Genomic DNA, 71,323 nt, shown 5'->3' with positions numbered 1-71,323 from the left:
TGCCACATTCCAGTCTTCTGCTGCATCACTGCTACAGTTCTGGAGGATATGTTGAAAACTAAAGGGAAAGATGAGCTGCCCAAGACCCTGACTGAGATGTACATCCACCTTTTGATATCTCAAGCCAAAGTGAAGAAGGTCAAGCATCAGGGAGGAACTGATGCTGATCCACAGTGGAATCAAGCAAGCAAGGAGATGATTCTGTCTTTGGGAAAACTGGCTTTTGAGCAGCTACAGAAAGGCAACCTGATCTTTTATGAATCAGACTTGAAAGACTGTGGCATCAATGTCACAAGTGCCTCAGTATATGCAGGACTTTTTACAGAGATATTTAAAGAGGAGAGAGTGTTGCGCCAGGACAAAGTGTTTTCTTTTATCCACCTGAGTGTTCAGGAGTTTCTGGCTGCTCTGTATGTCCATATGACCTTTTTCAGCTCTGGACTCAATCTGCTGGACGAACTCCAACAATCATCCTGGATTTCTAGACTTTCAAGAAGTAAATCTAATCTCCACCAGAGGGCCGTGGACAAGGCCTTACAGAGCCCAAATGGACACCTGGACTTGTTCCTCCGTTTCCTTCTGGGTCTTTCACTGGAGACCAATCAGATTCTCTTACAAGGCCTACTGAGAAAGACAGGAAGTAGCTCACAGGAAACAGTCCAGTACATCAAGGAAAGGCTTGATGATGGTCTCCCTTCTGAGAAAAGCATCAATTTGTTTCACTGTTTGAATGAAGTGAATGATCATTCTCTACTGGAGGACATCCAAAAGTCATTGAGTTCAGGAAATCTTTACACGAATGATCTATTTCCATCTCAGTGGTCAGCTCTAGTCTTCATCTTATTATCATCAGAAAATCTGGATGTCTTTGACCTGAAGAAATATTCAGCTTCAGAGGAGGTTCTTCTGAAGCTACTGCCTGTGGTTAAAGCCTCCAACAAAGCTTTGTAAGTGCTGTGATATCTATTAAAAGTCATTGGTTAGCTACTATTGATACTCATATGATGATTTTAAAATATGTTTTCAATGGTTTTCTCTGTTGTTGTTTAATTTTTCAGGTTGAGTTCTTGTAACCTGTCAGAGAAAAGTGTAAAAATTCTGTCTCCAGTGCTCAGCTCCCAGTCCTCTTGTCTGAGAGAGCTGGACCTGAGCAACAACAACCTGGAGGATTCAGGAGTGAAGATGCTTTCTACCATACTGGAGGGTCCACATTGTCAACTGGAAACTCTCAGGTCAGGAATGTTAGTGTTGGCTGATGCTCATCTATGTTTCGCGGCATATTTTATTCTTAGTCTTGGTAAATTTAATTACTATTCAAATTTCTTCTTGTTTGCAACATACAGTGTTGCATACATGTCTTAATTTCTCTTTGGTTTTGTGGGCTATTGTTTTAGTTTTAGTTTTGTCCATTTGACATACTTACATATTTGAGATCATCAAACACATTTTTATATCAGACAAAGCTAAACACAATCTGCAGGTTTTTAAATGCTAATTGAATTTATTAAGGTAAAAAAAAAAAACTATCCAAACTTACCTGGCCTTATGTGAAAAAAGTGTCAATCTGTAGTTGATGTTGATTTGCATCAATTCTGTCTGTCTTTTTGTGCTAATTTAAAAATCATTGTTATTTTAACATGTCTAATGGTTTGTTTATAAACAGGCTGAGTGGCTGTAACTTGTCATGGAGAAGCTGCGAAACTCTTTCTACAGTTATCAGCACACAGTCCTTAAATCTAAAAGAACTGGATGTGAGCAACAATGACCTGCAGGATTCAGGAGTACAACTTTTATCTGCTGGACTGGAGAGTCATCACTGTGTACTTCAAACTCTTAGGTCAGGACTCCACAGTTTCCTCATTTATAAATGATAAAGTGACATTACATATCACTTTATGATTTTTATCATCAAATTGGACAACTTTCATGTAGTTTTATTTCATTTCTTTGATTGATTTGATTTATTAATAATGTAACTGGACTTACTTGTGGAGTACAGTGGTATACAAAGGTACTATCTGCTATCTTTTTCATTTTCTTATTTGTGTAATTTTCAAATATCTGTTACCAAAATTTGTAAGGAAGTTTCTAGCTTCAGAAAAAAATAACTGACTCAATTTCAGGCTATCAGGCTGTCAAGTCACAGAACAAGGCTGTGCTGCTCTGGCCTCAGCTCTGAGTTCAAACCCTTCCCATCTGAGAGAATTGGACCTGAGCTACAATCATCCAGGAGACCAAGGCGTGACCATCCTTTCTTTTGGCCTGAAGGATAGACAATGCCAATTGGAAACACTCAGGTACAAACAGAAAATTAGCAGCCTACTAATTACTAATTAAAATACTTTTGAATATTAATCATATAATTGAACCTCTGAGGTTTCACTCAATATTGGTGATGACCTCTTGCTCCAAATGCTGCCCCTATATTTTGGAGATAAGTAAATAGGATTTATTTTGAAAAAATATAAATAGTTTTTTAAACATGTCAGTGCATCATGGGTAATATGCTTTGGCAAAAAGGAAAGTTTTAAGCCTAATCTTAAAAGTAGAGATAGTGTCTACCTCCTGAATCCAAACTGGAAGCTGGTTCCACAGAATAGGGGCCTGAAACCTGAATGCTCTGCCTCCCATTCTACTTTTAAATACTCTAGGAACAACAAGTAAGATCTTGTATGTGAAGAGAAGGATTTTAAATACAATTCTGGATTTAACAGAGAGCCAATGAAGAGAGGGAGTATGAGAGAAATATGCTCTCTCTTTCTAGAGGCCATAAGAAGATCATTTGTAGCCTTCACTAATACAAACAAAAATGAGATAACACGGAGTATGGAATACAATGAATTTTAATATTGAACTTTAATACTACTACTACTACTACTACTACTAACAACAACAACAACAACAATAATAATAATAATAATAATAATAATAATAATAATAATAATAATAATAAGCAACAAATATATAAAATATAGAAGCAACATTGAAATTAAAGCTGCAAGCAGCGTTATGAGGGCCCTCACACCCCGGCGCATCGAGCCACGCCCACCACCTACACCAAGCATTTCCGATCTGATGTCACATTGAAGGAATTCATGCGTAGAACCACCAGCTAAAATTTCATTTCGTTCAATGATAATTATAGTCGTCCCACTAGGTGGCGCTCTAACCATTACTGATAAATTGCTTGTCAAAGATTTCCGAGCTTGACTCTCGACTCATGCCCTGCGAAGTTTGGGAGAGATTGGACATTGTGTTTTTGAGTGACAGCAGATTACTGCTTTTTGGCGAGTGATTGAAACTCCACGTGCCGCCATGACCACCCCGTTTTCCTAAACGTAAAAAGATCCGCAATTTAACATTACAAATGTCTTTAGATTCCCTGCACTGGAGATCGTGTCGATCTGATTAAAATCCCTTGGAGGAGTTCGTCAAAGTACGAGGCCTGAAAAGAGGGGAAAATGTCGCCAAAATTACACATTAATTTTAAAATGGCTGACTTCCTGTTGGATTTGGGATATTGCTCCAAGAGACTTTTTTGTACATCTTGATATCTTACATAAGCTTACCAGGTTTTACACTCATAGTTGAAACACGGAGCAGGGGCTGATGTTTTGAAATATTGTAGGGGGCACTGTGGAGCCATTTTGCAATATTCCATGAAAATGATCACATAACAAGAAAGCCTTCATCACACTGGAGGTGTGGGCCAAATTTCAAGAGTTCTTGAGCTTTCTAAGCCCCTCAAAAGCCACTTCATCTTTCATGGTGAACCACCTTGGCACCAGGGTGCGCCGTTAAGTTTAAACTCACAATTGTCTCACTGAAGCATCATGAGGGACTGATGTTAATATTCAGCGCTTTTGAGGTGGACCTGATGAACCTGTGAAAACCAGTATATCAAAGCATAAGACATGACATTTCCTGTTCCCACTAGGTGGTGCTCTGTGTATTCCTAACAATGGGCATATCAATCTGTTCAGGGCAGGTCTGTCATCATGCCTGTAAAGTCTGGTACTGATCAGACTGGATTTCTTTGAGTTATACTAATTTGTTTCTTCATGGCGAGACATCAATGTTCGCCATGCTGCTGGGGTCACACCTTTTCCTGAAAACGCACACATTTCAATGTATTGCCAACTCCTTAAGGCTTTCCTGGAGAAATATGAGGCTGCACAGGTCACCCACCACAAAATCAGTATATCAAAGTATAAAACAGGACATTTCCTGTTCCCACTAGGTGGCGCTCTCCCTGATGTCAAATATGGCAGTTGAAATATGTTCAGGGGTGGAGCCTTATCATATGTGTGTACTTCGGTCAAGATTGGACAATGTATGACAGTTTTATTGAATTTTATTGAATTGAATTGAATTGAATTGAATTGAATGAGAGGCAATAAGATTTTCATGGCGAATCATCGAAATTCACCGTGGCGCCACGGCCATACCGTTTCCCAAAAACTCAAAAGCTCCGCAATTTAACATGGCCCAGGTGTGTAGTTGATACTGACCAAATATGAAGCTTATACGATCAAATCCCAAGGAGGAGTTCGCAAAAGTACAAGCCCTGGAAATGGCAAAATGGGAGCCAAAATGTCACCTTCAATCCAAAATGGCGGACTTCCTGTTGGGTTTGCATCAATGGTCCCACCGACTTTTTTGTTCGTCTCAGCATGATACACATGTGGGGCAAATTTCATTCATGTAGCTTAAACTATGTGTTCGTAGGACTGCATTTAACAACGCATAGGTGGCACTCCAGAGCCATTTTCCAATGCTCATATGTAAAACCATTAAAATACAAAATTTTTCACCAGACCTGACACATGTGCAAAATTTTAAGAGTTTTTGAGCATGTTAAAGCCCTCAAAAGGCATTTGTTTAGCCTGAATAATAATAAGAAACGGAGCAGATACAATAGGGCCCTAAATAATAAATTATTATTAAAAACTCGATAGTAGAAATAAATAAATGAGAAAATAAATTGTTTTTCCACTTTTCCTCCCTCAGGTTGGACCATTGTGGAGAACAGCGACTGAAACCTGGTCTGAGGAAGTGTAAGAAACATTCATATATTAAAATTTAAATTTTCATATGATGTAAAGAGGAACTAATCTGCAAAAACCAGCTTTGCAGTATTAGGGTCATGGCCTCGTTCACTGTTTAGTCATGGTCAATAGTCTGTTAGGATTCATTTCAGCTAATTGGAGTCCGTAAACTGGATATTTTGGCTATGTTTGTGCCTTTTGCAGCATTTTTAATGCAATTATCTGACAAATAATATGGCGGCTGTGTGGTTAGTTTTACTAACTCACTGTTCAAGTAGTATGAGCTCCAGTTTTGATGAATGAATTTCTAGAATTGTAATGTCACATATCACCAAATAGCAGATGTCTGTGTCCGTGTAAATGGTAAATGGACTGGTTCTTAAACAGTGCTTTTCTACCCTATCTTTCCCACGTATTCTATGCTCTTTCTATGTAAGTCCTATCTAACATTCACACATATTCTTACTCTGATCGGTCAACTTGGGGTTAGTATCTTGTCCAATGGTATTTGGCACACAGACTGGAGCAGATGGGTATCGAACCACCTTCAAATGTGGTCACTTCTACCTCCAAAAAACAAAAAATATTTGTTTTGTGAGTCTGTGGTTGGATGATAGAATAATACTTTGTGCTGTCGTTTCTTTCAGATTTCTGTGGGCTTGAACTGGATCCAAATACAGCGCACAGAAACCTCAAACTGTCTGACGACAACAAGAAGGTGACTGTGGTGAAAGAGGAACAGCCCTATCCAAATCATCCAGAGAGGTTTGACTACTGCTGCTGGCAGGTGCTGTGTAAAAATGGTCTGACTGGTCGTTGTTACTGGGAGGTGGAGAGGGAAGGGCAAGTTGTCATAGCAGTGACGTACAAAAGAATCAGCAGGAAAGGGAACAGTGCGGACTGCAGGCTCGGGTGGAATGACCAGTGCTGGAGTCTAATCTGCACTCAAGAGAAATATTCTTTTTGGCACAACAAGAGAGAACATGTTGTCTATCTTCCCTATGGTGCTACTCTACCTAAAAGAATAGCAGTGTATGTGGACTGTCCTGCTGGTACTGTGTCCTTCTACCGAGTCTGCTCGGACAAACTGACCCTCCTGCACACCTTCCACACCACATTCACCGAACCAGTCTACCCCGCCTTTGGGTTCGGGTTTGGGTTCTGGTCATATGAGTCCACTGCATCTCTGTGTGAGTTGTAGGAGAGAGTCTGCTCCTGACTGCAAACTACTGCTGATGGTGCTTTTCACTCTGCACACCACAGACTATAAACCAAAGGACCATGTAGCAGTTACCCTCCTACTGATTCTGCATAACAGAGAGGTGGTCACAGACGTTTGGTGGTGAATGAATGAATGTCCTACCAAATACCTGAAAATAATGTAATCCTTTTTTTTTTTTTTTTTACCCCATGGTCATAAATGCATGACATGTATGACAGTATTGGAAGGGGCTGTGAATACAAACTTGCCAGCAGTTGACAGACATGTATGGTGTTATTTTTGTGCCACTATTCTGAGCGCACGTGAAACAAATTTGAGCGCACGTAAAAAAAATTTGCAGGTGCAAGTGTTGCATTTGGAGGAGAAATTTATTTTGAGTGAAGAAAAGCTAAATTTGAGTGAACAAAATTCATTGCTGCGTGCAAAAAATGTATTTCAGTGTTTGCTATTATCCATACACACACACAATAGCAGCCCCTCTCGCTCAGTTTTTGCATTTGCGCTTGTTCGCAATGTGTTGCTTGCGCTCTCAACATTTCTGCCTGTGCGTGTTCAACTCTTTCTGTACACCGTTATATTTGTGCCACAAAACCAGCCAATCACAGACGTGGATGCAAAAAAATCGGATTGGCTGTTTTGGTCTCCCATCAGCTCAAAATGACAAAAAGCAATATCCTAGAATCCTTTTCGTCCAAAACTCAAACGAGGCAGTGGCGGAGGAACACAGAGTGGCGGAGTTTGAAATATTACTCTTTCTGGGTCACAAAATAAACTTTTAAGATATTTTCATGCGAGAATGGTGTTGTGTAAACTTCAAATATCTGCTCGATTTATCAAGACATCACATATTTGCATAAGTGCTCTAATGTTTTCGGAGATGCCTGTTATGTAACAGGCATCTCGTGGGTATACCCACTAGCTGACCGGGTGGTCACTCGGGCTAAACATAATATGTTGGGCGGAACTGACAAAAAATCGGCCGACTACACCACCAGGTATTATAGGAAAAACCATAAAGCCTTTGAACTGAAACAGACACTGTTGTGACAGTGATGTACACTGTCTTGTTGGTATATATGTATGATTTGTATCACCTTCATGTTTCCCTCTCACCACATATCCAAACCGATATCATGACCAGCAGCTTTAACAGCTGTGGCTCCAGCAAACATCAGCTGATACTAGAAAGTAATATTAAATAAATTCTAACAACAGCTTATCAAGCTTGAACGTGCTGCTGTTGTTTAGCGCACATCCGCTGGTTTCTTCTTTCTGGTGCAAAGTGGGCGATAAACAAATAAGAGAGACGGGACTTGTGGGAGAAAAGCCGATCAGCTGATCATTGATCAGTTTCATGATTGAAGTAGCAACAGGAGAGGGAGGGGAGAGAATGAGAGAAGAACTGGCAGTTGTGCAGCAAAAACACAGAATAACTCCAGCTTTGTGTCTTTTTTTCATTCTAGCTGAAGTACGGGACGAATCGTCTTCCTTTTCCCCTCAATACGGATGTATTGTAATTGGTCCAGCCCAGAGTTGATCATGACCAATTGAAACATGAACAAACAAATGAAAAATCACCATTGGCCCACCGGGCAAATGCCCGGTATGCCCAATGGCCAGTCCAGCTATGCGGTCAGCTGGTGGGTAACAGGGATCTCCGAAAACATTAGAGCACTTATGCAAATATGTGATGTCTTGATAAATCGAGCAGATATTTGAAGTTTACACAGCACCATTCTTGCATGAAAATATCTTAAAAGTTTATTTTGTGACCCAGAAAGAGTAATATTTCAAACTCCGCCACTCTGTGTTCCTCCGCCACTGCCTCGTTTGAGTTTTGGACGAAATGGATTCTGGGATATTGCATTTCGTCATTTTGAGCTGATTGGAGACCAAAACAGCCAATCCGATTTTTTTGCATCCAAGTCTGTTATTGGCTGGTTTTGTGGCACAAATATAACGGTGTACAGAAAGAGTTGAACGCGCACAGGCAGAAATGTTGAGAGCGCAAGCAACACATTGCGAACAAGCGCAAATGCAAAAACTGAGCGAGAGGGGCTGCTGTTGTGTGTGTGTATGGATAATAGCAAACACTGAAATACATTTTTGCACGAAGCAATGAATTTTGTTCACTCAAATTTAGCTTTTCTTCGCTCAAAATAAATTTCTCCTCCAAATGCAACACTTGCACCTGCAAATTTTTTTTACGTGCGCTCAAATTTTTTTTACATGCGCTCAGAATAGTGTCACAAAAATAACGCCATACACATGTTTATCATAGGAAATGTACTGTACATTATAACATACAAATGTAATGACTCCCTGCTTTTACACATATTTTTTTATGATGGCTTTGATGGCTATGATGCTAACCCTATCTGGTCTACTTTCATTCTGACGTCTCAGGTTATTCTGTTAAAATCTATTAAAACTGATGTGAAACTTTCTTTTGCCACATTTTACTGTTTTTATATTCTATTTCATTTTTATTTGTGTGTGTTATACTGTGTGAGAAGATGCTGTGGGTCTACATAGAGTGTCTCCACAGCATGGTCTCTGCCTGAATGACATGGACAGATCGATGACCTATAATAATAGATCAAGACACATATGAAAAACAGATGGTGCATTCACCAGTGTGGATATAGTTTATGGTTATACTGGTCAGTTGCTGTGCATTTCTATAGCTAACAGCTGGATTCATAGACAGTAAAGATTTCTAAAAGCCTCTTAATTATTCATGTTAGACTCTCCAGCCTTTTTTATTTCACAGTGTGGCAGAAATCTCAGTTCTTCAATAGTTTGTGTTGGAGAAAGTTTTTATGAATGAACCTTAAAAATCATAGTAATGAAGGTGTAGTTTTTACAGTGATATTGTGGTGTAGTACCTTTAATTAGACCGGGGCGTTTATGATGTATTTATGATTGTATTGTGTTTTTGTTACCTCTCTTGTGAAGCACTTTGTGACATCTGTCTGTGAAAAGTGCTATAAAAATAAAGTTTTACTTACTTACTCAGTGGGTTATTCAAATCTATTAATTCAAAGAACCCTAACGGTACCTGTAATTTTTGGGTTGGGAAGAGTTAATATTTTTCTCCTTTTTACAGTTAACCAAGTTTTTAGAATGACTTAAGCCAAAAACATCATTTGTGTTCATGTTATTGTGCTTGTATAAACCAGTGACTTTTCTACATTCTACAGATTCTCACTGAAGGTACTGATGGCGTGTGCTTACATCATTAACTGCTTTGTTTGTTAGTCTGTAGTAAAGGCTTTGATCAGCTTGTTTCCTTTTAATCAGCCTTGAATAAATGTATTTTTTCTCACTGTGCATGTATTTCTTCAGCATCTTTTACCTGCAGTTAATGTAACAGGCTATCTTCATATCATGTATGCTTTGCAATACGTCAATAAACTGAGATGCAGTGATGTGAATCTGAGTTCATGTGTTTATGTAGGTGCTTTGCGTGTTTGTGGATTTGTTTTCATAGTCAGTTTCTCCTTTAGTCAGAGAGATCGCTGACTAAAGGAGAAACTCTGGGGATTATGCTTTGGAGCGTATGTCTGCACATGTCTGTACATGAGGATGCTGATTGTTGTGCTTGCTGCAGTGAATGCTGTCTTCTGTTTGGTTGCAGTTAAAATAAAACAAAATAGGATGATTGAAAACTGATAGTGACAGTTATGTTCATGACACAAATTTCTATTAGGAAAGTCTACAAGTTGCACAGCACGGAGTCCTTGAATTTCCTAATTCCATGCTGTTGTGGAGTTTCACAGAAAAAGATTGGATATTAGAGGAATACAACCACTTGTACAAAGAAACTGAAAAGCTTTAAACTTTCTGAATGAAAACAACCTGAAGCAACACGTCATCCCGACTATCCCCAAACGTGTCCATCCCTCACAAATAACAGGTGATTATGTGTAAAACATGTTGAATTAAATAATATCAGCAAATACGGTTAAACCACTTACTTATTAAGAAGTATGTCACTACCGTATACACTCCCTTCTCCTATCTTTTCCACAGGAGCTTAACTGACCCCATCCTCCTCACCTCTACTCCATCATCTGCTCTCCCCCTGCCTCCTAATATACTCTTGCAATATGTTCAGATCAGCATGATTTAAAGAGTGGATGTGTCTTTCTGCTGAAGGCCTAGCTGGTGAGTCGAGGGTTGGAGATTGTGTCAGCTTATTACAGCTGATTATCTGTAAGGGGATTAGAAGTACAGGATGGTGAGTTAACAGGCACTTCAAAATTGCTCTTCTCAGCTTCAATATTTGCTTTGTGCCAGAGCTCACCTTGCTCCGGGATAGCGGGAGATCAGCACGACAATGGACTAGCAGCAGGTGTTAGATTTCACTACCCAAGGTAAAGATTTTGTCATGTGTTGTATTGTGGGCATAGTATTGGCTGATTGGATAAGTGTATGTGTGCTGCCTGACAGCTAGCATCCTTAGCTCGTCTCATCTTTGCACTTTCTTCTGATCTATAACAATGAAAAGAAAAAAAATGGCTTCAGTTCGTGCATATCGCAGAAATGTATAGTCTTATGCTTTGGAAAGCATTCATGGACCTCGGCAGACAAAAGAAAGAACATTTGGATTAGTAGATGTTTACGTCCGTCTTTGTTTGTGCAGTGTAAAAGCATCAGTTAGACCTAAGTTGGAGTTATTTCATCTGAGTCAACGCTAATGGGTGTGTCTATATGATTCCTAATCCTCTGGGAATCACACAGCTGGGATTCTGATGATGGTGGTTCTTAGTATTTGTACCAGTTTTGATAAACTGACCTTCTTTCTTCCCCGCAGTGCTCTAATGCTGGTCATGTCAAGTTGTGGTCTGCAGTCAGGAGTGCCTAAAATATCTCTGTAAGCTGCTTATGACACTCAGCGGGCAGCAGCCTCCTTCCTGCTCCATCCTGCAGCTTTCATTTAAAGAAAAGTCCACACTGAAGCCTGACCTCTGACCTCTGAACCTCTCGCACCTGTGTGGACTTCACAATTGAGCCACCATACCCCATCTGCCTGATGGTTCATGACAGCAAGATTCAAACACCTTAGTTTAGACTAGTTCTCAGAACTGTTTGTCCAAAGGGAAGTTTTTCTTATTTCAAAGAGATGAAATGAAGGCCTGATTGGAAACCAGTCAGAGTGCACACAGCCAGCTTCTAAAAAGCCTGATTGCTCTGTGCCTTCGTCTTTACATATTCACGCTCACATTTGATTTACGAAACACACATCTAAAGCACTGACATGATTGATATTTATGAAAAGTGCAACCTTAAATATTTCAGTCGGTGGGGCTTTAGAAGCTTCAGCTGTGAGCAAATGAAGTGAGAATGATGAATTTGGTGGCTTAAAATTATATTAATTTGTAAACAAGTTTCAGTATTGCAACAAAAAGGCATATGCACAAACAATATGCTGTCATGTTGTTATGTAGAACATAAACTCTTTAGCTCAGACAGCCTGACAGTAGATTGTTATGCAGCACCTTGTGGTCAAAAGTGTTCATGCACACTGAGGGTGGCCACCTTTTGGCCATGTTAGCAGCTTCTTAGCCGTGAGTCACTCAGAAACCTGAGAACGGTCATGGCAGTTGGGAAGGTGACATTTACCAAGGTGGAGAGAGAGAAGCTAGCTGAGGTTCTCTGGCTGCTTAATTGGATTTCTGTAGTGACAGGAACTATCCTCTTTGGCCTTGGCTTGTTCCTCAGAGTAGAGATTCACAAATGGCAAGAAGTGATGTCGGAGCAGGGAATCCTCTATGTGCCACATATGCTGATCACCACAGGACTAGCAGCCTGCTGCATCAACTTTTTTGGTGGCAAGATCTGCCTGGACTGTGCCGACACCAACAAGTTCCTGCGCTGGAAGCTGGTGATGATGCCGTACATCATATGCACCTTCTTCTTCACCTCTTGCGTCCTGGCAGGGGCGCTCATGTGCTACGGCATTCGCAGCCAAATGGAGGAATCCCTGTTTATGGGCCTGAGGAATGCCATGCGATACTATAAAGACACAGACACTCCGGGCCGCTGCAACCTGAAGAGAACTGTGGACCTACTGCAGATCCAGTTCCAGTGCTGTGGGAACACAGGATACCGAGACTGGTTCCAGATCCAGTGGATCAGCAGCCGCTACCTGGACATGAGCAGCAGTGCTGTGGTAGAGTAAGTTGAGCAGGACATGCTTAGTTTTTTTGTGTTTGTTGATTACTGTGAATGATGCACATGGCAGCAGGTACAGGGTTCTTCAGTAGAGTGTATCAGACCAAAGTGCACCAGCTTAAAAACTACACCCCGCCTAAAGGAGTCTGTCAGAAAAACCCCCAGTATTAGTGCAAAACATAATGTAAATAGAGTACATTGTTAACTGTGCTCAGATAACCTTCATCGACTGGTTGTTTGTGGTCACATGAACCCTCCAGTTGTCAAACAAGAATAATAATTTAGATGTTGAACTTTGAAGGACCTCATAGAGTGTTGCAGGTGGATGAATCTAGAATTCACAGTGACAGTGTTTACATTTTGCTGTGTAGGAGTGATTTGTGTTTGCTCAAGTGCTGGACTCAGGTTCCAACATGATTTATCCAGCAGAGCAGGGTTTAATGTACACAGACACATGACTTTTAATGTTAGGAGAGCATAACACTTTCCACAAACCCTTTCACTGTAGAAAATCTTAGAAATTACATCAGGTAGTACATTAAGAGTTCAAAATATGTGAAATATTAGTCTAGATGTCAGTAGATAGCAGACTGAACTGAGGTCTGTTTTCTTACCCCTCACAATTTATTTAGTGCATAATCCTAGCTGTGGTGGCTGCTGTAGGACAAACACCTCTGGCTGCCCATTAGTTGTAGTGAGTGTAGTCTGCTGTTTACCTCAGCTGTTGGTGTCCAGGTCCATTTACTCTGGAAGAGAGTCTGATAAGAGTCGATGAGTCAGAGGAGCTCTCTTGTGATACTGAGGTGAGTTGCTGAAGATCTGCTGAACATTTCTGTCGGTAAATGCTGCTGTTAGCCTCTGTTAGCTGGTGTTTGGGAAACTTTCTTCAAGGCTGATCTAATCTTTTCAGGCTTGGAGACTTAGCAAATAAACTCTCATACCATATGAGAATATAATCAAACTGTTTGATTTTGGGGACATTTGTTTTAATGTTAGTTTATAACCGGCTGTTGTTGTTGTTGTTCAGTCGGATGACAATTTTAGGAATAAATAAGTGTGTTCGTGCACATTTTTATGTGTCAGAGCCCTGGCTTTAATTAACAAGATAAGGTTTGTGGTGAGGAGGAAGAGGGATGAGGTGGAGATGAGGGACGAGGAAAAAGACATTTATTTGTTTGTGATCTTTAAATTAAATGTAACTGTGGTACTATGTGGCTGGTCTGTTCCACTGGCATCATGCAGGTGGGACAGCCATGTCATTCTTAGCCACTGCATTCAAGATGGCAGGGTAACACGGCGGTGTCTAGGTCCATTTACTCTGGAAGAGAGTCTGATAAGAGTTGATGAGTCAGAGGAGTCAGAGGGTTGAAGAGTTCATGAGAATGCATCAGCTTGTTGGAAGACGGAATTACGCACTAATCAGTGTATATTTATGAAGACTTTTTTTCTATTAAAAACTTCTAAAAATGACCGACTGCAACTTTAAAATAGAGTTTCATTAGATGCTGCATCAACTGATTGTGTGTCTGTTTAGTTAGTCTTTTATTTACCAGCAGTGTGAGTTGTTCACACTCAGTTCACACTGCTTCCCCTGACTTTATTATTTCTAACTGAAGGCCTGTTTATAGAACACCTATATGGAAATGTGGGTGTTTCTCTTCCAACAGACAATAAGCAGACTGACCCCTGAAGGATTTAGGCCACTGGTCTAATGCAGTTAAGCCTGGATGCTACAGAGGTCAGGCATCATAGATTAATTAGTATTAACCAATAGGGTCCAGTCAAATAACTTCAGATAACTTATGTTTAATTAGCAATGACAGAAACTTTATTGATCATTCTGATAAAAACGTGTGATAACTGTTTCTGCAGCTTTAGTTTCTTTAAACTTGATCCTGAGGTCCCTTGGAAGATCATGACTCCACAAACAGCATACAAACATCACTTAGAAACAGCTGCAACATGTATTGAATTTAATTCAATAATCCCACCCTCCCTCCCCTTTTTTCCAATTCTTTCACCTCTTCACTTCTCATTAGTAAATGGTGATCTGCCAGGCCCGGGAGCCACCGACAGTCTCAATCGAGGCCTTCCCCAAACCTTAGCTCAATTCTTGATTAAGCCATTTGCCTTTATCTACTAAAAAGCGCTGCCAAACCTAAAATGAGCATGTGGGCCCAGCTAGTGAAACGATTGACTGACTAACTGCTCTGCATGCAGTAGCAACAGTTCCTGTTCCTCCCTTTCAGTCGTATGAGGAGTAATGTGGAGGGGAAGTACCTGATGGATGGTGTTCCCTTCAGCTGCTGCAGCACCTTCTCCCCTTGGCCCTGCATCCAGCACCATCTCAGCACCAGCTCGACCCAAGACGAGCAAAGCCAGCAGCTGAACCTGTGGAGGCGGGGCTGCCGACAGGCCCTGCTGGACCACTACACCGGCATCATGCAGTCGATCGGCCTCACCGTGCTGCTCATCTGGCTTTTTGAGGTACTGGTGATTTTGCTGAAACTAGAACCATCGGTTCATACAGAACAGAAGTGAAAACACAGAGGTTTACAAATCAGCTCCATAAAAAGAGATTTTTTAAAACCCCAATAATATCTGCAAAGCCATCATCGTGGACCTCTGTGGTTTTAAAGGAGACTCACTTTCTGTGATATATGCCATGATCTAATCTCAGATGTTCACTAAATGTGGCTAAATTTTCAAATATTGAGGTAAACATGCAAATCAAATAGAATCTAATCTAATCCAAAGAATGTGAGGGCCTATTAAAGTAACAGAATGTAAATCAGCTTGTTTCGGAAGATGACAGAAGGCCTTGTATCAGATGAAGATGGATTATTTTGTACTCTGGCTCATGCATAGTTGCTTTGGTAGAGTCCAACAATGAAAGTGAGGAAGTGGAGCAGCACCAAAAATTAACACTTCCATCGTTGCAGTAGCCTCATAATAGAAAATCAGAGGAACGAGGACAGAAAGAGTGCGTTCATGTTTCTTTTATTGTTCTCGATAGGCACTATTGTATAACATATTTCTATCAAAATGCAGCTAATAAATGAACCGTGTCCTTGTGTTAGAATAATGCCTGAATGCTACAGTATCTCAGGTTGGTTATATTAATGTGTGCTACATCAGTGAGCTATCCGAAAACTTCAGTAATTAATATGAAATCGTATCAATATTCAACAGCACAAAATGCTGTTGAGTTTAAAGAAAGAATGAATAAATGTTGCACTCAGTAGAGTCCTAAGATTTTTTCTGCTTTCCTGCAGCGTGTCACCTCCCTTTCCCCCAAACATCTGTGAACCTCTGTACGGGGAAGGAGGTGTCTTATTCCATTCACTGAGCTCAACAGCCGACTCAGAGTTGAAGGGGTTAATAAATATAAATGAAAATGATTCAGCTCTGTAATGTGTTGTACAGCATCATGGACCACAGGGCTAGGGTTGAGTGTGTCTTTTCCTCTCTATTGGCCTATCACAGCAGCTCGAGCATCAAACGATTCCTGTAGCGTTTTTTCAGAGACCCTCATGGCACTTTTCTAACTGTGGATGTGAGACAAGAGCCTGGGTACAGAACTCCAATTCAGTTTCCATCACTGCAGAAAAAACGATGCGAGCAACAAGAGTACCTTGATGAACTCAGGGATGCCTTAGGATCTGACAGTAAATAATGTTCACCTCACAGGTCAACTGTTCTACACAACTTTCATTTAGTGATCGTGCAGCTCTTTTGGATAAATCCTGAGCTTCACCTGAGACTTAGATCTCAGGACCTTGCACAGTCCCAGCAGTTTCTATCAGCAGAGTTCTCCCTGATATCATGAGTATATTGATCCTCCTTCAGCCTCATCTCGCTGTTTTTGGAGAAAAACAGAAGTAAATCCCGAGCTTGCACTGAGTGTGTTTCTCATACCCTTATTTTTGAGCCACAGATTAACTTCTCATGGTTAATAAAATGAACTGACTGCTCCTGTGTGTTTATATGTTTATAAATGATAAATTTGTCACATTTACATTCGGCTCAGTCTGTGGGTGAGAGCATGTGGTCTGACCCTAGCTTCGTACAGTAATACCAGTCTGATGTGCACACCGTTTTACCACCCTTAATCACCGGTGGTCTCCACTGTGACTGAAGTCTAAACTTGATTAAACATACTGTATTTCCTTTTTCCACCAGCTGCTGGTTCTGACAGGTGTCCGTTATCTGCAGACAGCCATGGAGAACGTTCTCCGGCTGGGTGATCCAGAGTCGGAATCAGATGGTTGGATTTTGGAAAACAGCCTGGCAGAAACAGCCCGGTCCAACTTTAACATTATTAAGAACCTGGGAAAGTGTTACCAGGTCGACGACGACCCAAACATCAACGTCCCGACTGCTGCTGCAGAGGAGGAACTGCCATCACAGCAGGTCCAGGTCCTCGTGACCAGCTAGCCTCCAGCCTGTGGAGTCATGGACAGCAGATGGGATGAGCTGTTCCAAAGATGCTTTTGACTCGGGATAGAAATCACTTCATTCTCCAGGATGCAGAGTGAATCAAGTGGATCTGACACGTTTAGCTTCGTCCCAGAGACAAGAACAAAAACGTGATTGTTTGATCGAAACAAGTTTGGAACAGTGGCTAAACTTTACCTGCTGAGTCCTTAGAGCTCTCAGATTTATGGACCAACAAGGTCTTCTGCCTTCAGATACGTGAGTTTGAATAGGTTTTACCTTGATGGGTTTACAGGTTTATAAATGAACTCTTTGTGATGTTTTTTTATATGATAAGAGGAGTTATTTTTTATACTTGAAGTAAATTACAAAACCATGAACTGGTACCTTTTGGTCTTTGATTGCATTTTTAATTTTTACCATTCTCCAAAGAAGTCTGATCACTGTGAAAAAAAATCAACAGCCCATCAGTTAAAGCCTGAAAACAGTACAAATACAGGGTGGGCCATTTATATGGATACACCGTAATAAAATGGGAATGGTTGGTGATGTTAAAGTACATTAGTATATGTGAGGGGGGCAAACTCCTCAAGATGGGTGGTGACCATGGTGGCCATTTAGAAGTCGGCCATCTTGGATACAACTTTTGTTTTTTCAATAGGAAGAGGGTTGTGTGACACATCAAACTTATTGGTAATGTCACAAGAAAAACAATGGTGTGCTTGGTTTCAACTTAACTTTATTCTTTCATGAGTTATTTACAAGTTTCTGACCACTTATAAAATGTGTTCAATGTGCTGCCCATTGTGTTGGATTGTCAATGCAACCCTCTTCTCCCACTCTTCACACACTGATAGCAACACCGCAGGAGAAAGTCAGATCAGGAGACCTTGGGGGCCATTCAACTGGCCCACGACGACCAATCCACTTTCCAGGAAACTGTTCATCTAGGAATGCTCGGACCTGGCACCCATAATGTGGTGGTGCACCATCTTGCTGGAAAAACTCAGGGAACGTGCCAGCTTCAGTGCATAAAGAGGGAAACACATCATCATGTAGCAATTTCAAATATCCAGTGGCCTTGAGGTTTCCATTGATGAAGAATGGACCCACTATTGTGGCACCCCATATACCACACCAAACCATCACTTTTGTTGTTCCAACAGTCTTGGAGGGATCCATCCAATGTGGGCTAGTGTCAGACCAATAGCGGTGGTTTTGTTTGTTAACTTCACCATTCACATAAAAGTTTGCCTCATCACTGAACAAAATCTTCTGCGTGAACTGAGGGTCCTGTTCCAATTTTATGTTTTGCCCATTCTGCAAATTCTGTGCGCTGGGTCATGGGTCTGTGCAGATGGGTCTGGGTCATCCTCGTTGAGATGCTGCAGTAGCTGGAGTTTGTAAGGGTGCCATTTGTGAGTAGCTAATATCTGCCGAAGGGATGTTCGACTAATGCCACTCTCCAGTGACATGCGGCGAGTGCTACGCTGTGGGCTCTTGCTGAATGAAGCTAGGACAGCCACTGATGTTTCTTCATTAGTGACAGTTTTCTTGCGTCCACATTTTGGCAAATCCAACAATGAACCAGTTTCACGAAACTTAGCAAGCAGTTTGCTAACTGTAGCATGGGAGATGGGTGGTCTCGTAGGGTGTCTTGCATTGAAATCTGCTGCAATGACCCGGTTACTGCGTTCACCAGATATCAACACAATTTCGATCCGCTCCTCACGTGTTAACCTCTTCGACAGGTCAATGGCTGTGAACAAAGAGAAACTTGTAAATAACTCATGAAAGAATAAAGTTACATTGAAACCAAGCACACCATTGTTTTTCTTGTGACATTACCAATAAGTTTGATGTGTCACATGGCCCTCTTCCTATTGAAAAAACAAAAGTTGTATCCAAGATGGCTGACTTCTAAATGGTCACCATGGTCACCACCCATCTTGAGGAGTTTGCCCCCTCACATATACTAATGTGCCGCAAACAGGACTTTAATATCACCAACCATTCCCATTTTATTACGGTGTATCCATATAAATGGCCCACCCTATAGAATAAAATAGAATAGAATAGCCACTTTATTTTCATTCAGAATGCTCACCAGTGTACATCAGAAGGAAATTTTGGTGCGTTTACTCGCCATCTCGTCATATTTACCTGTAAGAGTCTATACTAATTATTATTAGTAAAGAATGTTAGGAGGTAGATATGCTGCACAGCAATAATAGCAGCAGAAGAAAACCAGTGCACCATTCAAGGCGTGAAACTGCACTGCTCCAACATTTATAAAAAGAACAGGCAGCACCATGGCGTCATGGTTAGCACTGTTGCCTCACACCAACAAGGCCCAGAATTCAAATCCACCACCTAACTTGGGCCTTTCTGTGTGGGGTTTACATTTTCCCTCTACGCCCCTGCTTATAAGCAGAGGATGGATGGATGCAGGGAAGCTTTTTCATATTTCAGCAGATGATGACCGCACTGAGCTCACATTCCAGCTGCATGGCTCCATAACTCACCTGAGTACAGTCCCATCCATCACCCACTTTAACATCTGGAGCTTCATGACACCAAATGAACTTCAAAAGATTTTGTGCTTTAAAGCTGAAGCAGCCAGTCTCCTTGGTTCCCAAATAACTGACGAGTATGATTATTCAAAATGATGTTTTCACAAAGCGATCTCAGTTTTGACACCCGATCAGTTCTTTGGCCGTTTTAATAAAAAATGTGGGCTTTAAACAATGCGGTAAACACTGCACTCTGGAGTTACAGCTTTTTCTGAAATGTGTTGTACAAATGTGTGACAAAGGATGCTGCCACTGCCCTTAATCATACATGGTGGTTTCATGTATAGGTTCATGCACGTCAAACATGACATGAGTAAACTAATACCAAATTGTCACAGAGAGGCAGACCCTCAAAGAGTTTCCTGCTACCAGGAGTCAAATCGTGGCCATTGTGTGCCGCGCCTTAACCTTCAGGGCCTTTTTTTATGTTTTATTCACAGCCAGGTCATAAAAGATGAGGCTGAATCAGAGGAAGTCAGCAGCACTAACTCTGAAAGGTAAAATTTGAATTTCCTGTGAAAGTAAACTGCTCATGTTGCTGTCGGTCATTTTTCCAGAATTTTACATTCAAGTCTCAAGTACCTGTGAGACGTACTGAAACACATGACACTCGCAGCCTTCTTAGGTCATCAGAAGGACATCACTCTGATAAAAACTGGAACAGATGATGTTTGTTTTCCCACACAACGTTGTGAGTTTTTCAGTTTTAGATGTATTCAAAAGTCTGAGGTGTCACTGAACACTTTTAAGCTGATAGATTAAAGACACAGTTGCCCAAACAGCTAATTCATTGTTTTATGTCTGAAAACACATTTGACCAGAAGGTTTGCTGTAAGCAACAATGCTTACAGCAACAATATATTTCCAAGTCAAAATTTATGACCTTTGTTGTTGAATAACAAAGTTTTAATGTTATTTTTATATCCGGTAGAGAATCAGAAGTAACTTTGACCTTTTCTGAGACTTTTTCACAGATGATGTGTCAATTTGGTCTTCATATGATTCATGCAATTGGGTTTATGACAGTAAAGTCACAGCCATTAGTTACAGTGCATTTCATCCATGTGGGGATATCTGCTGTTGTTATTGTTGCCCTAAAGAAATAAAAATGAACCAAAGAAGACATTTTTCTGTCTCTGCTTTCTGTTCATCGAATGATGTTTGAGGCGCTCTGCAGTCCTGAGCCTTCATTGAGTTTATTTCCTTCTGTTTGTTTGTTTTAAAAGTTTGATTCTTTTAATTAAAAAAAAAAGAAAAAAACAATCAGGATCATTTATGAGGAGAATGTAAAAGGCCTGAAAGAGGTCACGGAAAGGACTGGTGTGATAGAGGAGGATGTTAGGAACTGGGTGATGGAGGCAGATGTTCTGCTGTGGAGACCTCTAAAGGCCAAAGAAGAGGACCTGCCTTTTGTATACGCCACATAAGAAACAGAAGACATTGGCACACAATATGCAGATGCTGTCACTCTCTTTGCATCTTACGCAGGTTTTGGACACTAATTTGGGAACCTGTGTATTGGTCATGTTCAGAAATTTGAAGGCTTGATGAATAAAAGACAAGTTCGACTGGTTTCAAAATTAAATCAGTTCGAACATACCTGGTTCCGATAAACAGTTTTACAGTGGTTGCTATGCAACATGGGATGTAATTACCTTATATTATATGTGATCATATCAAAACCTGTCTGAATGCTCCCTGAGGTCAGCATGCTCCTATCCACACCTTCAGCTTCACCTGCCTCAGTTAACTGGTCAAACCACGCCCCCTACTGGCATCTGTAGTATCCCGCACCTTCCTGAGCACAGCTTGTTACCCTGTAAGTCATCAGTAATGACCCCACCCCTACTCCAGCTCCCTAACCCTGTGTTAAAAGCTAAATTAGTTTTCTGGAAAAACAAATAGTTCCTGATGTGTTTCAGTTAGGATGATCATTTCATTATCCTCTGCCTGTTATATGTCAGGAATTGACAAATTCTAATTGCAGAGGCTGATCAACATCAACCTTGCAGGGTTAAAAAATAGAGAGCGCTCTCCTCTGAGTCAGCTTCATCATAGCTTAATGAAGAACCTTACTTTATAAGATCAGAGAACATGAGATCTTTGAGGAGCTCCGTGGACAATAAAGAAGGAATTCACCTCCTGTACTGCCATGAACTTTCATCCATCTTGGATGAAGGATCTACTGGTGGCTCTTCTTTGCTGAAACTTTTACATTATTTGTCTGTTTTGTCTGCCAATAAAAAATATAATTTTTATTTTTATAGAATTTTTCATGCATAAGTTCAACAAATAATAAACATTTAGGGTGTTTAGTTCACATATAATTAGATGTAGATATATTTAGACTCCTAGTTCATTGTCTAATCTGTCATTTTGGGTATACTTGTAAAAATTATGCTGCAGAGCAGTGGTCGTCATCATCAAATAACGTTGGGTTACTTAACGTAATCCCTGGTTCTTTGATAACAAAGTGACGTGTTTCACTATGGGAATCGCCTCAGCGTGACCAACTACAGAAGCTCCAATGACACCACGTCTGTCTATGACAGACCTGTCGAGCCATGCTCAGAGCTCCGCCCCCTCATTCTAACACGGCTGTGTTCTGCAAAGGCCCCGTGAGTGTTAGGGCGAACGCCGTCAGACACAAGATGGACCCAAAGGTCAGATTCAACCAGAACACAGGTTCTGATGATGCGTGAGACGAGTTTATTTACACACGTGAGCTCTAGATACAGTGTTGGGGGAGGTGATACAAGCTACTGTATATACATGTGACAGTGAAAACAGGTGGATAACTATAACACAGGTGCACGGGCAGGGAATATATACAGGAGACTAGACACTGTGACATTTTTAACTGTGGGAATGATTTAACTATGACGAGGGCTAAGGATGCTGTGACTCTGAAAACTTGAGGCAGAAAATACATGGAGTAAGCACATTCACTATGACGTTCACTATGACGACTTCACTTTTCCACAGCAATAAAAAAGACCGTGGCCTTTTGACACTGGGTCAGATTGTGGCTCATCTGGCATCTCATCTTACGTGGTTCACAACGAGCACTGCTTCTGTGTTTGTTATTAATTATTGCTCTCAAACTTCTTTTTAAGCCAAACACTTTTTAGAGAACAGTGACTAAGAGTATAGCGAATCTTTGTAATCAAAGTTAAAACTCAGTATTACGCAAACACAGAAACCCTAGCTTGAATGCTAAGCGATCTAACCTACCAATTTAAATGTCTAGTTATGTACTAGCAAGAGAATTTGCCACGGTAGGCCAGACTCAGTTAGTTTAGTCTGTTTAGAGCCTGTAAAGAGAGCCAATAAAATCAATCAATCAATAAAGCTCACTCTTCTCATCTAAGTCAGCGCCTGCATCTTTTGGTCCTTATCTCACTCCACACGGCTTGCCTCGATAGCCGTGACAGTACGTTACCTGTCAATGAACAGTAGCCTGTATTCAGTTTGAATATTGCTGAAAATTAATATGGCTCAGTTCATTTTTATAGGGTTGTAAATCATGTTTTACTTACTTAACTTTAGGTGAGAACACAAAGACTGAGAGAGGAGGGCAGAAAGAGGAGGAGCAGGCTGAAGACAGAAACAGGTGAAATGATAAAGCCAAGGAAACTTCAGTTTGATCACATTCACCAATGATGATTCTGGCATCAACATGCATTCCTAACCTGCTCTGATAATAATCATAGTCACGTTCTGTTTTTGCCAATTTCTGGTTGAAGTCCGCGTGTTTTTGACTGTCAGAGCAATGGCACAAGGAGAAGGGAGCGATTTTAAAGAGTAAGAAGAGGTAAAATCACAGTTTCATGGATGCTCTGTGGGTGCTCCAATAAAAAACATGTTCATTGATATGAATGGTAATATTTTAATCAAGCTTGAGCAGGACTGCTGCATCCACACTAGTGATGTTCGATTCGTGAACGAATCGTTCAATACTCGAGAATCACTTTACTGACTCGTGAATCATGATTCACAAGCGCAACTGACTCACTGACTCATCCCTGTTGCTGTTAGCAAACTAATTCCATTAGTAGAAATATATCTAGCTTATAATTAAAATTGTGGCGAAAAAAACAACAGCCAGTTTATTAACAAAAACATTCCTGCTCTGAACTGGAAGAAAAAACCCTGAGTAGAAGCTCACATCAAGACAATAGCTCCTCGGTTCACAGTAGCATCGCTCAGCTAGCATGCTAACAGCACATTTGAGGTACTCACCCCCTCCCTTGCTGTGCTGAATCATAGCATAAGCGAATCACTCAGGACTCACTAACCCCCTTCCTCCTGGCTCACAGCTCAAACGAGTTGAACGAATCACTGAATCACTCACCCCCTCCCTTGCTGTGCTGAATCATAGCATAAGGCGAATCACTCACCCCCTCCCTCCTGGCTCACAGCTCAAACGAGTTGAACGAATCACTGAATCACTCAGCCCCTCCCTCCTGGCTCACAGCTGCTTCTTCTTCTTCTTCTTGGTTGGCAACCAATGTTAAGGCACTTTACCGCCCCCTGGCTCACAGCTCAGTGGACATTTAGATGAGAAAATATATATTTGACACATTTAAGGAAAATACCAATAAAATAAAATAAAAATAAAAAAATGTTCCCTTTAGAATTTTTTTGCTCTTTTTTGCTCTAAAGAAAATAGTTGTTTTCTTTTACAATCATTCATCTTAGCAGTAGGATTTACATTAAAAGAGAAACAAATTAAGTTTGAGTGAAAATAAACATTTTTGCACTCTCTGGTCAACTGACTCAGTGACTCAAATGACTCAAGAAACCCGATTCACTTTGGTGAGTGACTCATTAAAACTCGATTCAGTAAAAAGAATCGAATTTACCATCACTAATCCACACTGATGTACAGACTGGTACTGGGGGCACTGGGGATACTGCAGTCCATGCTGCTCAGGGCTCAGTGAAGCAATGGTTTGTATGTAAAGCAGCTCTCTTACCTCTTTGCTTCTTGTCCAGGTGTGTGGAGTGGTGGGGTGATTTTCTACTGTCTGTACTGAATTACGGCTGCTCAATTAATCGAATTTTAATCTAAATTACGATCTGGGCTTTCAACAACCATTAAAAATGACTGAGCCGATTATTAGCACCTCCCTCGTGCTTTACTCTCGCGCTGCTCCGTGTGGCAAATCGAGCGCACCTCTCTGCGTTTCGAACACGCGTCACAACAATTATGAGGACCCGAGGGAAGCTCGGAAAGCTAAGCAGAAGTTATTTGGTGAGGAGAGGATAATGGCTGCTGAAGAAAGAATGCCGTTGGTTGAAAAGAGAGGTAAAACAACTTCAGTGGTGTGGAAACATTATGGGTTCGCGGAGTCAGACGTGGATCAAGTAGACATAGTGTGTAAACTTTGCTACGGTGTCGTAGCTGCACCACAGAGCAACACTACAAATTTATTCAATCATTTGAAGACCGCTCACAAAGTGACATACGATCAAACAATGAAGGAGCATAGAGAAAAACTCTCGACAACACCTGCTTCATCCTCACAGACCTCCATTCACACTACCCTGTAGAACGCGACTAAATATCCCACCAGCTCCCAGAGGCACAAGGAGATAACAAACGCGGTAACGTTTTTCCTCGCCAAAGACCACTGCTCAATTTCATTTATTTTTTATATTGCAAACATTTGCACTGTTATCAGTATTTGCACACTATTTTATATTATTTTTTGACAATCTTTAAAGCCATTATTCAATACATTGTTATTGTTAAATAAATATCGTCAAATAATCGAGATCTCAATTTCAGTGAAAATAATCGTGATTATCATTTTTGCCATAATCAAGCAGCCCTATACTGAATAATAAATAGTAATAATACTGCTGTCATTGATGACGATGTGGTTGTGAAACCATGCCATGCACGTTTCTACCTCTGATCTGCTTTGCTGCAAATTCTTCTTTAACTTTCTTTGGAAAGTTCTGATCAACATGACTGAGCTTTTCCTCGGGTTTGATAACTACAAGGTCCATCTTAAATCTGAGATTTTTGACTCTGAATCCAATTAATTAAGTTGCTTTTTGTGGAACACTGTGACGTATAGATATTGAAACGAGGTTCGCAAAGGTGAAAACAGTGAACTACATTTGCAGGCAGCATATTTCATTAATAATAACTATGGCATTATGACTGGGGCCGAGCCCCCCTATAGGTCGGATCTTAGAACTGCCTCTGCAGGCTGCTTTGTGTTCAGCTCGATGTGGTAAGTCTCCACCTTTGACCGTTTGGTAGTGCCAGAGAGTCAGAGATATTAAATGAGAGACTGCAGGAGACACCAGCGAAGAAGAAACCGACCCTAACGCAACAGCCTCCTTTAATACACATGTTTGTCCACCAGAAGGCAGCAGAGATACAGCTACTACAGCATTGCTACAGTAGGCGCAGTGCCCCCGATGCACGGTAAGTTGTGCCTTTGGAAAGAATATCTTGGGGTAAATTGTGCCACTGATTATGAAAGTAAAACATTATATTTCGATCTCAGAGACTGTAATGCTACATAAAAGCTAGACAAAATCAACACAAAATTACTTATCTAAGGTTTATTTAAAGTTATTTTACAACACCAAAGGCACATTTTATACAAGCCAATTGTGCCACATGAGCACATCAAAAGTCAGTTTTCTTACACAAAGCCTAGCACCACATGAACTTGTTGATGCTACCCACTGCTCCCTTCTGGCTGTACCACTAAGTTGTTGTGTTGTGGGTAGTTGTTTTTTTTTTTAATCTACATCTTCTCTAAGGATGATTCCATCATCACTTTCTTTGAAAGTTAAGATAGACGTTCCATTCACAGACCTATTACTACTTGGCCTTAAAAATTTTGCACCAGTGTCGGCACCACCAACCAATCCAACGTAGTTGTAGGATTCGGTTTTGCCTGCAAACTTCACAATGACAATCACAATTACTTTCAGATTGAAGTTCTACACTTTAAATAAGTTCCCAACTTTGCTTCTCTGTGAACTATCTGCATTTTGATAACTGGTAATGAGCATTTCCTGGGGAAATAATTAAATAATTATTATGTTCCCTATTACTTCCTCTTAATAAATGCACACGTAACCCAACCTGCTTTTAACTCTGATATCCCTGCCAGCTGGATCAAAATGTAATTTCTTTGTGCATATTCAAATACCATGAACTGGCTTTTGAGTATGCACAACGTAATGAACACATAAAGGCTGCTAGTGCCTTCATATGTTCTGCCAGTTCTTTCTCCATATGTTCATCAAAGACTTGATTGGCATGTCCAGATCTTTTATATCCTTTCTTAGCCTTAATTCTTTTCCATCTATCTTTTTCTTCTCCATATATCGATTTAATATCATCCTCAATATGTTCATCTTCCTCGCCACCTGACGAATGGACTGCCCCTTCTCCACCTCATTCACTCTGTCCATGCCCTCTAAAGGAGTGAAAGCCCTGTCTGTCCTCCCTGTTTTAACTCCATGGCATGATGGTTTATTTCTAATTTTGGTCTGAAATTAAGAATGCCACTGTGAAAATGTCATGGTCCTGAGTCTGTTGACTTTTGTGTTTATTAATATTATCCTATGTTCTTGTTTATTCTGTTAAGGTTTTCCTAATTAGATTTTGGTTTTGTGCTCCCTCTCTTTAGTGTCCAGTCATCCCTACCCATGTGTTTCCTCTGTTCTCTGTCTGCGTATATTTCCTGTTTTACTTTGAAGGTCTGTGTCTCTTGTCTCTTCAATTAGGATCAGCTGTGCCTCCCTCCTGTTTTGCCATTCCGCGTTTCTCTGCGTCTCTTCCCTGTGATTCTCCCTGAATGTCATCTCGTGTTTCACCCAGCGAATTATTATTTCAGGTTTGTTTAGCTAGCTCTCCCAGTTCAGTTTGTTTCTTAGTTTCCATTCTGGCCATCCTCACTTCTGTTTGTAGTCTCACATGTTGTAAATAAACGCTCACTCGCATCTCAGCCGTTGCCTGCATTTTGGGTCCTTTTTGCCGCAGTCGTGACAGAAAAACTGTAAAAATACATTCTACAATTACAATAAAATAATATATTTAAAATATTCATAGGTTGTGCCACTGGCACAAATCACTCCAACCCCACCATTTTGGAAAAAAAAACAAAAAACAACCCCATCATGCAGCAGTTTTGAGTTAACATAGGTGTGTAGACTCACGGTGTAGCTTACCAAAGCACTAAAACATCTGTGAAATGTTTTTAGACTTGTCTAAAACTGTTCAGACAAAGCAATCAAAAAATCTTGATCACAGAAATTTTACTTTGAAAGGCAAAAAAAAGTTTTTGAACTTAAATATGATTTACTCTCATGCAAGGAGGCTCTCTTCTTTACAGGATGAGTAAAATTGCTGACTCTTCAAAAATGTGCTGTCTCAGTGCAATTTCTTCTATGCTTCCTAGAAACAAAGAGGTGGCACAAATCACCCAACTTTCCCCTATTACTGTGACACAACTGCTAAAGTACTACATTATCCGTACTACTGGAGAAAGAACTACTACTCTGTGCTGTTTCTTTTCACACCGACAGCCAGTCACAACCCTCCTCCACTGTGATCTGTGCGGGAGACGGTTGTCACAGTGATGGCCACGTGGTCCTTTATACTCAGGATTGTTCTCCTCTCCTGCCCCCACCAACCTTCCTTCCCTTCTCACTCTCCTCCCCCCACCTCAGACACCTCCAATTATGTAACACCGCCTCTTCTCCTCCACAGCCTCCTGCTGAACAACCAATCAGGTTCCTCAACTCTGAGTGACATCACAGCTCAGAGGAAGGGCCTTAATTAATGAACCATGTGTGTGAGGGAGAGCGAGAGTGAGCTGGCTGGTTGCTGTGGTGATTGCAGTCACCTTGCAATGACCCATAATGCACCTGTGACTGTGAGAGACGACAAACCGGTCGTGTTTACTGGTCACATTTTCCCATCCTAATGTCACATGACATCACCTCATCTGATGGGAACCAATCTGCTGGTTCCCATCAGCAGATTGTTGTGTGTTCTGTAGTTCAGGCAGGCGGGATTCGAACTACCAACCTGACAGGTGAGAGGCTTCAATGTTAAATGGCAGAGGTTGGAAGCTGAATCAGCGTTACCTCAGCGATTTGGCAGCTGCCATATTGGTTTTTCCAGCAGGATGTTGTTTGGTCATGTCAGCACCTGTACAGCACCAAAGAGGACACAAAACGTATACTCAGCTTGTTTCCACCCTGGAGCCCTCCTCTAACAAACGAGTATGTTTTTTAGAGCATGTTTAGTGCCATCTTGTGGCAGTATAGAATGTGATGTCACTGGGTCTGTTGGCTGTTTTCTGCTAAGAGACTTTCATTGGTTTAACTAATGACAGATCACTGAGTGGAAAACAAGGAGTCCAAAAAGAGAGTGTGTGTTGGGGGGTCACTTTTGCCCAGCTGTTGGCTGCAGCAGCAACTTCATGTTAAAAACATCGATATATGGTCCACCCTCACTCTCTCTATCTATGGTTAGCAGTCAGTCAGGTTCTTCATTACTGGTTAGCTGCACTGAACCAGGAGAATTCAGCTAATAGCTGTAATGTTCAGTTTTATAAAGCTTTCTGAATGAGGGCTGTGGGGAGGAGAACTGTTTCGGTCATGTGACCGGTGCAGGTCGGTGCACCGAGCGAGCGGCACAGTCAGCTGATGTCCTTAGGATGCGATTGCTGCAAATTTTTTTTCCCCCAACACGTGTTCTATCCTTCCATCCTGCACTTAATTCCTTCCTTTCCTCTTTGTCTTGAATAAAGCATACATGGTGGTGGGATGGCGGTTGCCGGGTAACGGTCCTGGTGGAGCCATCACTCAGAGGAACGAGGAGACCATGAACACTGCTGTTTAAAAGCTGCCAGTGGCCTTTTGTTCAGACACAAAACTTTATTTAACATGCAACTCCTCACACTGTGCAGCAGCTGAATGGAGGCAGTGATGTCATCACCACCAAAAGAAGGAGTGGGGATCAAACAGTTTCCTGTCTGGGAGGATGTTCACGTGTTATCGATCAGGCTGATAGCTGATCAGCTGCTGGGGTGATCGGCCCTTTAAAGCTCACCACAGTAAATCAGTCAGCCATGTTCCCTTTCTTTGTGGGGTGTTCACTGACCCGTTGATGCGCATGAAGTACCCTGTTCTTTTTTAACATCTTCAGCCAATGGCAGGAAGTGGAGGCTGTGGAGGGCTGTGATTGGCTGCCGGGAGGAGTAGGGTGAGCTCGCGTCAAGGCTGCTGTCAGCTGACAACCCTGTAAGTACGGAGATACTAGGATTTCCTCCGAGTGAACGATGGCGAAGCAACAAGAGACAGCAGGGAGATACAAGGTTTCCTGACCACAAAGAAGCCCCCCCCCCCCCCCCCCCCACCACCACCACAACCACAACCACCACACACACACTCACTTACACACTCCTCCTCCTCCTTCATTTGCCCTTGTCGTCTCTTTCTGTTCGGTCATGAATAAATGACAATGGTCTGTGTGTGTCTATGTGTGTGTGTGTGTGTGTGTGTGTGTGTGTGTGTGTGTCTTGTGGTGTGTGGTGGTTGGGCATACTGCAGCCTCTCGACATGCTGATGGAGGATGGGGGAGGGGCATCAAGCTCTGAAAATGGATGAGGACAGGTGGGGGAGGAGCAGAAGATCTGGTTTGTATTCAGCTCTCACCACCTGATCCTGCTGATGCTGTCAGCACGGAACACCACACACACTCACAAACACACACAATGTTGTGGTTCTGCAGGTTCATGGTCCTGGACTCAGGTATGCTGCCTTCTATGATGCCTTCTCGCTACTTCCTGTGTAAGATCACATGATTTAAGTCTGACAGACCTCAGCACCCCCACAGAGTTTACCAACCGGTGTGAACCCTTTCACCCCATCCCTGTTACCATGGAGACGGGCATCATGGTGTGCTGTGCCTCCTCCCCTGCAGCAAGTTCAAGTCATTATTTATACAGGACAACACTGAGAACCCGACTCTGCCTTCAGCCTCAATCCATACTGCCCAGGAAGAACCTTTGACATAGAACCAGAACTTCAAACAAAGAACCAGAACCTAAATAAAGAACCAGAACACAGAGAGCCATAACTTTAAACAAAGAACCAGAACATTAAACAAAGAACCATAACCTAAATAAAGAACCAGAACACAAAGAACCAGAACTTCAAACAAAGAACCTGAATCTAAATAAAGAACCAGAACCAGAACACAGAGAGCAATAACTTCAAACAAAGAACCAGAACCTAAATAAAGAAGCACAACACAGAGAACCATAACTTTAAACAAAGAACCAGAACATTAAACAAAGCACCATAACCTAAATAAAGAACCAGAACAGAGAACCAGAACTTTAAACAAAGAATCACAAGCAGAACTTTAAACAAATAACCAGAACTTAAACTAAAGAACCAGAACACAGAGAACTATCATCTTCATGATGAAGAACACCTCTGACCCTGTAGAGACCGTTCACAATTACACTAGGTGATGTTTCCTTAGCCTGACCAAACAGCAACAAAGTCGTACTGTCTAAATTGATGGTGATGAAGATGATGGTGATGATGGTGATGATGATGTTGTATTGATGATGATGGTGATGATGATAATGTGATGATGGTGGTAATGATGATGCCGTTGTGATGATCGTGATGATGATGATGTTGTGATGATGATGATGATGTTGTGATGATGATGGTGATGGTGATGATGATGATAATGTGATGATGTCGATTTGATGATGATGATGTGATGATGGTGGTGATGATGATGTTGATGTGATGATTGTGATGATGATGATGTGATGATAATAATGATGATGATGATGTGATGATGTGATGATGGCGGTGACGATGATGTCAATGTGATGATTGTGATGATGTGATGAAGATGATGATGCTGATGTGATGATGATGATGTTGTGATGATGATGTGATGAAGATGATGATGCTGTTGTGATGATGATGATGATGATAGAATAGAATAGAATAATATAGAATAGCTCTTTATTGTCATTGTACATGTACAATGGTTTAGCGCCATCTTGTGACAGTACAGAACGTGACGTCACTGGGTTTGTTGGCCGTTTTCTGCTAAGAGACTTTCATTGGTTTATGTTAGCTAACTAGTGACAGATCACTGAGGACAAGGAGATCAAGGAGACCAAAAAGAGAACGTGTGTTTGGGGGATGCACATATACACATGAAACATGGTGAGCTAAACTCACACCTGCTGAGTCCTGACAGGTCTGGCTCAAAGGAAGTGTAGCAGGATGGGGACAAAGAGAGGGGGGGGTTGAGAGACAACCACGTGACCCTCGGCGGGTCTGTGCCCAATGGAATGAATGGACTGTAAATAGAAGCCAATGAGGATCTGGGGGCGGGTATAAAAGGCTGCGAGCCGCTTTAATCCGCAGCAGCAGCACGGACCCGCTCCAGAGCCGCATCCCGCACACCGAACCACAGGTATGAGCATCCGAGCCGACCAATCACAGCACAGCACATTCATACAGCCGTGCATCAGAGCAAGGGGAACGAGCGGGAAGGGGCGCACGGTCAGAGGGAGATGGAGGGTCAAAGAACAAAGAAACAAACAAACACACACACACACAAGGGGGGCTGCTGCAGACTGTGTGTGTGTGTGTCTTTGTGTGTGCGCGCGCGCGTTAACGACCTTGCGCTTCGTCCTGCGTGCAGGTGTTGCGCAGTCAGCATCGCCCGCGCGCACAAAGCTTCTTTACCGTGGTGGTATTTACGGTCAGCTGATTCATCTGCAGGACTGCTGCTGTGCGCGCGCAGCTTCAACAACAGCCTCCAAATATTATACAATTCCTCCCGAACCGGTGCAGCCGGAGACTGCAGCTCTGCCTGTGCACATTAATCAGTCTAACCTTCAAACAGTGCGCGCATGCTCCACCTCATTTTGACGGCTTTTTGGAGATGATGACGTCATTCAGCCCTGCAGAGTTCTAGCCAGTCAGAACCGGTCCGATTCAGTCGATTCTGTGCGCGCAGTGAGGCGCTGAAGGTGACCGCGGCCTTAATGATCTGGAGCGAACCATACCGAGCCAGGATCCTGTCTGCACTCTGCGTAAATACAGCCAATGGAAAGTAACAGAGTACTTTTACTGCAATTGTGAGAGTTACAGTAAAGATCAGAAGCTCATCAGTCCAATCAGGTTGTTGATAATCTATAACCTGATTGGAGGGTTTGAGGCGTTTCTAAAAGTTTGCAGGAAAAAAAAAATCTGATGTCGCAAAGATTTTTGCTGAGTCAGCATCTGAGTTTTTCACCTTCTGACTTTCCTTCATCAGCGACTGACCAGAGCTCAGGCAGTTTTATCAATCATTTTAATTGATCAGTAAACTGTGTCACATACACATTTTTTGTAATGATTATTTATGTTTGCTTAGGAATTAAAGGCATGTTTTTCTTCATTACATTTCCATTTTAATTGTGATGTTTTCATAAGAATCAATATAAATGTGATCACATGACCATAAAACCCACAAAAAGTGGCCTCAGTGGGAAGGGTCTGACCCAGCACCCTCAGACCAGGTTTGTGGAGAAAATGGGCCTTTTTATTGGACTTTCCTCTCAAAAACAATCAAGTGTATTTCATTGAGTAAACGTTTTACTAGCAGCAACATGTACATGAATACATGAATATTCAGACATTCAAATCACATCCAGAAATCTTCCAGAAGTTATCAAATGCATGCCTGAGTTTCTTCATCTTTGTGACCAGCCTCCTTTTACTTTACTGACTGAACTTTAGTGTAAAAGTTTTACTGTCAGTACAAATTTAGCAATAACTTGTTTAGGAAAGTGCTGTAAGTGATCGGTTTCTGTGTCTGAGATAGATTAAAGTGCAAATACATAAACTGTTTGATGCTGTAATGCTGTGTTATTGAACACTTTGACTGTAACCGATGGCTTTGCGGCAGGCGAGCAGCCCGGACGTCATCATGCCTTTTGGAAACACCCACAACAAGTTGAAGCTGAAGTACACGGCGGAGCAGGAGTACCCCGACCTCAGCCAGCACAACAACCACATGGCCAAGGTGCTCACGTCCGAAATGTACGCCAACCTGAGGGACAAGGAGACGTCCAGCGGATTCACCCTGGACGATGTCATCCAGACTGGCGTTGACAACCCAGGTAACCCCTCCCACAGTCAGCATTAAGAGCTCAAACTCTATTCTTGAACTCAAACAAAGGTAAGAAGTCCTAAACCAGATAACTTTATCATAAATGCCAGGTAGACACTCCTTCATCAAATGGTCACACATAAATGGCTCCCTAAAAACTGTGTACCTCTCTTCCAACACAATTCAACCTTCAGAAGAACCAGGTACCCCATTCCCAAACCACCTGAGCCCATCCTCCTCCTTAAACAGCCCCTTACCAAGGTGCTGGTCACTCCTCCCAAAATAAGAAAAATCTCCTCCAGACCAGCTAATTGTGCCAAGGCGACTGATTTGGCATATAAGTTAACACCTCCCTAAAACCTGACCAAATAACCAACTAAACAACTCCACCCTTAGACACTTGGACCACGTTCCATTTCTCCAAAACATCCTTCAGACCCTTGGTCCACCTCCTTGTCCAAGTAACTCTTCCTCAAAGTAAGACAACTTCAGCCTAGTCCAATAACCTTCAGAATAGGAACCAAGCCTCTATCCGATCCTTGTCCGGCTCTTACATAAGCCAGTTAAGCCTTCACCAGACATGTAACTTTACGTGTTTGTCACCTTCACATTGAGAGATTCTGTTAATAATAAACTCTTTAATTGGATAGACTCATTAGATCAAGGTAATTTTTGGTCTATAATTCCCACCCAAGGGCAGGACATAGTATTGACCTTCAGTCCAACCACCTGATCCTCCTCTTCTAATCCTCCTTAGTTCATTTAGCTCCTCTTAGTGCGTTAAAGACCATAACACACTATCCTACAAGGAAATTGTGAAACAGACCAAACAAACCCATCGGCACACTCCGTCATGTTTAGGTTTTCTCTCTGAAGTCAAAAAAGTCATTTTAAGGCCCATAGATGTTGGCTGTGACAAGGGGAAGTGACTGTCCATCCTTTCCCCTTACAGGTCATCCGTTTATCATGACTGTGGGCTGTGTGGCTGGAGACGAGGAGACGTATGAAGTGTTTAAAGACCTGATGGATCCAGTGATCGAAGACCGCCACGGAGGATACAAACCAACAGACAAACACAAGACGGACCTGAACCCTGACAACCTCCAGGTAAACGATAAACTCACCTGAAGCCAGTTCAAACACATCTCATTGTTTATGGAATTCATGACCAGAGCCTCAGGCGGAAAAAACATTCAGGACAAACCGATTTAAATACAATCATTACGGTACATACACTTAATGTCAAGGACAGGTGAACACACCTGTTACAGAAGATATGCTCATTCAGATGTAATGCTCTAATCTCAGAGCTGTCCTGGAGCTATTTCAAACAGACAAACCAAACACGAAAGGATTCACGCCAAAAACCAATCACAGCATTGTCAAAACTGTGTGTTCACATGAAATGGGCGGAGTTGGCAGCAGATTCATAATCACTAACATGGACAGGTGTAGGGCTGCATAATTCTGAGGAATTTAAAATCCAATTCAGACTGAAAGTCACAGCCTCAGCATCACTGCCCATCAGCAGGACAGAGCTCTGGAGACAGTTTTATTCTTTCAGCTGCAGCTTTATTGGCATTAAACTGTCAGGCAGTAATAACCTAAATTCAAACCTGTGAGTTGCTGAAAGGTTTAACATCAGGTCTGGAATCAGTCTGTTTCAGCATGCAGAGGAGGCAGCTGCTCCCTGAGCTCATCACAGGTAAAACTACCAACCTGGACCATCAGCACACAGGAGTCTGAGATCTTTGAGCATTGGTGATGCTATTTTCCACAGAACTGATTATTCACTAGGGTACTGAATTCTTGCATGTGATGTGTTTAACCCAGACATGAAGTCCTACCCAACAACAGGTGACTCTTAAACTCTTTATTGGCTGCAAGGCTCAATGATTTGGTTTTGGTGTGTCAGCTGAGGGTGGTGGTGACCTCTGAAGGGTGGGTGGTGGTGGACTCTGACCCTCCTGTTCTTGTGTCTCCTTTGTGTTTCAGGGTGGAGATGATCTGGATCCAAACTATGTGCTCAGCTCTCGGGTTCGCACAGGACGCAGCATTCGTGGCTTCTGTCTGCCGCCACACTGCAGCCGTGGAGAGCGACGCACTATTGAGAACCTCTCCATTGAAAGTACGAGGTCACTTCCTGTATCTTCTGCCGCATGTAGCATCATCACTCTGCCCCCTGCCTGCAAACTGCTGTATTATACCTCACTGTCAGCACTTCTACTGTAGATCACTGTCATTCTTCGCTCATTGAAGCTAAAGTATGTCCTTCAGTCAAAGTTATGTTCTTAGCAGAGCCTGACCTTCTGACCTGAAAGTTCAGGTTTGTCCCTCCTTCTTAAACCAAAATGTCACTAAAACCTTCATGTAAAGAAAAATGCTGAAGCATACTGTAGTGTGCTTTTTAAAGATCTGAGCTGCTCCAAATAACAAAGATTTTAAATTAACACTAATCTAAAAACTGTGTTTCATGATTGGAGACTACATGTGTAAACCTGAACTTACACTGAACAAAATATATACACATAGATTTTTTTTGGTTTTTGTTTTAACAAACTTGAGCTCAAGATCGAGGTTTTTTTAAAAAAAAACAAAAAAAAAAAACGCTGCTTCATATTCATCGGGAGATATTGCAGCGTTTAGCGCCATTATGTAACTGACCTGAGGAAAAAGCTGGAGAACGAACGGAAACAGACCTTTAACTCATTTAAAATGCAGCATTTACAGACTCGAGCATCTGACTGAAACTCAACACTTCCTGTTTTGTTTGTTCAGCTTTGGGAAGGACGTAAAGAAAAGGTCAGACTCAGAGTCTGTCTGAGCATTTCAGAGCACCGTCCATCACACTGATGCTGATGTCAGTTTCAGAGTAAAATGAGAACAAACGGATTCTAAATCAGGTTTTTATTGTTTGTTAAATTCAGTTTGAGTTTAAACTGTGGTGGTGCGTTTAGGGACCGTCTGATGCAGCAGTTTCTTGTGGTCCTGCTGAGGTAGGTGAGGTACAAACTCTCGTCAGTCAGGCTTCATTCAGCTGGGTCTGCAGCTGAAGAGGATAAGTCTTTATTTAGATACTTCCCATGATGCCTCATCGAGTGTGTCAGTGAACGCAGCAGCAGATCAAACTCTTACATAACCCTGAGCTGAGAGCCATCCTGCTGAGACTGCTAATGAGACCAACAACTCGCCATTTAAAACCTGTCTTTCATATTCAAATGCGATTGAGCCGGACTGTACCGGTTAAAGCCGGCAGACCTGAGACTCTGCTGCCCCCTGCTGTCTGAGCCAGTTCCACACCTGCTTTAAAGACTTCAGGAACCAGGAGACGTTTAACTGAGCCATTCTGAGACCCACAGAAATGCGGGTCTCAGAATGATCATGTGATCTCTGTATGATTTCCTCAGCTGTCAGGCCGACTCCTGACCACCTAAACAGTTCAGGCTGCTCAGGTATCTCTGCATCAAAGTGTGAGGAACTGGTACTCTGTTTTCCTGTAGAAAGTCAAGACACTCATCAGAGTAAAGGTGACTTTTTTTATAGGTAACGTTCAGGTATGGTGGGTAAAAATAAAATGTGATTAATGAGAGATGCTGGCAGGAAACTTCATATGATTTGATATCTAAAAGGGGATGAAATCTAAAGGGGGGTGAAACTTCCTGGTCACCTTTAGTGAAACAATTAAACCTTTAATTTGCTTTTATTTTGAAAGTCAATACCTGTCCCATTAAAAGTGATTCTGTGAAACAGCTCCATCTAGTTCAGTTGACACCACTTCCTGTTTGCTCACCTGTCATCCTGAAGTAGGGTTTATGTGTACCTCTGACCTTTGACCTACTGTGTGGTGGCTGCAGCTCTGGCCTCCTTGGAAGGAGACCTGAAGGGGAAGTACTATGCTCTGAAGAACATGACCGAGGAGGAGCAGCAGCAACTCATTGATGACCACTTCCTGTTTGATAAGCCTGTGTCCCCGCTGCTGCTGGCATCTGGCATGGCCCGCGATTGGCCCGACGGCCGTGGCATCTGGTCAGTATGTAACCCTACAAGTGGGGTCGGGGTGGGGGGTATAATGAAGTATTGGTTTGGAAAAATATGACTCCAAAGCCAGAAATTGATTGAAATTAACCTGATTCCAACAGAATGAAGAAATGCTGAGAGAGAATAAACTTTGAGCTAGAGCGTCTCAAATATGTCCTTTTTCTGAACAAACACCAGTATAAAAATAACTGTAATGAGAGACAGAATAAAAAATAACCAACTGAGTCGAGGTCAAAGTTCAGAACAAAAAATACTGACTCAGAATGGAAGATTCATACATTCATTAAAAACAGATGTAGGTGTAATAAAAAAGGTGAGTCTGATTGAATAGAGGTAAAAGTTGGAAAGATTAATAAAAAAAGTGACCAGAAATAATCAGTTCAAAGATGAGGAATAAACATCAGTTTGCTCATGGAATAAAGAATCGCAGCAGTCCTTGGTCGTAGTGTCAAGCTCACTGAACATCCACCCGACCACCACATCCACCCCTGTAGACAGCTTCATGTTCAGCAGGACTCAAAAATCAGAACAAGATTTTTGCTGTTGTGTTTTTTTGTTTTTTTTTTGTTTTTTTGTTGTTGTTTTTTTCCACAGTGCACCTTTAAATTTAGACAGAAAAATTGGGTATTGAACATCATCTGACCTGCTCTGGAGTTCGAGTATCTAACGGAAACTTCACGTTTCTGCAGCTTATTTTCAAATCAACCAGTGCTGAACAAGTGCCTCTTAAAAACATGATAATTTAATATATCTAATAAATACATAAGTCTTTACTTTTTTAATTTTATTGAAAAAGTGATAAACAAGTCTCAATTTAAGCTGTATTAAAGCCAGGTCATAGCATTTGTATTAAATACTGATTTAAACAGCAGATTTGAAGCAGCAGGAACTCCCAAACCATGGAAAGCTTTCAAATCTTCAACCTAGAGCAACTGGTTATATAATTAGACTGATCTTAAAGGAATGTGAAACTATCAAAGAGACTGCTGGGAGTTTGAACGATTGGTCTACAGTGTTAAAGTGAAAAGGTGGGTGTCATCTGCATAGTGAATTAAAAGGGATGAGATGGGGAGCCATGCTTTCTGAAGCAAGTAGAATGAAAAAGAGCAGGACCCAGAATGGATCCAAGAGGGACTGGGTCAAAAACAACCAGAGAAGCATCCTTCCAAAGTGTTTTAGCATTTGGTATTTTAGAGCAGCTGAATGTGAAAATGTCAAACCTGTTTCTAAACAGTGGTGTTCTGTGGTAGAGTAGCACTTCCTATTCCTGTTCCAACACACAGTGGTGTTTTTGTGTAGATTTTCTGTCTTACCCTATCTAAAAATTACAATTCAATTCAATAAAACTTTATTGATCCTTAAGGTTGACCCTGAAGGAAATTGGGTTAAGGCTGCCGACCTTTGCCAGCGCCATCTTACCCTTCTGACCATACATACATTACAGAAACATCACATGGGGAAGACAGGTCAGAGAGGTATAGCAATGGAAAATGCACAACATAAGGAAAGACGAGGAGAAAAAAAGGACTCCCCCTAGACTGAGCTCCAACAGGGAGATCAGTTTGAGAACAGAAAAAAAACACCTCAGCACATAGCACATGAATCATCACATCTTACGACATAGAAGACATAAGCTTTGATGGCGTTTGGAGGGGGTGGGGGGGTGAGCGTAGGTCTGTGTCAGTGTACGTGTGTGTGTGTTCCGTGTTCAGCCGAAAGAAAGTGTCCCTTCACTCGGTTAAGCAAAAGTCAACAATCTTCGGTCGACGCGGGTGGCCTTGAAGGAGGGGGAAGAGAGTCACAACACAGTCTTGTTATCTAAGGAGAATTTGTTATTCCTGTCAGCTTTTGCCTTGAGCATCCAGCTGGCGCCAGGGGGGCCGCATGAGATGAAGATGGTAGTTGTTTTGGATAGTGCGAACAAACTTTTCCAATTTTACAGTAGTCTAATGTCCGTCACTGGTCACCAGGTCTCTCAATTCCCGTTGTTCTTCTTCAAGATGTTATCAATATTGCAGAGCCATGAGCTTCTCCAAGATCTTATCCATATTGTGTTCCAAAAAAACACAGTCTGAGTACTCACTGCCCTGCCCATCGTCTATCATGTCGGCCAGCCTTGTGGGATTTTGAACAGCTGTAGGCGCTTCTTGTTCTTCGATAAGCCAGGTCCGAGCCAGCTCCAATCAGCCAGAACTCTGTTATCATGGTTCCGAATTGGTAGATCTCATTCAATGTCCTCCATCGAGAGTGTCGCCAGACACACGACGCAACCGACCATCGAGTATCTGGCAGCAAACGTCTCTGCAGGACAATCAGGCTCTCCCAAGCCCAGGAGTTGTCAGTTTCGTTAATGGACCGGTTGATCAAATCCATAATTCTCTTTAGGTTTTTTAGAGAACAAGTCTGGGAGACTCTCTTAGAGTTAGAGAATAAGCGAGACTATACAAAAGACATGAGAAGCCAAGCAGGAAAGATAAGGGAGAGGGGAGAGGAAGAAGGAGAAAGTGCGACTGCCTCCGTCAAGAGCCAAGAGGAAAAAAAAAGAAAAAAAAATTTACAAACTTTTAGATAACTTCTTATTTCATAGTGTAATCTTCACGTACTTCATCCGAAGCTCACTCTCTGTACTGACTCGCTAATTTATAGTCACAGTATTCACTCACTGTATCGTTAGGGTTTTGCTATCTTAGCAAGTCGGCTACGAGCTAAGCTATCAGCATGGCATCTTCACCTGTCCTCCCTGCAATTTCCTGCTCATTGTGTCAGATGTTTAGTTACTCCTCAGCCCCCTTTAGCAGTAATGATACTTGTAATAAATGTAGCCTATTTGCAGCTCTGGAGCCCAGGATCACTGAATTGGAGACTCTGTTTCGCACCCTTGAAAAACCCATAGCTAGTCAGCCCACTGTATCCGGTGCAGCCGAAATTAGCATAGGCCCCGCTAGCTGTCCCCTAGCAGACTGCCTCAAGCAGCCAGGGAAACAGGATGGCTTGGTGATGGTGAAGAGGAAGCATAGTCTTAAGAAGAAGCCCCAGGTACACCACCAACCTGTTCATGTGTCTAACCGCTTCTCCTCACTCGGCAACACACCCGTCAGGGATAAAACCCTGGAAACTGGCGATTCTGATCTTGTTAGGAGAGATGGCATCCATCCTTAAACATAAAAAATCACAAAGAAAGAACAATACAGTATCCTCAACAGCACCAACGAGTAAAACAGTGAAATGTGGATTGTTAAACATTAGGTCTCTCTCTTCCAAGTCTCTGTTATTACATGAATTAATAATTAATCAACAAATGGATTTACTCTGCCTTACTGAAACCTGTTTGCAGCAGGATGATTATGTTAGTTTAAGTGAATCAACACCACTGAGTCATTCTAACTGTCAGAAACCTCGAAACACAGACCGAGGGGGGCGGGCGTTCAGCAGTTTTCCAAACCAGCCTATTAATCAACCAATAACCAAGACAGACTTTAAAATTCATTTGAAAGCCTGATGCTTAGCCTTGTCCACCCCTGCTGGAAAACTCAAAAAACAGTTTTATTTGTGATCATCTATCGTCCACTTGGGCCTTACACAGAGTTTCTGTCTGATTTCTCAGACTTTTTATCTGATTTAGTACTCGGCTCAGGTAAAATAATTATTGTGGGTGATTTTAACATCCATGTAGATGCTAAAAATGACAGCCTCAACACAGCAATTAATCTGTTATTAGACTCAATTGGCTTCTCTGAAAATTTCAAAGAACCCAACCACCACTTTAATCACACTCTAGATCTTGTTTTAACACATGGCATAGAAACTGAACATTTAGCAGTGTTTCCTGAAAATCCTCTCTCCTCTTATCATTTCCTGATAACATTTAAATTTACAATAATTGATTACACAGCAGTGGGGAGCAGACTTCATCACAGTAGATGTCTTTCTGAAAGTGCTGTAACTAAGTTTGAGAATATAATCCACCCACTGTTATCATCTTCTATGCCCTGTACCAACACAGAGCAGAGCCGCTACCTGAACGCTGCTCAAACAGAGGTTGATTATCTTGTTAATAATTTTACCTTCTCACAACGTATGACAATAGATACTGTAGCTCCTGTGAAAAATACGGCCTCAAATTAGAAATACGTGACTCCCTGGTGTAATTCTCAAACACATAGCCTAAAGCAGATAACTCGTAAGCTGGAGAGGACATGGCATGTCACAAATTTAGAAGATCATCATTTAGCCTGGAGAAATAGTTTATTGCTTTATAAGAAAGCCCTCCATAAAGCTAGAACATCTGGTCATCACTGATTGAAGAAAATAAGAACAACCTTAGGTTTCTCTTCAGCACTGTAGCCAGGCTGAAAAAAAGTCAGAGCACTGTTGAGCCAACCATTCCTTTAACATTAACTAGCAATGACTTCATGAACTTCTCCACAAATAAAATTTTAGCCATTAGAGAAAAAATTACTCATAGTCATCTCACAGATGTAACATTATCTACAGCTACTTTCAGTACCATTGATATATATGATCAAGCTATCCCTAATAATCGGCTATGTACCACAGGCTTTCAAGCTGGCAGTAGTTAAACCTTTACTTAAAACGCCATCTCTAGACCCAGCAATCTTGGTTTATTACAGGCCAATCTCCAACCTTCCTTTCATATCAAAAATTCTTGAAAGAGTAGTTGTCAAACAGCTACTTGATCATCTGCAGAGGAATGGTTTATTTGAAGAGTTTCAGTCAGGTTTCAGAGCTCATCACAACACAGAAACAGCTTTAGTGAAGTTTACAAATGATCTTCTTATGGCCTCTGACAGTGGACTCATCTCTGAGTGCTTATCCTGCTAGACCTCAGTGCAGCGTTCGATACTGTCGACCATGCTGTAGGTATTACAGGTACTGCGCTGGTTTGCAGTGGTTTGTATCATATCTATCTAATAGACTCCAATTTGTTCATGTAAATGGTTAATTATGGAGTTCCACAGGGTTCAGTGCTAGGACCAATTCTGTTTACATTATACATGCTTCCCTTAGGCTGTATCATCAGAAGGCATAGCATACATTTTCACTGCTATGCAGATGACACCCAACTTTATCTATCCATTAAGCCAGATAACACACACCAATTAGTTAAACTACAGGAATGTTAAGACCTTGATGGCCTCTAATTTTCTACTTCTAAATTCAGATAAAACTGAGGTTATTGTATATGGCCCTGAAAATCTTAGAAATATGGTATCTAACCAGATTCTTACTCTGGATTCATTACCTTGTCATTGGAGTAATTTTTGACCAGGACATGTCCTTCAATGCACATATTAAACAAATATGTAAGACTGCTTTCTTCCATTTGCGAAATATCTCTAAAATTAGAAATATCCTGTCTCAGAGTGACGCTGAAAAACTAGTTCATGCATTACTTCTAGGCTGGACTACTGTAATTCATTGTTATCAGGATGTCCTAAAAACTCCCTGAAAAGCCTTCGGTTAATCAAAAATCCTGCAGCAAGAGTACTGACAGGGACTACAGAGAGAGAGAGCATATTTCTCCCATATTGGCTTCCCCTCATTGGCTCCCTGTTAAATCCAGAATTGGATTTAAAATCATGCGCCGCGCATAAAAGGTCTTGAATAATCAGGCCCCATCTTATCTTAATGACCTTATAGTGCCATATCACCCCATTAGAGCACTTTGCTCTCACACTGCAGGCTTATTTGTTGTTCCTAGAGTATTTAAAAGTAGAATGGGAGGCATAGCCTCCAGTTTTCAGGCCCCTCTTCTGTGGAACCAGCTTCCAGATTAGATTCAAGAGACAGACACTATCTCTACTTTTAAGATTAGGCTTAAAACTTTCCTTTTTGCTAAAGCATATAGTTAGGGCTGGATCAGGTGACCCTGAATCCTTGCTTAGTTATGCTGCAATAGGTCTAGGCTGCTGGGGGATTCCTATGATGCATTGAGTATTTCTTCTTCAGTTCACACTCTGCAATTAATTATTAGTCATTATTAATCTCTGGCTCTCTTTCACAGCATGTCTTTTATCCTGCCGTCCTTCTCTCACCCCAACCGGTCACGGCAGATAGCTGCCCCTCCCTCGTCCTGGTTCTGCCAGAGGTTTCTTCCTGCTAAAAGGGAGTTTTTCCTTCCCACTGTCACCAAAGTGCTTGCTCAAAGGGGGTCATAAGATTGTTGGGTTTGTCTCTGTATGTATTTTTGTAGGGTCTACCTTACAATATAAAGCACCTTGAGGCGACTGTTGTGATTTGGTGCTGTATAAATAAAACTGAATTGAATTGAACAAGTATCTATACTTCTACTTAATTACAGAATGTACTTTTGCCAACTCTGGTTTTAAACGATGCCAAAGTGGCTTCAGAGACTTAAAGTCGTAAAACCGTGAAACGAGTCAGCATTGTGCACTTCTTGCAACCTCGTCCAAGTCGACAGCTTCTGTGAGTTTCATTCCAAGATGAGACTCTGAGTGAAAATTAGATTAAATCAAGATGTTTCCAAGAGAAAAGCTTTTGTTTTGGCGAGACGTGTAGAAAACTTGAAGCCAACTTCCTGTTGGCCTTTGGACTTCCTGTCATTATAATAATAATAATAATGATACATTTTATTTGAGGGCGCCTTTCTAAAACCCAAGGTCACCTTACAAAGAGAAAAAGATATCAATAAAACAGTAGATTCAAATAGATTCTAGTAAATTAAATTACAAAAAACAACAAAATACAAAAAACAACAAATAAAAACAAACAAAAAAACCAAATAAACAAGATTTGACAGCAAGTAAAATCTGTATTAAAGCGAGTAAGCCAGTTTAAACAAGTAGGTTTTGAGTTGTGACTTAAATAAGGGAAGGGAATCTATATTTCTTAAGGCTGAAGGAAGTGAGTTCCAGAGCCGAGGAGCAGAGTGACTGAAAGCTCTGTGCCCCATAGTGATAAGGCGAGCAGAAGGAACAACAAGATGAGTGGCAGATGAAGATGTCAGAGAGCGGGAAACAGTGGTGATATGAAGCAGATCACAGAAATAAGGAGGGGCAAGGTTATAAATACACTTAAACGTGAGAACTAAGATTTTGAAATTTATCCTGGGCAACCAGTGAAGCTGTTGAAGAATTGGGGTAATATGGTCTTTTAAGGGAGTACGAGTTATGACCCGAGCTGGAGAATTCTGAAAAAGTTGAAGTTTATGGAGTGACTTATTGGGGAGACCAAATAAAAGGGAGTTGGAATAATCGACCTGGGAAGTAATAAGACTATGGACAAGGATGGCAACCGCATGGGGAGTAAGGAAGGGACGAAGTCGATTAATGTTACGTAACTGAAAGTATGCAGACCGGGTTATGTAATTAATGTGAGACTGAAATGAGAGAGTACTGTCGAGTATGAAACCCAAACTTTTTACCTGTGGGGAAGGAAGGATGGGGGAATTTTCAATATTAATGGAGAAACTGTGAGATTTGGTTAAGATAGATGCTTTACCAACGAGTAAAACTTCTGTTTTATTACTGTTAAGTTTGAGATAATTGAAGGAGAACCATGATCTGATTTCCATAAGACAGTTCGAGAGCGAGGTAGGTGGAAGGGATGAATTAGGTTTGGAGGAAATGTAGAGCTGGGTGTCATCGGCATAACAATGAAAATTGATATTATATTTTCGGAATATATGGCCAAGAGGGAGCATGTAGATAATGAAAAAGGGACCTAATACTGAACCCTGGGGCACACCAGCAGAAACGGGAAAGAAACTTGAAGAGTGTGATTTAAATTGGATAAACTGAGCGCGGTCTGAGAGATATGATGCACCAGGCAAGTGGGGTGTGACTAATGCCAATGGATGCTAATTATGCTCAGGAGGATATTATGAGAAATGGTGTCAAATGCCGCACTAAGATCGAGAAGGATAAGGATGGTTAAAAGACCAGAATCAGCTGCCATCAGGTCATTAGTAATCCTTAACAAAGCAGTTTCTGTACCATGATTGGGGCCGAAAATAGACTGAAATTGTTCGTAGAGATTATGGTCACTGAGGTATGAGTGAAGCTGGGAGGCAACAACTTTCTCAAGGATTTTCAAAATAAAGGGGAGGTTTGATACAGGGCAGAGATTATCAAAATTATTGGGATCTGCACCAGGCTTTTTGAGAATTGGAGTGACAGAAGCAGTTTTCAAAGATGGAAGAATAACCTCTTACTCACCTGCAGGCACAATGACAATAAGACATTCCTGGTTTGGGTGAACGAGGAGGATCATCTGCGTGTCATCAGCATGCAGAAAGGAGGAAACATGAGGGAGGTGTTCACCCGGTTCTGCACTGGCCTCACCAAGGTCAGCACGCCACTTCCTATTTCCCTCACCCCATAGTGTCACACCTGAAGCCATCTAACCTGTCTCACCTCTCTCTCTGGCAGATCGAGGAACTGTTTAAGGAGCGAGGTCATGAATTCATGTGGAACGAGCACCTGGGCTACATCCTCACCTGCCCGTCCAACCTGGGCACCGGCCTGCGAGCTGGCGTCCACGTCAAGCTGCCAAACGTGAGCAAGCACGAGAAGTTCGGCGAGATCTTGAAGAGGCTGCGGCTGCAGAAGCGAGGAACAGGTAGGAGCACGCACAGCAGACGGGAAGGAACACCTGTCCCTCGCTGTCTCATTCATCACTTCCTGTCTGTGTCTAAGGTGGTGTGGACACTGCAGCAGTGGGTGGAGTCTTTGACATCTCCAACGCGGACCGCCTGGGTTTCTCAGAGGTGGAGCTGGTGCAAATGGTGGTGGATGGCGTTAACCTGCTGGTGGAGATGGAGAAGCGGCTGGAGGCCGGAGAGAGCATCGATGACATGATGCCTGAACAGAAGTGACCTGTTTCACTGTAACCTCTAGCCCCACCCCCTCATCCCCACCTATCACCCCTTCCCCTCACTATAACCAATCAGAAACCGTCCTGATGCTATGGGACGTTTAGAGCCGTTCAGTTAGACCTCAGTCTTCCAACACGTGAAGGGTTTTCTACTTCCTGTCTCACCTGTTGGACTCACCTAACACCTGAAATCTCTAATAAAGTCTCTGTGGCCCAAACTATCACAGCTGCTGCTCACCTGTCTTCATTCACACACACACCTTCTCACAGTCCACACCTACGTGACGGTCACCGACCAATCACATCCGTTAGCCTCAATGGCATCTCATTCTGAGGTGCCTGATGGTTTGAGGTCACACACTGATGATGGTAGTGGTTTTTTTTCAGGTTCAGGAAAAAACAACAAAAAGAAACCATAAAAATATATCAGAGACAGACAACTGAATAATTAGAGCTCTGATTTATTATCTCTCTGAGCACGCTCACAAGTAAAACTGATGACAAAAATATACAAAACCAAGAAACAAACAATGAAAATTAGGCCTTCATTTTAAATTTACCAAACGCAGACAGCAGTATGGCTTTACAATAACTTCATTAAAGAACGGTTTCAGCTCATCTTAGCTCAGGTGCAGGGTTTCAGAAAGGTATGGATCCAACTCACGGAGGCCATCAATCAGGGATGAGCTGGCTTCTTCTCCTTTGTTTCGCACCACATCGATCACATCTCGAGCTCGGTCAGCTCTGGGTTTGATTCTGGCTGAATCCATTTCTTCCTTATTTATAATTCCCTGTTGGAGCAGGCTGTCCAGCAGCTGGTTCATAGTCGAATCTGACACTTGATCCACAAACTGCTTCCGAACTGCAAACAGATGCTTGTCTGGTGGGAGGCTCTGGAGCCTTGACCGACTGTGTGTTCTTTGAAGTGTATCTGAGGGCAGGAAGCAGGAAAACGATGTTCAGTAACTTGAAGTGAAGGTGTGACAGAGCTTGTGAGTATGTGATACTGCTTTGTGCACAGAGTAACCTGCAGATACACACCTGCTAAACATCTGGTGCTGTTAAGTGGTGACATACTGACCCTGTTGTGCGGCTTGTGTCTCGTGAGTAGTAATAAGATGGCACTACTTCAAGATGGCGGCCAGCCAAACCGGTTTGACAACCTGTTTGACCGGTTTCGTGCGTGTGCGCATGCGCGTTCAGGTGTGCTACCGGTTATGCGTGTTTATGTGTGGAAACACCCCCTCTGGGCGGTAACAACTCCTCCTAGTGGGATGGCCTAGGTTGTATAGGTATAAAAGTGATCCTTTCACATTCTTAGAGCATCACCACCACCACCACGACCTAAGGAGCACCGACACATCGCGCTAAGGATCCCCCGACGCATCGACCTAAGGAGCTCAGGATGACATCGGCATCAACCATGACACCCAGCCAGGACATCGCCCATGCCACAGCCGCTCTAGGTATGTCTACAGGAGTATGCAGCCGGGGTCCTCAACGTAAAAAGCAACGCTGTGAAAACGCCGTAGATGGGACTGTATTTAAGTTAGAATATCGAGGCGTCGAAGGGTATGTGTATGCCATTAAATATACCAATGGGGCAGTTGTGCTTAGTGTAGATTGTGGCGAGGGATTGTTTTGGGGGGAACCCCGAGTCATGTCTACTAAAAACTGGAAGCTCTTCCGCACCATAGTGTGTGCGGACCTGGACAATGTGGGCTTCCCAGAGCTGCTGCGGAACAGCGCATCAGGCCCTGAGCTTTACAAGGTTGAGGCTGATCGTTTCAATTGCAACCCTGACGACTTTATTTTTCTCAGTGTATGTGATGACAGGGACAGTCTTATTGCTTCCAGAGGGCTTGAAAACTGGAGGTTAAATCCTTACCCTCTAAACCTCGAAGAGCGCACAAGATGGTTTAAGGACTTGTTTTTTATACAGTGGTGCAACTGGAGAGGTTTGTCGCGTCTGTTTAGCCAGATTGATGACGCGATCAAGAGGGACAGACTCAACACCGCGTACGAGAGTATTAGAAAACGCCTTGTTTTTGACGATCTGGCGAGTTGTCCGAAGACTGGTTTGCCTGCTACCCTGTGCAAACCTAAAATCATAAGGTATCTCACACCTATTCCTAGCTTATTTAAACTGGCCAACCCTGCAGGATGGGCTGGATCATGATATATTTTATGCAATGTGTTTTCCATGATTTACAAACCACAAATGACTAAGATGTTGATGTTAACACGTCTTTTTATTTAATTTTCACACAGACACAAACACAGACAATGGATACTTGAACAGCACACATTAAAACAGGTGTCTCCCAGCCCAGTAATAATCCGACAACTAAACAATGAACTGGTAGGTTTAATAGAATTACTGAGCCTTTTTTCCCCTGGTGCAAGTCCCTACTACTAGATTTACTAGCCCTGCGCAAATTTGCGTAAATTCCCCCGACCCTAACACCTCTTGGCACCCCGCTGACATTTTCACAGGTCTTCAGCTCCATTGTTCTCCTGCTTTTGTTGTGCAAACACACCCTCCCCCAACCCCCAACCATGAGAGATTCAGGTCTTTCCTTCCCTGCAAGGCTACTTTCCTTCCTTACCTGCAGCGTACAATACACCATGGTAGTTTCTATGTGCAATATTTCTCATATGCAATATTAGTTCTTGTCAATCCTTGTCACTACATTGCATGCCTGTCCATAAACATATATACACAGAGTTGTACATATATTTATATAGCCACACCTTACATAATATGCATAAAGTCTAGTTATACACACACACACACACATCTATATCTACATCTATATATACACACACACACACACACACACATATACACATATATATATATATATATATATATATATATATATATATATATATATATACAGGGTGGGCCATTTATATGGATACACCGTAATAAAATGGGAATGGTTGGTGATATTAAAGTCCTGTTTGTGGCACATTAGTATATGTGAGGGGGCAAACTCCTCAAGATGGGTGGTGACCATGGTGGCCATTTAGAAGTCGGCCATCTTGGATACAACTTTTGTTTTTTCAATAGGAAGAGGGCCATGTGACACATCAAACTTATTGGTAATGTCACAAGAAAAACAATGGTGTGCTTGGTTTCAACGTAACTTTATTCTTTCATGAGTTATTTACAAGTTTCTCTTTGTTCACAGCCATTGACATGTCGAAGAGGTTAACACGTGAGGAGCGGATTGAAATTGTGTTGATATCTGGTGAACGCAGTAACCGGGTCATTGCAACAGATTTCAATGCAAGACACCCTACGAGACCACCCATCTCCCATGCTACAGTTAGCAAACTGCTTGCTAAGTTTCGTGAAACTGGTTCAGTGTTGGATTTGCCAAAATGTGGACGCAAGAAAACTGTCACTGATGAAGAAACATCAGTGGCTGTCCTAGCTTCATTCAGCAAGAGCCCACAGCGTAGCACTCACCGCATGTCACTGGAGAGTGGCATTAGTCGAACATCCCTTCGGCGGATATTAGCTACTCACAAATGGCACCCTTACAAACTCCAGCTACTGCAGCATCTCAACGAGGATGACCCAGATCGCCGCACAGAATTTGCAGAATGGGCAAAACATAAAATTGGAACAGGACCCTCAGTTCACGCAGAAGATTTTGTTCAGTGATGAGGCAAACTTTTATGTGAATGGTGAAGTTAACAAACAAAACCACCGCTATTGGTCTGACACTAGCCCACATTGGATGGATCCCTCCAAGACTGTTGGAACAACAAAAGTGATGGTTTGGTGTGGTATATGGGGTACAACGATAGTCGGTCCATTCTTCATCAATGGAAACCTCAAGGCCACTGGATATTTGAAATTGCTACATGATGATGTGTTTCCCTCTTTATGCACTGAAGCTGGCACGTTCCCTGAGTTTTTCCAGCAAGATGGTGCACCACCACATTATGGGTGCCAGGTCCGAGCATTCCTAGATGAACAGTTTCCTGGAAAGTTGAATGGCCCCCAAGGTCTCCCGATCTGACCCCCTTAGACTTTTATCTTTGGGGTCATCTGAAGGCAGTTGTCTATGGTGTGAAGATACGAGATGTGCAGCACCTGAAACTACGGAAACTGGATGCTGGATTGCTATCAGTGTGTGAAGAGTGGGAGAAGAGGGTTGCATTGACAATCCAACACAATGGGCAGCACATTGAACACATTTTATAAGTGGTCAGAAACTTGTAAATAACTCATGAAAGAATAAAGTTACATTGAAACCAAGCACACCATTGTTTTTCTTGTGGCATTACCAATAAGTTTGATGTGTCACATGGCCCTCTTCCTATTGAAAAAACAAAAGTTGTATCCAAGATGGCCGACTTCTAAATGGCCACCATGGTCACCACCCATCTTGAGGAGTTTGCCCCCTCACATATACTAATGTGCCACAAACAGGACTTTAATATCACCAACCATTCCCATTTTATTACGGTGTATCCATATAAATGGCCCACCCTGTACATACATACATACATGCGCGCACACACGCGCGCACACACACACACACACACAGATAGATAGATGTGTGTGTGCGCATGTATGTATATGTGTGTGTGTGTGTGTGTGCGTATATATATACACACACCAATATTTTTGAATACACGTGTCCATATTTATGTTTCCAGATTGTTTGTATAGTGCACTTTCTATACCGTGCTCTGTCCACTTTTTTGCAATGATAATGCAGATTTTCCACTTGTGGGACAAATAAATGCAGATTTGCTGTGTGTGTGTGTGTGTGTGTGTGTGTGTGTGTGTGTGTATGTGTGTGCAACATTGGCATTTGTTTACTCAGATCCAAGGCAGGCCAAACCTCTGTGTTACAACCTACATACAAAAGACACACATTCACAATATATGGGTACACAAGTCTGTTTTATTTCAAAGTGTTTCAAACTTTACAGCGTTTGCAGACGCAGTGTCCATCATCCCTGCATTTGGTACAGGTGAATTTCTGACATGTTGCACAGGTAAACCTGCTGCGATTCCTGTTGCAGCTCTCTGGCCACCTGCGTGTTGCTGCTCTTACGGAATACATCCGTGCCATTTGGTCCAACACGTCTACACCACACTGTAAAAGCAGAGAGAGAGAGAGTCATGAGTATATGTTTTTTTCTATAGGCCTGTATAGCACACATCAGAAAACATTGTAGCACTGGTGTAAAATTGTACACACATTCACATACCTTCATGTGGTTATAGTCTGTTATCGTGTTGGGTTTCCTCTTTCTGCCGTCACCGATCGTCACGTCTTGGTGCATGGAACTTAGAACACACACGGTCTTGTTTTTTTTAGGTGCATAAATTGTCAAGGAGACACTGCCACTTCTAAGCACTGAAGTGGAGAATACCTCTCGCTTTGCAGTATCTTTTGCAAGTTGAGGAAGTTCACGCCGGACTTTATTCACCGTGCCCAGTAACGTTGTTTTGCGCTGCAGCAGTCTGTGCGACAGTAACAGTGAAGTAAAGAAATTGTCCGTTGTGACATTTCTCCCATCATCCAAAAACGGCTCCATCAGTTTCTTGACCACGTTCTCTGCCAGCCTCTCTCCCTTCTGACGACTGGGGTCCTTTCCCAAGTAAGGAGATGCACTGCAGACATATTTGGTGTCCAAATCCGTGGCCATCCAGAACTTGATCCCAAATTTGTCTGGCTTGGTTGCAATATACTGTGTGAATGGACAGTGAAGTGAAGCACGAACGATTTGCTACTGCACTGGGCATTCCAATGTCCTCCTCAACCCACACAGTGCCGTCTTTTGCCGTGTGGCTCTGGCTGGGCTTTCCAGTACCACGGGGCCTCTTCCGTGGAGGTATGTTGGGTTCTTGTTCCGTCTCCTTTTCAGATTCTTCTGAGGAGGTATCAGTGGCCTGCTGGACAAATGAAACCTCTCCTCCATCAGAATCTGCTTCGTCCATTTCCTGAAGCAAGGCCAAAGCCTGTTGCGCGGAGAGGTTCTTCCTGCGTGGCAGTGATACGGAGGCCATCCTGATGTGCGTTCTCAGAAATGCGAACAAGAAATGATTCTCCCGCCTGGGTCGGTCTGCTTTTATGCACAGCACTGTGCTGTAGTCAAGCAATGCCACTTCCTCACATACACAGTGACAACGGAACAATGGAAGATCTGTGCTGAGAGTCAAGGAAGGTGTGAATGTGTGTCTTTTATATTTGCAGGTCAGTCAATGTGTGGGATATTTTGTATAGGTACGGCAGGCATTTCTGAAAGTTGTAACACAGAGGTTTGGCCTGACTTGGATCTGAGCAACTCTGAGTGAGCAAATGCAAATGTGCCAGGCCTCAAGGATAATGGGTGGTTTGCACAACAAAAGCTGGAGGAGAAACGAGCTGACGACCTGTGAAAATCTCAGCAGGGGTGCTTAACACCTCGGGACTTGCACCAGAAAATAAAAAACCCAGTAATTCTAGGGGGTGTTGGGTTTAGGGAAGTTACGCAAATTTGCGCAGGTTTAGTAAATTTAGTGTTAATGTGCGGGTGTGTGCGTTTGTGCGTGTATCTATGTGACAAATTAAGAGCTTTTGGTTTTCATTTTACAGAGCATGACATGCAGTCGTGGGACCTGTCAGAGTCACCATCAACAGCACTGCTAATCCAGACCCCCCAGACTCCACCACCCTCTCCACAATGCTCGCAGGACCCCCTCATATCAGACCTGTGTGAGGAAACAGTAATCGACATCAAACTCGCAACTCTCCACCTGTTGATGTTGGCGTTGAATGAGTTTCTGCAAGAGACATGTTACAGATGTCAAACAGGCCACCCCAGTCAGGTGCAACACAGTTGCTTGCAGGAATTGTCTGAGTATTTCTTCGACACCTACTATGATGATGTGATGATAAGGCTCCAGACTGACCGATTCATCCCTGCCATCTGGCTGTTTGTACGCTCATACACCGTAGATGGGACTGGAACACAAATCCGTAGGGTTGCAGAACACATCATGTGTGAACTGAGATCAGAGCGACATATAGTATGCGGCATTAATGACAACATTGCGCACCTGCTAGAAGCAAGTCGTTGTGCCCGCCGTGTTAAACCAGCCATGCTCCACATGATTGGAAACTACTGGGCTGGGAGACACCTGTTTTAATGTGTGCTGTTCAAGTATCCATTGTCTGTGTTTGTGTCTGTGTGAAAATTAAATAAAAAGACGTGTTAACATCAACATCTTAGTCATTTGTGGTTTGTAAATCATGGAAAACACATTGCATAAAATATATCATGATCCAGCCCATCCTGCAAGGTTGGCCAGTTTAAATAAGCTACGAATAGCGGCAGGGGAGGCATCAGGTGTAACACCTCCACTATCTCAGGTCAAACATTATTTAGAAGGAGACGACACTTACACACTCCATAAACCTGCGAGGATCCACTTCCCCAGAAATAGAGTATTGGTGACAGGGCTCGACAAACAGTTTCAAGCCGATCTGGTTGACATGTGTGAATATGTGGCAGATAATGATAATGTGAGATACCTGCTAACATGTATAGATGTATTCTCAAAATACGCATGGGTTAGATGTCACCAATATTAAATTTAAAGCGCAGTTCCCTCTGAGGCCTCGTTTTCTACAGCGCGTTAAAGACCGACTTCTCATTATCCTTATTCACCTCTGCTGGAGCCATTTGGATAGACCTGTGATAAGCATTGTTATATGCTTGTGTGAGATCTGGTATGACATCTATATATCGCCGGGAGTTGGCAGATGTTAAGTACTTCCACATTCTACCCTTGAAGCTACGATTGAATCTCTCGACAATACTGCATTTAACCTCGCTAGCTGTTGAGAAATGCTTGATATTATATAGCTTCATTAGCTGTTTAAAGGTTGCATTATAAAACTCTTTGCCTTCATCTGTTTGTAGTTTTATAGGGATCCTTCCCTCACTAAGTATATCCTCAAAAGCAGCTGATACAGCAGTCCCTGTCTTGTTTGTGAGGCATCTAACCCATGCGTATTTTGAGAATACATCTATACATGTTAGCAGGTATCTCACATTATCATTATCTGCCACATATACACACATGTCAACCAGATCGGCTTGAAACTGTTTGTCGAGCCCTGTTACCAATACTCTATTTCTGGGGAAGTGGATCCTCGCAGGTTTATGGAGTGTGTAAGTGTCGTCTCGTTCTAAATAATGTTTGACCTGAGATAGTGGAGGTGTAACACCTCCACTATCTCAGGTCAAACATTTTCGAGGGGGTGTTTCCACACATAAACACGCAAAACCGGTAGCACACCTGAACGCGCATGCGCACACGCACGAAACCGGTCAAACAGGTTGTCAAACCGGTTTGGCTGGTCGCCATCTTGAAGTAGTGCCATCTTATTACTACTCTCGTGTATTAAAAACACATTTGATGTTTGGGGGGGGGGTTGTGTGTGCAGCACACTATTAGACTAGTCTTCTAAAAACCTCCTGAGGACGATATAATGGAGTTTGCCCTGACAGCGTTCATTTTTGGTAGTAAAATGATTCAGGTGAACAGGAACACATCGATAACTAACAGTAGATGTTTTCTGGGCTTTAGGTTTTCTTGTTTTCGGTGCCTTCTGACAGTCAGCTGTTGATCAGGCACTCGGGTGGACACCTCACTGACTGACACTGTTTATGTACTTTGCCTCACCTATTTCTCTTGTTTCCTCCTCTATCTGTGTGTGTGTGTGTGTGTGTGTGGTCTGTTTGTTTCAGGGGCAGAGCTCACCTGACTTCCTGCTCTTTTGCTGCACACCTGTGAGATATTGCTGATTACTCACCTGATTGCTGATGGCCTCATTATCGGTGTCCTATTTAGAATGGAGGCTGTACTTTACTGCACTTATGTCCAGGATTCCCACCAGTGCATGACAAGTTTAGCATTTCACTTTAAACCTGCTGCCAGTCCTGTTCTGTTTTACTAGCTTGAGTGTACAATTTTAGACAATAATCTCAGAGTTACATTTGCATACTTCACCCTCCCTCCAAAACCTAACTGATATTTACTTTACGTCTACAGTTAAAGCAGTGCTCTTCATTGTATTTTTGCAAAAACATCGCAGTCAGAACTTGGCATGTCATCTGCAGCTAGCATTCTCCTGACTCCCTATTTGGTGAGCCTAGACACTCTGGTTTAACAGCCACACTAATCAATTTCTGGAATTTGGACTGTTCTGGACCCTCAGCTGTGCCTTACTCTTGGCATTTAGAATCTAAAGGAGCCTTTGGGCCTGGACAGTGCAAATGATTCCAGAATGAGAGTTGATAAAAGAACATCACAGCATGTTTTAAATGGGAGTAAATCATGAATGAAGGAAATAAGGCATACTAAAAAGGCACAGTCATATATCACTCATAATTTCTAATTGAATGTCAGGCGGAGTAATGTAGATATAGGTTTTACCTGGTAGATCAATAGCGCATTTCCAGACATCTGTGTTTGTTTGGCCTTGGATTGTTATTGTGACTTCTTCAGTGTCTGCAGGAAGGCGGATCTGAAATGTTGGAGGGTAGTTTGTTCCAAAATCCAGGTCAAAATCTTCTTCCTACAAAGCAGGACCACAGCATGAGTTTCATAACCACAAAGAGTAGTTTAATTAACAGAAGTACTTACTGGAGGCTGGACTTTATAGGCAAGTGGACAGAGAACAGTGTATCTGTGATCTTTGATGAGTTTACATTTGGAAGGCGCTTGGATGAAGTTAGCATCTCTGTATTTCACCCTGACCTTTAAAAGACCATTTTAATTAGAGGGCTTATCCAAAATAGATCAGTGTTACCTATTCATCATCAGTACAAAACCGTTTACTATATATCTCAGCAGCTCTGTCAAACGTTAGGACTGAGTGAGAAGCTTTTCATAGATCTTTACCTCTTCCACTGGGATGTTGCTTGTCAGGAGAAGCACATTGAGGTTTTGTCTCTGTGTTCTAAAGTTTATTGGTTCAAGGAACAGCAAAACCTGACCCGAAACTGGTTTCTCCTTGTTCCAAAACCTCTTTATGTTCCAGACGAGGCCAAAGGAAGAGAGGTGAGTAACTTCCACGATCACGTGAGTGTCTGTGATCTTTCGAGGCTTGAGGACCTTTATTTTACCAGCAGAGATGTGGACTACAGACAGACAGTCGGAAAGCAGAGCTGTGAAAACACAAAGCCATCAGACATCTGTTTGACTCCCAAAACCTCCTTACAGTGACAGTGAATCTGATTTTAGATATAAAGCCTTGATATGGTGTCCGAGGTCAGATAAAGAATCAAACACTGCTTAGAAATCAGTCGCTGGGTTTCCTTGGCTTCTGCACATTGTTTATTACAAAGGTCTTAAAAAGACCACTCAAAGGTTCCCAATCAGGTTCGTATCAAACGTGGATTCATCAACAGCACCGACTGCTCAGGAAATAAGTGAGCAGCCGAAACTTCTTATTAAAAATGAATAAATCTTCTTCAGTTATTCTGAAAAATTAAGTTTGTTTCTTACGATGGCACAGATGTTTCTCCTTACATCCCTCCCATCCTAAGGTCTGTGCTACCACCTGATTGTTACTGTAATTGTACAGTGTGGTTCATAATTAGGCAGACATTTTAACCGTGCACAATGGGAAAGTTGGGGGATAACTGATGGCTGCTCTTAGTAGAGGTCCTGCTTCTCTACATTCTGCTTAACAGTGGTGGCTGAGTGGATGTGAAATAAAAATATTAGTGAGATCTGCAGGATGTCTGGATTAAAATGTTTGTCAGGCAAACATCAGCAATGGTCAGTCAGCAGAAAAATACCAAATTCTATAGCCAGTAGGGGACACCATCAGGACTATGGGTTAACAGTTGTGTCATCTCATGAGCAGTGCTTTGCTCACCTTCCTGTGGTTCACAGTGTGGGAGGTGAAGCTGACGGACTGCATCCTTTGAACTCTCAATATTGAAAAGCGGGCTTGCAGCCTTTTTATTGGCTGGCTGGAGGAGGTCCTCATCCCATTGGACAATCCTGTACAGCAGCTCTGCTTCCTGACTTATATTAAACATGAGTCCAGTCAGAGTACACAGGAACACACCTGGACTAGGACACCTGAAACTATATGACACAGAGGATCTGAATGACCACTGCAAACCTGTTAAACCCAAATATCTGAAAATGGATCTGTAAATTAGAGCTGTTACCTCGCGTCATATCACATGCGTACGTTCTATAACTGGTTGGCTTTATATTAAACATACAACAACTGCTACAAACAGAGTTTACTTTATTGTGATACTAGTCATGTGGTTGTTAGTCTAACGAAAAGAAGACATTACCAGAGAGGCTGTAAACAGGGGAGGTGTGGATTTCTTTTCATTACCTGTAACAGATTCGTGCAGACTCGGTTTGAACTGCAGGCATGAAGCTTGTTGGAGACTAGAATTCAGAAAGCAACATCATCAGTAGCTAGACCAATAACCTGACTGAGTGTTCAGTGAAGAAACAAATTTAGCTGATGTACACGCTGTGAATTATAGGAAAACTGCATGAAAATCATAATAGAAAAAACCCAAATAAACCAGTCAGAGAGAGCAAGAACCTCAAACCTACAATCTCATTTATTATTAAAGGAAGGACTGCACTGAGCAGCTAAGCAACTCCAAAACACCTGAATGACCACAGAAGACAGCTAAAGGTCATGATGACTGATTTATTACCACAGTTAGAAAAACAATTTCACAACATCTAACCAAGTCAGGAACTCTGCAGGAGGATCAGAAGGTTGACAATCAAGAGACTCCTTCATGGAGAGTTTATAACAAGGTGCAAACCTTTGGGTACACTCAGGAACAGAAAGGTTAGATCAGACTTTAAAACATCTAAAGAGCTGCACATGTCTGAGGCGGTGTTATGGCGTGGGCTCTAACACAGGCGAGGCGGGGTTTCATTTAAAATTCACTGTGGTGATGTACAGAACCAAAATTAGAAAAAAAGTTGTCTCTGTTCAAATATCTATGGACCTGACTCTATATCAGGAACGTCAGGACCTGGTCATTGTTCTCTCACCTCCATCACGTCCTCCTGATCTGTTTCTGCTGTGATATGATCCAGCTCGAATCCAGAGTCCACTGAGGTTAGAAGACAAAAAGCTGACATCACAGAGGTTTTGCAGCTTTTTATGCATCATTTCCTTCTACTTGAAAATACATTTCATTCATTAAGATCAAAGCTGAACCGTGACCATCCAAGTAAATCATCGCAAAACATGAAATACACACATTCAGATTATCAGATTAACCTCGACTGTTCTGAACGTGACTGTCTTCTCATGGTTTTAGATCTTAAACATGTGAGTAGAATGTCTTTTCCAGAGCTTTAAACTAAATCTCTTATAAATATTTCTGTGGTGAGTTTAGGACACAAACATTTATAATCATTTAATACGTTCTTGATAACTGAGTTTCAGTACTCACAGGTGTCTGTGGATCTCATCGTTTTCTTCTGCATACTGCAGACACAAGCACAACACCCACAGTTAAAGCGTTAAGAGAACGATTAAGTTTGAACTAACTTTATTAATGCTACCCATGAGAATCCCAAATAACTATTGTCTCTTATCTCTGCCCTGGATTGCAGCGCCACAGTAACCAAACTGGAACTAAACTGCAAAGGGGTCAGTTTTACCCCCTTCACATTTTAAACTGTGCATGACTCACATAAAATGAATCTTCTTCTTTCAGTTGCTCCCTTATTCCACAGTGGACAATCTACATGTCTAATTTGGCACAGATTTTTTTGTTGGATGACCTTTCTAACTCCTCCCATCCAGGGACTTGTCTCTCTTCCTGGTCTTTAACCAGGAATATTGGTATTTGGTGTACGGAATCACAAAACACTTCCAAAATACTGATCAAACTGACTGTACACTTTACTACAAGGGCAGCTGGATAGTATAGTGGTAAGACCACACACCTTTGGAGCGGAAGTAGCAAGTTCGATTCCCTCCCAGTATCCAGTAAGGGTCCTGACTAGGCCCCCCATGCCAAACACCATGGCCTGGAATGGCGCGGCTACATCTGCAGCCTGTCCGCAGCTCGGACACAACACATTTCACTGCATGTTGGTACTCTTTATGATTATGTACAGTGGCTTGCAAAAGTATTCGGCCCCCTTGAACTTTTCCACATTTTGTCACATTACAGCTACAAACATGAATCAATTTTATTGGAATTCCACGTGAAAGACCAATACAAAGTGGTGTACACGTGGGAAGTGGAATGAAAATCATACATGATTCCAAACATTTTTTACAAATAAATAACTGTAAAGTGGGGTGTGCGTAATTATTCAGCCCCCTGAGTCAATACTTTGTAGAACCACCTTTTGCTGCAATTCCAGCTGCCAGTCTTTTAGGGTATGTCTCTACCAGCTTTGCACATCTAGAGACTGAAATCCTTGCCCATTCTTCTTTGCAAAACAGCTCCAGCTCAGTCAGATTAGATGGACAGCGTTTGTGAACAGCAGTTTTCAGATCTTGCCACAGATTCTCGATTGGATTTAGATCTGGACTTTGACTGGGCCATTCTAACACATGGATATGTTTTGTTTTAAACCATTCCATTGTTGCCCTGGCTTTATGCTTAGGGTCGTTGTCCTGCTGGAAGGTGAACCTCCGCCCCAGTCTCAAGTCTTTTGCAGACTCCAAGAGGTTTTCTTCCAAGATTGCCCTGTATTTGGCTCCATCCATCTTCCCATCAACTCTGACCAGCTTCCCTGTCCCTGCTGAAGAGAAGCACCCCCAGAGCATGATGCTGCCACCACCATATTTGACAGTGGGGATGGTGTGTTCAGAGTGATGTGCAGCGTTAGTTTTCCGCCACACGTAGCGTTTTGCATTTTGGCCAAAAAGTTCCATTTTGGTCTCATCTGACCAGAGCACCTTCTTCCACATGTTTGCTGTGTCCCCCACATGGCTTGTGGCAAACTGCAAACGGGACTTCTTATGGTTTTCTGTTAACAATGGCTTTCTTCTTGCCACTCTTCCATAAAGGCCAACTTTGTGCAGTGCACGACTAATAGTTGTCCTATGGACAGATTCCCCCACCTGAGCTGTAGATCTCTGCAGCTCGTCCAGAGTCACCATGGGCCTCTTGGCTGCATTTCTGATCAGCGCTCTCCTTGTTCGGCCTGTGAGTTTAGGTGGACGGCCTTGTCTTGGTAGGTTTACAGTTGTGCCATACTCCTTCCATTTCTGAATGATCGCTTGAACAGTGCTCCGTGGGATGTTCAAGGCTTGGGAAATCTTTTTGTAGCCTAAGCCTGCTTTGAATTTCTCAATAACTTTATCCCTGACCTGTCTGCTGTGTTCTTTGGACTTCATGGTGTTGTTGCTCCCAATATTCTCTTAGACAACCTCTGAGGCCGTCACAGAGCAGCTGTATTTGTACTGACATTAGATTACACACAGGTGCACTCTATTTAGTCATTAGCACTCATCAGGCAACGTCTATGGGCAACTGACTGCACTCAGACCAAAGGGGGCTGAATAATTACACACACCCCACTTTGCAGTTATTTGTTTGTAAAAAATATTTGGAATCATGTATGATTTTCATTCCACTTCTCACGTGTACACCACTTTGTATTGGTCTTTCACGTGGAATTCCAATAATATTGATTCATGTTTGTGGCTGTAATGTGACAAAATGTGGAAAAGTTCAAGGGGGCCGAATACTTTTGCAAGCCACTGTATGTGACCACTAAAGCTCATTTCTCGTTTCTTCTAAGGTGCCGTCTTTTAGGTTTGATAGATATAAAAGTAGAGAGGGAACTGGAGAGATGAAATAATGATTTTTATGACTTTTTTTTTACAGAGAATTTGCATATTTTGCAGATGTCAGTCAGCACATGGATGGTGGTGGTTTTAATCATAAAGGCTCATTTCAAAATGTACGAACAACCAACCTCCAAATGTGTGGAAACCACTGCTGTCAATGCTTTGTAACAAGCTGCCAAACATCAGAAAAACTGTGAGCAACTGTGTAGCTGAAAATTCAAATAACTCTAGCAACATGCATTAAGTCACAGCAACACTGAAGAGCCAGTGCTGAGATTAAGGTCCTGACACAGTCAGGTGTTGTTTGTGTTCATTCTGTGGGGAGAAGAATGACCACGTTTATACAATGCAATCGTTTTATGGTAGGAACTGTCAACTCAACATTTTGTTTGCATAAACGTCTAACAGGAACATAATGGCACATCAGGGTGCTGAAGTTAGTCTAATTTAAAGAAAACATTACCTGATGGGCTGTAAAAAGGTGGAGGTGTGGATTTCTTGTCATTACCTGTAGAAGATTCGTGCAGACTCAGTTTGAACTGCATATTGGAAGCTTGTTGGAGACTAGAATTCAGAAAGGAACATGATCAGGACTTTTAGGACCAATAACCTGACTGAGTGTTGAGTGAAGAAACAAACTTAACTCTAGCATGCTGTTCACAAGGATACAGGACTGGAATTACACATTCGAGTTAGAACAGGTGCAGAGCTAAAAGCAGCTTGGTAACACAAACATCTGTGCAGTGATGGAATAAAACCAGCTTCTACTGTGAGTGAGTTTTCATTGCTGATGGCCTCTTTGTCACCAAGCTGCAGCAGGTATTTTACAAATCTATGATCAGGAACCTCAGGACCTGGTCATTGTTCTCACACCTCCATCACGTCCTCTTGATCTGTTTCTGCTGTGGTATGATCCAGCTCGAATCCCGAGTCCACTGAGGTTAGAAGACAAAAAGCTGGCATCACAAAGGTTTTGCAGCTTTTTATGCATCATTTAATACTACTTGAAAATACATTTCACTCATTAAGATCAAAGCTGAACCATGACCTTCCAAGTAAATCATCGTAAAAAAGAACACATGAAATACACACATTCAGATTATCGGACTAACCTTGACTGTTCTTAACGTGACTGTATTCTCATGGTTTTAGATCTTAAACATGTGAGGAGAATGTGTTTTCCAGAGCTTTAAACTAATTACAAAAACACACTTTTTAACTAGATTTATTAATGACAGAACTCAGTACTAGTTTCAGTACTCACATGTGTCTCTGGAAGTTGTACTTGACCTCTCTGGGACACTGCAGACACAAGCACACTAACAGGTAAAGGCTCAAGTGAAAACTGACTACATTTTGTTTGAATTAATTTTATTAAATCTTCCAATGAGGATCTCAAATAACCAGTGCAGTCGACCACCGCCTATTCGTGGTTCAGTATTTATGGATTTACCTATACATGGATTTTTCTGTGGAGCGTAACTCCAAATGATTTGTTGCCCTTTTCTATTGCAGTGTTGTGGCAAGCAGTGCCTAACTGGTCCAGGAGGAAGTAAAATCTGAATGGACTGTTGATGTAGGATGACAACTGGTCTTATCAGTTGGTCATAGGATTTGTATGGGTGTCATCATGAGAGTGCTCTAGTGGAAACTCTTCCATGAAGTGAATCACCGGTGGCAGCGGGCCTCACGAGAATGCCCTGCCGTCTCCTCCTCCCCAGAGTCAGTGTCGGGCGACCACATGTCACCACTGAGCACAGCACAGACACTACACACTGCTCAAGGTCGTGAACGCATCCCCACACACTGCCCCAACAGGTTATTAAATCTGTCCCCAGAATTAAGGGATGCCTCAGGCACAAGCTAACTGCAGTCTTTACTATATGCATTTTGTGTTTTATTTGCAGCAGCACTATGGGATATTCATGAATGCCCCCATGCACACGTACAACCTCCACATACTCTGCCTCAAGCAATGCCCTGGGCTGGTAGACCAGGGTCTTTGTACAGCCTGAATCCACCATAGTCTAGTGTATACCCCCTTGGCACCTTACCAGCACACTGTATGTCCCTCTCAGACCAAGGGAGGGTGTTGGAGGGCTGGCAACATGAAACACCAGTCCCACCTCCTTCTGCGGACACTCCCGGCAGACGTTCACCTGCACCTCCAACACTCCTGCCCTAACACTCGTGCAGCTCCCAGTGAGTGGGGTGCAGCCAGAGACTCGCTGAACTGACTACACTGTTCCTGTCTCCATGAACTGGTCCAGGGTGAGCAAGTTCAGCAGCTGAGCTTCCCCCTCTGACATCGGATAAACAGCTTCTCACCACCGGAAGGCTAAGCGTTGCCCTTTGAGTTTCCCTAGCTAGATGAGGACTAAACTGCAGCGATCATTTCTCCTCGGGCCACCGGCAAACCTCTGCAGTGGCCTGAAAAACTTCCAGGAAGGCCTGGGGGTCCTCTCCCTCCTTCAGCCAATGGAGCATCACCACTTTGCCCACCGATGTAGAACAAAGTACAATACACAGAAATTATAGAAACAACACACAAACAAGAATCCACAGTGCCCACTCAAAGTAAAACCTGAATGGACTGTTGATGTAGAGCGTGCCAACTGGTCATCAAAATAACTTCACTTCGTCTTTACTGCCCTCTATCAGGTCTCCAGCAATATACCCACCAAGTATGAGTTAGATCAACAGGTGTTGAGCAAACTGCTCCTCTGTTCAATGAAGTCTGAATGAAAGTGTAGGGATAAGCTATGCTTCAGTTTAACAAGCATAACCCAGTTGAATTTTTATTTATTTGATTACCTGTCTGAAAGTTTTCTATCCCAAGTCAGTTTACCTCTTGCATCCTGAAAAGGATAAAGGCACAACATTAGTATCAGGATATAAGATGGGAAGAAGAATTATTCAACTTTGTTCTCATAGACACAGAGGCAGACAGAATGATTTAAAACATAATGTAAATACTCTTTGTCTGTAGCAAAAATATTAATCATTAGATCAAATATTAACAATACGGTGCCCATAGGATACTACTAATACTGCCCATCAACCCTCCCAGGGTATGGCTGCCAAAGGTGCTAGCAGGATGACTGCACACCAAAGCTGTTTTTTTCTTTTCTTCTAATCTTGGCTGCTCCCTTTATGGTTGACACAGTGGATCATCTGCCTCCATCTCACACTATCCCTAGCATCCTTCCCTGCCACTCCAATCATCTGCATATCCTCTCTCTCAGTGCATAAACTTGTGGTCTTGCTCCTTTCCTCTAACATATTAGACTGCACACCAAAACTGTTTGTCCTTCAAATTCCTTTCTGTGACTGCATTGAGAGTAGCTATATTTTAACAGAGATTTTTAATTAATGCATTTTTAATTTCTAAACAAAGAGGAAGATAAAATAAAGGGACTTTAATGATGTGGATGGTCTATGTATTTGTGAATTAGAAAACGTGTTTCTGAGTGAAAGAGACCCATCTGCAGACGGAATTATCTGTTCTACAGCTTTTCTAATGGATGAGACTACTCATACTCAACTGCACACAGAGACACTGAAGAACCAGGTGACCAGAACCCAAATCCAGGGTACAGAAGCTCAGTGAATGTGGTGCTGAAGGTGTGGAGGTGGATCAGAGTGTCGGAGGAGACTCTGTAGAAGGACAGAGTGCCACCAGGACAGTCCACATACACCCCTACTCTGTGAGAGACCGAGGAGGAGGTGGAGATGGATGCTGTTTCGTCATTGTGCCAGACATGGTAACAGGCGTCATCAGAGCACCTCAGACTCCAGGACTGATCATTGCTTCCAAACCTGCAGCCATTACTGCTTCCTTTCTTTTTTATTCCTCGGTAACTCACTGATAAATCAACCTTCCCTCTCCACTCCACCTCCCAGTAACGTCGACCAGTCAGACCATTTCTACAGAGCAGCTGAGGAAGCTCGAATCTGTCATGATGGTCAGGATATGACTGATCCTCCTTCACCAATGTCATTTTCCTGTTGTTGTCAGACAGCTTGATCTTTGTATGTATTGTGTTTGCGCTGGGTGTGGGTTCACAGATATCTAGGGAGAACGAACACAATACAGCTGCAGTTACTCATCCATCATCTGTTCATTGATTGACTCTTTGATAATGACTCCTGACATCACAAATGTGAATGAGTGATGTGACAGTTTAAAGATGGTTGAATGTGTGCTGCTTTGTATTCATGAATCACATCAAAAACACGCTTACACTTCCTCAGACCTGGTCTCAACCATCGGACTCCAGCAGGCCTCACCCTAAAGGCAGGAGGGGAGTCAGACCACCTCAGTGTCTTTCACACATCAACATTACATGTATTTGTAATACATACAATGCAATAATGGTTGTCTAATAGACTCTATTGTGTTCATCTAAATGGGGATTCTTTTTCACAATCAGAAGGAAATTACACTAAGGTAATTATGGAGTTCAGGGTTCCATGCTAGGACTGTGCTAGTCTTACATTTGATCAGTATCTCTAACATTAGAACCATCTTCACTCAGAGTGAGGCTAAAAAACTAGTTTGTGCATTTATTACTTCTAGTCTGGACTATATACTTGAGGGGTCAGGTGGAATGTGTGTAGGGTGACAGTCAGTGGCGGGGCCCTGTGGTTTTGTACCCAGCTACTAAGGCTGACTTGAATGGAACTTGAGCTGCTGCATGAGGTTGAGAGATACTAGTTAGATATAGTCAGGCTCACCGCAGTGCATGGCTTGGGCTCTGGAATTAATCTCCTGGGAAGGGGTTGAACTCTGCTCCAGTCTGGAGTAGCCCTCAGTCGGATTAGATCAGGCAGGGATGCCCGATACTTCGGGACGTGACTGTTGGGAAAGGCCTGCCTGATCCAATCCGACCTCGAGTGGTGTTCTGTTATTGGACTTCTGTGCAAATTACACTTTATCCATAACAAACGCTGACCGTCAACAACCGATATTGTAATCGTATTATCAGATCTGTAGCCATAGGTTCTGGTGAAGAGAGGTGCCAAGCTGTCAATTGATCACCACTTGGTAGTGAGTTGGATTAGGTGGCAAGGGAGGATGCTGGACAGACCTCGCCCTCCTAAATGTATAGTGAGGGTGTGATGGGAACAGCTGGCAGGGAATGGACCATATTCTGTTGTGGGACTTCAGAGGCAGGTAACAGGTACAAGGAGGCCAAATGGAATGCAGATTGGGCAGTAGCTGAAGCAAAGTAGCAAGACGAATTTGGTGACGCAGAGGAAAAAGACTTTTGATCTGCCTTGAAGAGGTTCGGGCAAACCATTAGGCAATGTTATAAAAATAAATCTAACAAATAATGACCAATTAAATTACCTTTTGAAATAATTATATCCTAATCAATAACACTAATAAAAGTTGCAGGAAGTGAAAATAGAAAAGAGGTATTCTTCAGCCTGGAGTCTTCTTTTAGCATACATGGATCACCCCAAACTGAATAAGCCAATTTTTGTTCTTGGAGTTGCTTGAAGACATGCTACACACATACATTCATATCCAATTAGTACTTTTACTGTCATGAAAAGAAAAACGTTTGCTACTTGTGTGATTGTTCATGTAACACATTTATTCAGCATGATAAACAGGCTGAGTAAAGGAAAGAGATTGACTATCACACACTGTGTGTGGCTGTACCAGACCTCCCATACCTAAGGTTTTTCAGTTTCGATTGTTGGTCCTCTAGTCTAGCTGACAGCAGAGCCACTCCTGAGTCTCCTGGATGATTATAACTCAGGTCAAGGTCTCTCAGATGGGAAGGGTTAGATCTCAGAGCTGAGGCCAGAGAAGCACAGCTGTCCTTTGTGATAAGACAACCTGAAAGACTGGAGGCAAACAAAACAACACAAGACTCACGTTCACTCCTCGAACACAAGCAAAAGAAAATACTTTAATTCACTTTTCTTCTTTATTTGATCAAACAGGTTGATTCCATCAAAATAAATACTAAGCAGAGAAAAACTTCAGAGTCCTTTCTGAATACTTCTTAAATGAAAAAATAAAAATAAAATAAAAAATAAGGTGCCTCAGTTATATAAAAATATTTTTAAGTCCCGACACTAAGCTTGGCAGATTTGTTTGGCCAAACATATACCACTTCCTCAAGAAAAAAATAAGCATTAAATTGAAAACAACACTAAGTGGGAGTGCTTAGTACTTGTACTTCACAAGATAATCCCTCCATCTTTTATTTTAATCACTTAAGTTAAACAGGTAATGAAGAAAATGGATGGACGGATTGATTACAAAATAAAAATAATGGAAATAAATCCAGAAATTAGTGATGAAGTTTAGTAAACCGTCATTTGACAATTGACATTAGTAAAGACAATCCTAACCAAGGTAGTAGTTTTTTAAATTATGAAAATTAGCTTTCAGTTATCTTTTTAATGTTACCTGACCTCAGAGTTTCCAGTTTGCATTGTGGATTCTTGAGTCCTGCGGACAGAAGCTTCACGCCAGGATCCTGCAGGTCATTGTTACTCAGGTCCAGCTCTCTCAAGCTAGAAAACTGGGAGCTGAGAACTGAGGACAGAGTTTTACAGCTTCTCTCTGTAAACTTACAAAAGCTCAGACTGAATAGAAAATGACAAGAAAAAGAAAAAGAAAAAGAAAGAAGAAATTAAGTTTCAGTCAGTACCAGCACATTTGAATCACCAGGACTAAATAGGATCTCTAAACACTTACAGTGCTTTCCTAGTTACTTTGACCACTGGCAGCAGCCTCAGAAGAGCCTCCTCTGAAGCAGAGTATTTCCTTAGGTCAAACACATCCAGATCTTCTGATGACAGTAAGATGAAGACCAGAGCTGACCACTGAGCAGGAGACAGTTTTTGTTTTGAAAGACTTCCTGAACTCAAAGACTTTTGGATTTCCTTCCATAGAGAACAATCATTAATTTCATTCAGACAGTGGAACAGATTAATGCTTCTTTCTGCAGACAGATTCTCACTAAGCTTCTTCTTGATGTACTGGACTGTTTCCTGACTGTTCAGTGAGCTATTTCCTGTCTGTGTCAGTAGACCCTGTAGAAGAATCTGATTGGTATGAAGTGAAAGACCCAAGAGGAAGCGAAGGAACAAGTCCAGGTGTGCATGTGGACTCTGTAAGGCCTTATCCACAGCACTCTGGTGGAGATTTTTCCTTTTAGGTTTATTTTGCAAAAGTTTAGACCACCAGGATGTTTGCTGTTTTTCTAGCAGGTTGACTCCAGAGTTGATGAAGGTCAGATGGACATATAGAGCAGCCAGAAACTCCTGAACACTCAAATGGATGAAGCAGAACATCTTGTCCTGGTACAGCCCTCTCTCCTCTTTAAAGATCTGTGTGAACACTCCTGAGTACACCAAGGCTGCTCTGACATCAATGCCACACTCTGTCAGGTCTGATTCATAGAAGATCAGGTTTCCTTTCTGCAGCTGATCAAAAGCCAGTTTTCCCAGAGACTCGATCATCTTCCTGCTCCCTGGACTCCAATGTGGATCTGTCTCAGCTCCTCCATCATACTTGACTTTCTTCACTTTGGCCTGAACCACCAGGAAGTGGATGTACATCTCAGTCAGGGTTTTGGGCAGCTCTCCCCCCTCTCTGGTTTTCAGCACATCCTCAAGAACTGCAGCAGTGATCCAGCAGAAGACTGGAATGTGGCACATGATGTGGAGGCTTCGTGATGTCTTGATGTGGGAGAAGATCTTGGTTACCTGGTTCTTATCTCTGAATCTCTTCTTGAAGTACTCCTCCTTTTGTGGGTCAGTGAATCCATTGAGCTCTGTCACCATGCCAACATACTCAGGAGGGATCTGATTGACTGCTGCAGGTCGTGTGGTTATCCAGAGGCGAGCAGAAGGAAGCAGTTTCCCCCTGATAAGGTTTATCAGCAGCACATCCACTGAGGTGGACTCTGTAACATCAGTCAGAATTGTAGTTTTGTGGAAGTCCAGAGGAAGTCGACACTCATCCAGACCATCAAAGATGAACACAACCTGGAAGTCTTCAAAGCTGCAGATTCCGGCTTGTTTGGTTTCAGGAAACAAGTGATGAACAAGTTCTACCAAGCTGAACTTTTTCTCTTTCAGCACATTCAGCTCTCTGAAAGTGAATGGAAACATGAACTGGATGTCCTGGTTGGCTTTGTCTTCAGCCCAGTCCAGAGTGAACTTCTGTGTTAGGACTGTTTTCCCAATGCCAGCCACTCCACTTGTCAGCACTGTTCTGATTGGTTTATCTTTAACAGATGAGGCTTTAAAGATGTCTTCTTGTCTGATTGTTGTTTCTGGTCTGTCTGGTTTCCTGGATGCTGTTTCAATCTGTCTGACCTCATGTTCATCACTGACCCCTGCAGTCCCTCCCTCTGTGATGTAGGGCTCTATGTAGATCTGATTCAGAAGGGTTGGGTTTCCTGCTTTAGCGATCCCTCCAAACACAAACTGGAACTTCTTCTTCAGGTTAGGCTGACACTTTAGAAGAAACTCTGAGTAAAATAACAACACATATTTAGATAATATGAAGCTTATGTGTAAGTTCATTAAGTGTTATGTCCCAGGTCATGACTTTGTGTGTTGTCACCCAGTGTTGGGAAGGTTACTTTTAAAATGTATTCCACTACAGATTACAGAATACATGCCCCAAAATGTATTTTGTAACGTATTCCATTACGTTACTCAATCAGAGTAATACAGAGCTTCCCAAAGTGTGGGGCCCGCCCCCTAGGGGGGGCACAGAGCCATTGCAGGGGGGGGGGGGGGGGGGGGGGGGTATGAAAAGGGAAAAAAAACCCAAAAACGCTTGGACACTGCTAGCACGATGCGCCCACACAAACGCAAAGCAGGAAATGAAGCATCGCTGAATATGTTTCCAAACCAACTTCATTCTAAGTCAAAGACTAGAAAATATGGTGAAGCATATCTTCCCTTTGGTTTCACCTGCACAAGTGCCAGGGTAGGTCTCCCCCTGCATAATTGGTTTTCCCTTCGTCGGGAGCACGCGCTGGGCTGTTCAAATCGGGGACAAACAGTATCCCACATTCTTGATTTTTAGTTCCCAAACACTTGTTATAATGACAAACTACTGCTGACATTTTGGAGATGTTAGTTCTTTATACAGTAAAGTTACAGTGGGGACTTCCGGGCGTCATGGCGCAGTGAGTGGACGCGTTTGGTGGCTGCTCCTTACAATCAGGACAGAAAACACCGAAAACTCGTTAACAGACAACTTAACTGAGCAAGGCGAACGTAGTTGGTGAGGAATAAGGCAGAAGGAAGCCAAAATGCCAAGGGGACAGGACAAAACCACTTCCTCCGCAAAAACAGATACTAACAATGCAACAGGACAAGCTTGCACGAGTCCCGACAACATAATTAGCGACTCGGCTGGCGAGCTATTAAAAGCTATCGAATCATTGAAATCAGAAATGAAACAAGATAATGAAAGGCTGAGAGAAGACATCAACACGCTACAGCAGGAGCTGGGCGGCAAACTCGACAAGATAAAAGAGGACATAAAAATTTTGTCGGAGGGAGTGGGGGAAGCTGAGGACCGAGTGGGAAATGTAGAAGACATGACATTGGAGTTAACTGAAGCGCTCCTCCAAAGCTTGAAAGCACAGAAATTTATTCAGAACAAGCTGGTGGATCTAGAGTCAAGATCCCGCAGAAATAACATACGCATGTTTGGAGTGGAGGAAGGCGCCGAGGGGAGATCCGTCCAAGACTTTGTTTCGGAGTTACTACAGCACGAAATACCTATACCAGACGGGCTGGAACTCAAGATCCAGCGGGCCCATCGTATCCCCACACAGAAACCGCGCCTTGGAGAACTCCCACGCCCTATACTTATCAATTTCCAGGAATTTACAACGAAAGAACTTATACTTCGAGAAGCTTGGAAGAAGAAGCAAATCCAG

General features: G+C 42.4%; 4 protein-coding genes and 1 long non-coding RNA gene across 6 annotated transcripts in view; 4 read left to right on the top strand and 1 right to left on the bottom strand.

The window, feature by feature from the left end:
• Nucleotides 1–6,249, top strand: part of LOC134642744 (NACHT, LRR and PYD domains-containing protein 12-like) — a 7,876-nt gene extending 1,627 nt beyond the window's left edge. Inside the window, exons 2-7 of the mRNA XM_063494697.1 lie at nt 1–947; nt 1,059–1,232; nt 1,664–1,837; nt 2,124–2,297; nt 5,011–5,057; nt 5,696–6,249. The exon at nt 1–947 is cut by the window's left edge and continues 833 nt beyond it. Of these exons, the coding sequence (XP_063350767.1) occupies nt 1–947; nt 1,059–1,232; nt 1,664–1,837; nt 2,124–2,297; nt 5,011–5,057; nt 5,696–6,249 (2,070 nt within the window). The remainder of the gene's footprint in view (nt 948–1,058; nt 1,233–1,663; nt 1,838–2,123; nt 2,298–5,010; nt 5,058–5,695) is intronic.
• Nucleotides 6,250–10,476: 4,227 nt separating this feature from the next.
• LOC134643687 (photoreceptor outer segment membrane glycoprotein 2-like) lies at nt 10,477–17,481 on the top strand. Its single transcript, XM_063496187.1, has 4 exons — nt 10,477–10,649; nt 11,090–12,453; nt 14,700–14,937; nt 16,633–17,481. The coding sequence occupies exons 2-4, from the start codon at nt 11,873–11,875 to the stop codon at nt 16,885–16,887; spliced, it is 1,074 nt and encodes a 357-aa protein (XP_063352257.1). The 5' UTR covers nt 10,477–10,649; nt 11,090–11,872; the 3' UTR covers nt 16,888–17,481.
• Nucleotides 17,482–31,857: 14,376 nt separating this feature from the next.
• LOC134642978 (creatine kinase B-type) lies at nt 31,858–46,763 on the top strand. Its single transcript, XM_063495121.1, has 8 exons — nt 31,858–31,962; nt 33,445–33,658; nt 34,601–34,755; nt 35,644–35,776; nt 37,503–37,674; nt 45,891–46,014; nt 46,098–46,287; nt 46,365–46,763. The coding sequence occupies exons 2-8, from the start codon at nt 33,466–33,468 to the stop codon at nt 46,541–46,543; spliced, it is 1,146 nt and encodes a 381-aa protein (XP_063351191.1). The 5' UTR covers nt 31,858–31,962; nt 33,445–33,465; the 3' UTR covers nt 46,544–46,763.
• Nucleotides 46,764–47,393: 630 nt separating this feature from the next.
• Nucleotides 47,394–53,798, top strand: LOC134642979 (uncharacterized). 2 transcript variants are annotated; one of them, XR_010096340.1, is made up of 3 exons: nt 47,394–48,008; nt 48,814–48,904; nt 53,154–53,798. It is a non-coding gene; the product is annotated as an uncharacterized LOC134642979 (long non-coding RNA). The 2 variants fall into 2 exon arrangements; XR_010096341.1 differs by lacking the exon at nt 53,154–53,798 and adding an exon at nt 49,740–50,815.
• Nucleotides 53,799–56,434: 2,636 nt separating this feature from the next.
• LOC134642743 (NLR family CARD domain-containing protein 3-like) lies at nt 56,435–70,377 on the bottom strand. Its single transcript, XM_063494696.1, has 12 exons — nt 70,344–70,377; nt 68,110–69,892; nt 67,824–67,997; nt 67,074–67,247; nt 65,633–65,679; nt 64,929–65,460; nt 64,237–64,246; nt 62,653–62,690; nt 61,852–61,952; nt 58,619–58,680; nt 57,453–57,600; nt 56,435–56,709 (listed from the first exon to the last, which is right to left on the bottom strand). Exons 1-12 carry the CDS (start codon nt 70,375–70,377, stop codon nt 56,435–56,437), a joined length of 3,378 nt encoding a protein of 1,125 aa, XP_063350766.1.
• Between the last annotated feature and the right edge of the window lie 946 nt (nt 70,378–71,323).

This window comes from Pelmatolapia mariae, linkage group LG15 (genome assembly GCF_036321145.2).
Source record: "Pelmatolapia mariae isolate MD_Pm_ZW linkage group LG15, Pm_UMD_F_2, whole genome shotgun sequence".
In the NCBI taxonomy this organism is placed as follows: Eukaryota; Metazoa; Chordata; class Actinopteri; order Cichliformes; family Cichlidae; genus Pelmatolapia; species Pelmatolapia mariae.
This window is presented reverse-complemented; position numbering and strand designations above follow the sequence as displayed.

What these genes read in the sequence shown, in the direction of transcription:
- LOC134642978 (XM_063495121.1), top strand. Translation starts at nt 33,466, where the DNA reads ATGCCTTTTGGAAACACCCACAACAAGTTGAAGCTGAAGTACACGGCG. An exon ending in TGAACCCTGACAACCTCCAG is followed by an intron (nt 34,756 to 35,643) that starts GTAAACGATAAA and finishes TTTGTGTTTCAG; the next exon opens with GGTGGAGATGATCTGGATCC. An exon ending in GCTGCAGAAGCGAGGAACAG is followed by an intron (nt 46,288 to 46,364) that starts GTAGGAGCACGC and finishes TCTGTGTCTAAG; the next exon opens with GTGGTGTGGACACTGCAGCA.
- LOC134643687 (XM_063496187.1), top strand. Translation starts at nt 11,873, where the DNA reads ATGGCAGTTGGGAAGGTGACATTTACCAAGGTGGAGAGAGAGAAGCTA. An exon ending in AGCAGCAGTGCTGTGGTAGA is followed by an intron (nt 12,454 to 14,699) that starts GTAAGTTGAGCA and finishes CCTCCCTTTCAG; the next exon opens with TCGTATGAGGAGTAATGTGG. An exon ending in TGCTCATCTGGCTTTTTGAG is followed by an intron (nt 14,938 to 16,632) that starts GTACTGGTGATT and finishes TTTTTCCACCAG; the next exon opens with CTGCTGGTTCTGACAGGTGT.
- LOC134642743 (XM_063494696.1), bottom strand. Translation starts at nt 70,377, where the DNA reads ATGCAGGGGGAGACCTACCCTGGCACTTGTGCAG. An exon ending in TCGAAACTGAAAAACCTTAG is followed by an intron (nt 65,680 to 67,073) that starts GTATGGGAGGTC and finishes TCCTGCCTTTAG; the next exon opens with GGTGAGGCCTGCTGGAGTCC. An exon ending in ACCTTTTTACAGCCCATCAG is followed by an intron (nt 58,681 to 61,851) that starts GTAATGTTTTCT and finishes TTCTAACCTCAG; the next exon opens with TGGACTCTGGATTCGAGCTG.